Source organism: Balearica regulorum, chromosome 13, assembly GCF_011004875.1.
Source record: "Balearica regulorum gibbericeps isolate bBalReg1 chromosome 13, bBalReg1.pri, whole genome shotgun sequence".
NCBI lineage: Eukaryota > Metazoa > Chordata > Aves > Gruiformes > Gruidae > Balearica > Balearica regulorum.
This window is the reverse complement of record NC_046196.1, coordinates 9,390,392-9,453,857: the sequence shown is the minus strand read 5'-3', so window position 1 is coordinate 9,453,857 and position 63,466 is coordinate 9,390,392. Positions and strand designations below refer to the sequence as shown.

General features: G+C 38.0%; 1 long non-coding RNA gene across 1 annotated transcript; it reads right to left on the bottom strand.

Annotated features, from left to right (window-relative positions):
- Positions 1-21,690: 21,690 nt before the first annotated feature.
- Positions 21,691-50,214, bottom strand: LOC142603721 (uncharacterized). The gene is made up of 4 exons (XR_012837609.1): positions 50,132-50,214; positions 44,277-44,382; positions 28,338-28,470; positions 21,691-21,818 (listed from the first exon to the last, which is right to left on the bottom strand). It is a non-coding gene; the product is annotated as an uncharacterized LOC142603721 (long non-coding RNA).
- Positions 50,215-63,466: the final 13,252 nt, after the last annotated feature.

The following is a 63,466-nucleotide window of genomic DNA, read 5'->3' as shown; positions in this document are numbered from 1 at the left end:
TTCAGGGAGGAGTGGGAGGATAGACGATTCAGAAAACCTATTTTGTGGCAGATGATTGGTACAATGTCACATAGGGCGTGAAAGAGACGTCTACAAGACAAGCAAGACCACCTGAGCACGTCTGGAGGTGTAAAAGGGACTCGGTTCTCAATGCTTGCTTCAGTGCCCTTTCTCCAGCCACCACTTTGATCACTTCGCCGTGACAGAGACCCAACACCAAAGCCCAGACGGGGAGACAAACCAGTGTGGGGAGGTTTGCTTCTATGCTAGATGAAAGAGGGCTGCTCTGAGGCCTGGCAGATGGGAGCAACTCCGTTCAGGAGGCCCTGCTGATCTGCTGGGGGGTGCAACATTTTAGAGACTCTGGACCACTGCTGACTTCAAATGTAACCTTGCAGCTCTTAAAAAAAAAAAAAAATCCCTTTCTCTCACAACCCGGTTGGTCTTTAAGAAAAGTGACAGACCTCAAGAAAACTTTCATCCATTCTCTGCTGGGTTCCTTCCCAGGACTCCCCTCTTGGTTGCGTGCTCTCTGCTGTCACAGCGGTGGGGGGGGTCAGGTCAGAGCATTGCTGTAAAGCATGAAATAGCCTTCAAGTGCTTCATTTACAAAAGCTTCCTCATTCACAGCTGAAAGGCAGTGAAGTGGGATGTCCAGCAGGTAAAAGACTGTTCCACTTAATGGGCCAAATTAAGAGTTAACTATCTGCGAAAGAGTTTCTGGCCTTTTCTCAGAAATTTCCGAATTAGTCATTGTCTGCCATTTTTGAATCCCATCATTACTTAAATTCGGAAGACTTCATTGTTTGCATTGCTTTACTAGACCTGATTTCTGACACATGACCTAGGCCTCTCTTTGAAGGTTTCCAAGCAGAGTTCAGCATGCTTTTTTACTCTGTTCGTGCTACTCACAGGAAAGGTCACATGCTCGATTTGGTCTCTGGTTTTTGTTGTTGTTTCCACTGAAAGATGGCATTTTCTTTCTTGATCTCTTTTAGATTACATTTAAAATGTGTTCTGCTTGCCACCCTGAGTATGCCATTAATATCCTTGCCACAAGCATCCAGAACTCGGTGTATTACTCTCCGTTAAGAAAATTTATGGCATAGGTTTTAATTTGTTTCAGTTAAAGATCAGTGTTGTCATGGAGGAGCATAATATCACTCTCACCAGCTTAATGAATAAATAGGGTAAATACTAAATCATTGCTCACTTCTGCTGGTCCTTCTGGCTGACTTGCAGAAGCTATAAGGAGCATAGAGATTGCCTAAGAAATGAGGGCAAAGGCTGTAAAGTTTAGGGCCCATACTCATCAGAAATAAGGTCAGAGGAATCACTGGACTTACGCTAGGGAGAAAGGTGGCCACATGCAAATCTAATGCAGAATAGTCTCACCCTGCCAAAGAAAAGAGAAAGAAAAACACAGAGGGTTTTGGGGGCTGCCAGTGCATATTATTCAACTTTCATTAACTCTCCTAAGAACAAACCAGAGAGTTGAATTTGGATTCTTGCTGCAATGCTAAACTGCAGCCCATCTGTTTTCCATCCCCAACAATGGATAGGCTAAAATTTATGCAAAAAAATTTTGCTTTAGGATTTGAAGGTTTAAGTAGCAGTTACCTCAAACCGTGGTGCATCCCCCCCCCCCCTTTCAGAGAGGCGTTTTAGAAGAGCTTTTTGTGTTCAGGCTCCTTACGACTGTGTTTGAACACTGCTTGAAATGATTCAGGAGTTTTGCTTGACAAACGGTTGCTGTGATCCAAGGCCCATATGGCTTGTTTTGGAGTGTGTAAAGGTCATTGCTTCTGTTAATACAACTAGTACAAATACTTCCCTGCCATCTGACGATGTTCCTCCTTATTCAGATTGGCAGCCATTCCCCCCCCCCCCCACAATCTGGAATTTCCTTTCAACGTGGGTTGTTGAAGTGGAGATGATAACAGTTTTAAAATCAAAGGTTGAATGCTTCTGTTGAGTTATACTTGGAACCGACCATGTTCTGTACAGTGAGAACATCCCATATGGAAAGGACATATGTGTTGGATACAATAATACATAAATAGTGGATACAATTTTATATAACCCTTACATTCTTATAGCTGTTACATATACTTCTGTAATGAGACAGGTGAAATAGATGACTTCGATACTGATATGTAAGTCCATATGTTGAAAACTTGCACAATAAACAGGGAATTTTACAGACAGATTTAGTTTTTTCACTATTTTTTCAAACATTTGCATTGACATAAGACACTCTTGAAAACCCTGTTGAAATGCCCTTACACAATAACACCATAGACAGTACTGTAACTTCACGTCACAAGACCCACCCTGGACACATGCATGCATGCGTGCGCATGAGCACACACATATACGTTCATAAATTGTCAAATACAAACTGTTTAGACTCATTTTTTTTTCCCGAATTAGTTTAAAAAAGTTAAGTTTTTGGAGGAACAGAGTAGGTAAAAAGTTTCAGTGAAAATGTTAGACCTAAGATTAAAAGAATCCTGACAACTGTTTTTGTTATGAAATTTCAGCATTGCTAAGAATTGGAGCAGGGCTGTGGAAACTGGCAGGAGGAAAACCGTGTCGTCACTGATTGATTTACACTCAGCACTCCCTAAGAAAAAACCTATCCAAATGTAGAAAAATGTATAAGCCTTAGGGTGGGGGGTGGAGGGTGGAAATCTCAGTTTGCAGCTGGTCAGTGAAGACCTCGTAGTACTGGGCAGCTAAATTCTCTGCAGAGTCTGGGCAGCAAATGCTCCGATCCTCTCCATGCCCTCCCCAGGCTCAGCATCGGCCCACACAGAGGAGCCCGAGCATTGTGCTGCCTATGAAGAGGGTTAAAACAGGATGTGGGAAGGGTCAGCGTAATGACATTTCCGATTATTTTAAAAGTCTTTAAACAAGTTTTCTTTTCTTAAGAAATTATAGTCATTTTATGCACCTGCATTATTGAGTTGCAGACGTCAGGGACCAGCAATGATACATTTCATTTCACACTCACAGTAAATTAGTTGCAATCATTTTTTTCCTTGTGACTGCTGTATTACTTCTTTATGGAACTTTCCAGAAATTGTGGGAATATTTGTTTCCCCTCTAGTGACCAAAACACTAGAACTAGTTTTGCTGGTATAATTTTTTTAAACCTTATTCTTCTAATTTTTCATCTCTCTTTTTTTTTTTTTTTTTTCATTTTTCTGTCAGTAAATACAAAGCATTGACATCATAGCTTTGTGAGACCCTTTTCTTATGCTTATTTTTGGGGGGAGGAGGTCTGGGGAAATATGTTATTCTCTTAACATATGTTCCCTGGAAATTAATCACCTATCAGATGAAGAACCTAATGGTTTGTGGCCATGCAGTTATTACAGTCACATTAAGTACTGAAACATAGCTGCCTCTTTTCAACAGTACTCGGATAGCCAACAAGCCTTATAACAGAAATCCACATGCTTATTCTATGCTTTTTCATATATCTATATCTGATTAAAAATTAGCTGAGTGTTTTAACTGAGCTGTGTGCCAATTGTATATAAAAGAAGCATTTAAAAGACTTCAAAGCTCTGTTGGTGCCTAGTGCCGGCTTCAAAAGAACCCGAAATCTGAAGTGTCCTTTTTTCCAAAGCATTTCCCGAGATCCTCCTTGTAGAAGGATCTGTGCTCCATGAACCTATTTGAAAGTTTCCATCTTCTTGTGGAACTAAACAATTTTTTTGTTTGTTTGCTTGTTTGTTTTCTATCTAAATAATTGAAAATGCTGTGAATCAAACTGGGTGGAAAAAAAATCCTACAGTGAATTTCAGATAGCCAGAGTCAGGCCATTAAAGAATAGATTAACACTGCAGAATGGGAATATTTTAACCAGCATGACCACTGCAAACTGAAATCTAGCTTTCTGCCCTCCACCCAGAAATGAGAGTGCTGCTTCTCACCCAACAAGTGATTCCTTCATCAACAACTTTACAGCTTTACAGCCCTAAGAAACAAAAAAACCCCTGACTACTTCATAAGCAGTTACGAGCCAAGTTACCTACAGAAGACACTTTAACTTTTTATAACAATTCTATTATAACCATTATTGACCTGGTTAGGCCTTTATGCTAAGTTAGTGAGGATGTTTCACACCCACCAAAAATTAAAGAGTAAATGTCCACAGGTTCCCCTCTACAAACCATTAGGGAAGTTATGGGGGGGGGGAGCTGCAAAGAGCCTTCTTGCACCCTCCTGCTGCCTTCCCCACACTCCCAGGGTACCAGCCCTGGCGCTCATCCTACCTTCTTCTGCACCATTTACCTGGCAGAATTTTTTTGTTTGTTTGTTTTTAAGTGGAATAAAATTCTTGATAGTTTAATGAGTTGAAATGACAAAGCAATAAGAAAACTAACTAAATAACAAAAGTTCCTGGAAGCCACCCAAATTGGATGCAATGTTTTACTCACTGTGACGATGACCCTTCAGTCTTCTGATCACTGCAGGGCGGTGCTATCACTTACTGACTCAAAAAATTCCTGTAGCCCTTTGAACACTGCATGGCTGATTCTGCAAGTCATCCTGTGTATTATCTTTTACGTCTTTCCCTTTAAAAATATTCAGAGATCCTGTGAAGCTTGTTCCACAAGTAATTTCCAAGTAAAAAATGTGTTTCTACTTTTTTGTTAATGTACATATCATTCATTGACTCACACCGACACATGTGCATATAAGTTCAGATTTCCACCAGATTACTGTATATTTTGGCAGCCTTCAGTTATATGCTATTAAATTTCTTGTGTTTTTATAGGACTGACTAATTGTATTGATGGCCCTTAAACATTGCTCCTATAGCAACTGCTGATTTTTGAGGCTCTTAAAGTAACCAGAAATTTAAATAGCAACACTGAGACTTAACCCATTATTGAAAAAGTAATAACTAGATTAGGAAGTTTTTTCTCCTTTCCTTTCCTTTCCTTTCCTTTCCTTTCCTTTCCTTTCCTTTCCTTTCCTTTCCTTTCCTTTCCTTTCCTTTCCTTTCCTTTCCTTTCCTTTCCTTTCCTTTCCTTTCCTTTCCTTTCCTTTCCTTTCCTTTCCTTTCCTTTCCTTTCCCTTTCCTTTCCTTTCCTTTCCTTTCCTTTCCTTTCCTTTCCTTTCCTTTCCTTTCCTTTCCTTTCCTTTCCTTTCCTTTCCTTTCCTTTCCTTTCCTTTCCTTTCCTTTCCTTTCCTTTCCTTTCCTTTCCTTTCCTTTCCTTTCCTTTCCTTTCCTTTCCCTTCCCCTTCCCCTTCCCCTTCCCCTTCCCCTTCCCCTTCCCTTTCCCTTTCCCTTTCCCCTTCCCTTTCCCTTTCCCTTTCCCTTTCCCTTTCCCTTTCCCTTTCCCTTTCCCTTTCCCTTTCCTTTCTTTTTTTTTTTTCCTTTTTCATATTCCATGGGGCTGTAGATCAATGAAAATCTGACTCTAGAGGCTTAAAAGACCTCCTCAAAAAACCCCACCCTACATTTATTATTTTTCAGCTCTCGGGGGTTTTAGCTCATCAGTTTAGTAGGCCTGACTCACTGTTTTTGATCTCTTGGGGTTGGCAGTTTGGGAAGCAGATTTCATTACAATAAAAGAACAGGTGCCATTCATATTCTTAACTTTTTTTTTTTTTATATGTCACTGTGTAACATACATCTGTCTTACTGCTAAAACACAAAACAGAAGCCCTGAGCATTATTTACTGATTATTCCACACCATTTTTCTTAAGGGCAGGGCTGTTCCCCTGTTCTGGTCAAACTCTAATTAACAGAGCAATAGCATCACTGTAAAATTGTGCAATTCCGATTTTAAATAATGTTTAGAGTGTACTGCTGCCCTTTTCTGTCAAAGTATTACTGTGTGTTTTGGCACAAAGATATCTGCATTTCTATATCTGCTACCAATTTTACAAAGGTTTTATAAGGCTTAATGAATGGAAACTGCTTTGAAAAGCTGTAGATAAAAGGCAATTTTGAAGGCAGTCATTAGTAGTAAATACCCTCATCAAAATTTCTCTTGCTAATCCTTTATGCTCTAGCTGTGCAGGCTGTGCTGACAGCACAAAACTACCATTCCTCCAAGGTTATGCTAATGCTAACTTACAGACGACAACTATGAGAGTCACCTATATGTATAACTTTGCTGGCACAAATGTCACCCTCTTACCATCTTTCACCAGTTTAAAGTGTGCCACCTTAACACTACAGATCAGTAGCAAAAAGAAATTCATAGACTTTCTAATAGTCTCACCATTAAAACTAATATTGTGTAACTGGAAATCAACTGCTTCAATTAATGGGAATATATGGCTTCATTTTGTAGGCACAACCTTTACATTTGAAAGTTCGGTGACATATGGGTTCCCACTGGTGCTATAATTACACCATGCCTAAAAGTCATCATTAGTTTAAAATGTGGAGGTACTATTTTTTTATAATGAACAATCTTGTGCTGGTTAAGAGTGCATGAGTCTTTTCTTTTAGGAGCAGTTTCAATGGAACTCATTCATTTAGTTCACAGTTCCTCCAGTGGCTGCTACATACCCCTTGGCGTCAGCGTGGGATTTCCAGGCTGACAGTCCTACCTGTGAACTGCAGACTTACAATGGTCCTCTTTAAACTGGTCTATAATTGTGAGACAATGGTGTATTGTTTTTCATTGGGTCAAGGGTAATGTCCTTTCCAACACGGTAATTAAAACTCCGCACCCCAAGAGTCCTCTCCTGCAAGAAGGTAAAACAGAAACCTTTAACACAGGCAGGAGGGAAAATGAGGCTAATCGAGACAGGTCCTAAATTACTTCAAACAATGTATGGGTGAGACACTGGTGGTAACCTGGGGAGAGTAACCATCAGAGAAGCAAGAGCTAAAAAGGCCCTCCGAGTGCCTAACTACGGTTGCTGATTACCAAAATTTGTAATATGAAGGTCACGTTAACAGTTGTTCTTCTGTTTAATGCCCATATAAAACTGTGGCACCATGAGTGTCTGGCTGTGCTTGATCAGGATGCTGCCCATGTTGCCTCCAAATTAAGTGGTTGGCTGGTTTGGTTTTTTTTTAATTAAAAAAAAAAAAAAAATTGTCAGAACAATGTTTTTAAAGTTTTTTGTGGAAAGGAATGGATTAGAAGCTTACTAGAGAATGAAAGCATTTACTTTGATCTGCAATGAACACTTCACTTTGGATTTCAGTATTTTAAGAACACCTTTGTATGGTTCAGAGGGAAAGTTTACATAAACTTGAAATAAACTTCCAGATGAAAACTATTGCAAATGGAAACAGGGAGATGTGTTTGAAATCTGTCAACACTAAATGTTTTGATTTTTGTAAAGTTTTGTTGGGTTTTTTGGGGTTTTTTTGGACATGAATGTTTCAATGAAAGCTATATGTGAATTGAAAATGCACATCAATGTCAATAGTCTGCATTTTTCACACAGTTCTAGCAATAATCTGTCTTTTGGTTGTGCATCTTGATAGCTGTGAGTCTTGTAGATCCACTAACCATTTTCTTAGCTCACACAGCCATCTTAATTCTGAATAAAACCCCCCACATTCAGTCACATTTCTAAGAGGTAGTAGAGAGGCATCAATATGGCTCAAATCAGAGCTGCACGGTTGGGTGTATTTATTTGCCCTCACCATACCACTGAATACCTACGAAAGACCTGGAAGCCCTCTTAAAAGCATTTGAGTCTGAAGTCAGTGGAGATGGAAAAGCATTTTTTTTAATTGAGCTACACATGATATTAAAAATTGGGCAACACCAATCAGCCTCCACTACCTGCCTGTCAGTCCCTCTGTGGAGAAATTACCTTGTCTCCTATTATGTACTAAATGATTTGTACCGGTCACTGTTATATCTTCTTTCTCCTTGTCAGGCAACTACCATTTGGTCAACAAAGCACTTTTGAGCTAGTGTTTCCCTGCAGTACAAACGAGGACTGCTAGCATGATACTGCTTGTGAAGGCCAAGGCTTGGATGGAGGCTGAAATTGTGACCACCCAGATGGCAAGCTGCACAAGGGTCATGTCAGGAGTTTTGCTCTATCTTTCAAGGTGTATGTGGTGCTCTTCCTAAGTAGGCTTGAAGTAAGTGGTTCTTTTCTATCCTCTTTGCTGTTAATTATTTCTTGAGTCCACTTGGCTATTATCAAGCTTCATTTTATATGTGTTGTAGAGAGGATTAAAGCAACCAGGCTGAAGGAAGAAAATGTTCCTGCAGTGAGACACGGGCAGGTATGAAAATGCGCTGTAGGAGAACGTCGTATAGTCAGGCACAACTGCTAGCACACACTCAGTAGGGGATCCCGCAGGACCTTCTCTGAGCTTATTCTGCAAGAAGCCATGGGAAGGAAACGTTCATGACTCATTATTACCGTGTGAAATATTTACATGCACAGCCTGTGTACCGCTGGTTAACTCAGTCTGTAAGAAGTCCCCCTAGCTGTTTAAGCCACCTGAATACTTCTCCTCTACCTTCTAGAGATTCCTTTTTGATTAAGAAATGCTGCAGTTTGCTTTGATGCATAGATCTCTAACCACTTATAAGCTTCACCCAGCTCCCTCATTGCTAGCTCAGGAGTGTTTCCCCAGCCCACACATACTTCCCTCCTGAGAGCGATCGCGTTAACCCAGTCTGCTCAGCCTTCCAGCACACTAACCTACATTTCCCCGACGCTCTCCAACCCGCACTGCGCGCTGCGCCTGTAGCGCTCCCAGCCTCCCACGCACGTCCGTGCTCACACGTCTACTTTAGTCGGGAGCAGTAAATGCTCTCACATCAGAAGAGCAGAATAGATACCCACTTTTACCAGATTTCACCTGTTATAGCCAAGTAAAATCCCTGAGGAGAGTCATTAGGCAATGTTAATTATGGCAATCAGCCTACCCAGTCTGACCTAATTATAAATAATTAGCTTATCCTTTTATTTCCAAACCTTTCTCCCTAGTGAGACTGTACTTTTAAGATTTTTAAACTAGCAAAACTCCCCTCATAGATTTGCTTTTCAGTTGTAGCAACCTTGACATTACAAGCCTAAGTCCATAAGAAAGCCATGGCCAACATCTCACAGACCTAGGGAAGAAGAAGGGGCCCTTCAAAACTTCAGGAATTACAAGCGTTATTTCTTAAGCTATTTCACTAGTGTAGGGTATCTAGTAGGATTTTTAAAAATGTTTATAGGCAACAAAATTCTTAGATGTCCATTTGCCTAAAAAAAAAATTAAAAAAAAAATTCTTCATTACCTTTTTAAAAATCTTGTTCTTTTGGGTTCTAGTGCCGCCTCTCAGAGCCATTGTAGCCAAGAAGGTAAGCATGGCACAAGTGGTCATTGTTTGCAGTTATGCCCAGCTATGCCATGTAGTGAATAAGCCCTTTGCTTGCAGTAGCCTTTGGCCATTCTGTTTGATTACAGTAATGACAATAGTTGTAAATACATTAATTTCTTTTAGTGAAAGAATGCAATGTTTTTATTTTAATGCTTCAAGCAGCAAAGATTTATCTCTCTAAAATGAGATTTACTAATCCTCCACTGTTGTTTAAAGACCAACTCCATACGAAACTATGTTGTTTTCTAAGTTTATGTTTTGTTGCTCTCCAGTTGCAGTTTCAAAAAGCGTGCTGCAGGTGTGGGTTGTGTGTGAGCTCTTATGAGTAATGATGTAACTGAAAGATGTATCCTTGCAGTCTCAAAACGTCTCTACCAATGACTCTTCTGATTAAAGGTCTTTGAGGAGCTAAATCCTCCTTCTTGGCCCAAAGAAACACTTTATCTTGAATTTCTGTAGGTGATTTTCACCTGCAGCTCTCTCTCCAAGGCCACCAGTTAATACAATTTACTGTGTAACAGAGCACCCATGGGATTAGGAGCTTCTAATAACTCTTTCTAGGCTTTGCCCTCCCACATCTGGAACATGCTGTAGATGTTTGTCCTTTTCAGACTCCATGCCGACCACAAGTTTATATTGTCATGCACTGATGGACCTTTTCCCCTTATCTTTCCCACCGAAAAGGACACAGTTAAGCCCTGTCAGTGATATCAATCTACAATAATTTTGAAATAATTCCCATTCCAAGGATTTGTGCTCCTGGCTCATTTGTGCAAGTAATCCCAAATGCCTCAGAATTTCCTACTTTGAATAGTAAGCCAAATTTTTTTCCCCTCCAATGATTCCCAGGTTCTCTGAATCAAACTCTGTTTACAGAATTCTCCCAAGGCTATCTTATGCCTTTCTTTGCAAAAGACATTTGCAAAGTTTAAAGCCACCTTTATCTCTATGCACAGCATTTACCAATAGTTAGATCTGTAAATAACAAAGCTCTGCTTGGTCAGAAATGCAACCTGTGTGATGACATTTTACTCAAGAAAAATATTCCAATAACTTCAAGTGGAAACTGATTACAAGAAGACTACTTGCTTTGTACCATGGATTCTAAGCACAGTCTGGGGAAAACATAAATTTAACATAAAATGCAATTTTTCCATTTTCTTGTGAAGCATGTGATTCTGGACACTTCCAAAGGCACGACGCTGGGCTAAAGGGATGACTGAGCTTTGCAAATTCCTGCATTCTGCTTTATTTTACATGGAAGAAGTGCTAGCAATGTTCTTGGGTCATGGAAACTGCTTTGCTACAATAGATGTTTTGTGCTAATTATCACAAATAACACACATTTGCAGACCAGGCTACTCTAACCAATCTGAATTTTCCTTGCACCGCTATAATGTGAGCATTATTTTGACTAAATAAGGACTGTACTGTTAGGTGTATTAGTGATACTCTTTCCACAATGGAGAAGTGCACTTTGTTTAGCATGGCAAATTATGATATAAAAGAATGAATAAACAAAACCCCATGACAAAAGCCCTCTGTTATAGATGATAAATTAAACTGTACTTAAAACAAAAAACAAAAACAAAAAACCACCAAACAACACCCCCCCCCAACACAAAACATGACATACTTTAAGCTTCATTTCTTTGTGGATTCTTATTCTTGCTTTTATTCTAACCCTTTGACACCATTTGTCTTGTCTCTTGTTTTTGCTTGAGTACTACAGAACGATCCTTCACTCCATTACTCCCCTTTGCAGACCATTATCCTGCCCCAGAGGAAGCTGCGTATCTCACGTTTCTTGCAGGGATTCCTCCGTGCTGCTAACCTTTGCCTCGCTTGTATAAAGCACTGCTCTCTGGCAGACTCGGGCTGACTCTTATCTCTCTGATCCAGGCAGAGGTGTCAGAGAATCCCAGGGAGCCATTAATCAATGCCCCCCCCTCTGCCATCAGCTCCTTAGAAGCTCTCCGTGAACCTGGAGTGCTTCTGGAGGTCTAGAGCAAACAGCACAGGAAGATTTTACCACCAATATCTTTCACAGATCACCTCAACTGATTGATGATAATACTGAGAATTAAATATTTATGGTTTAGAAGCATGGGAAAGTTTTGAAATACATATTTTAAATTTATATGAGAGGAGTAATGTCAATGCATGCAAGATGCTTTACATAGTGCATTGGAAAAGGAGTTCTGTCCTGTATAAATACTGTCTTCATTCTTTTGTCATATTATTTCATATAAAGCACACGTTCATGAAGTTAAAAAAAGGGAAGAGAAAAACCACAAAAGGGTGAAATAGAAGAAAGAAGTTGTCTTGGGCTTTCTGTCTATTTAACCATTAGGAAAGTGGCTGGAGCACCTCTCCTGTGAGGACAGGCTGAGAGAGTTGGGATTGTTCAGCCTGGAGAAAAGAAGGCTCCAGGGAGATCTAATTGCAGCTTTCCAGTATCTGAAGGGGCTACAGGAAAGATGGTGAGGGACTGTTTATCAGGGAGTGTAGTGACAGAACAAGGGGTAATGGGTTTAAGCTGAAGGAGGGTCGATTTAGATAAGATGTTAGAAAGAAATTCTTTCCTGTTAGAGTGGTGAGGCACTGGAACAGGTTGCCCAGAGGGGTTGTGGAGGCCCCATCCCTGGAAGTGTTTAAGGCCAGGTTGGATGGGGCTTTGGGCAACGTGGTCTAGCGGAGGGTGTCCCTGCCGCAGCAGGGGGGTTGGAACTAGATGATCTTTGAGGCCCCTTCCAACCCAAACCATTGTGTGATTCTGTGATTCTATGAAAAAAAGAAACCACCTGTCATGTTCCATGTTGCTGAAGTACCACTTAAGGCAGATGCTATATATACATCACAATAATGAATAATTTACTATGACTGTATAATCTAAGGCTATAATCTCACTCTCTCCCCCTCTTCCCACAAGAAATGTAAGAACACACCATGTCTGATAATTTGTGGCTGGAAGACCCACAGATACAGAGGCAGAAGAAATGGAGAAACTTCTATTAGCAAATCAATCCTGCTCTCTTCCATCAAAAGGCATCCTCTCCTCATGCAAATGCCGAATATGCTGGAGGAAGCTTTAGCCTCATAGCTTTTAAAAAAAAATCCCATGAGCTCTTCATAGCATGTGGGATGGAAATACACTTGAAGGGTTTTTTTTAACCAAGTAAGCCAATTTCAGTTTTATGAACTGCATTTTGGTACAGATACTGCCTTTCATCCTAAACAGGCCAAATACGACTTTTATTCATTCTATTTACCTTAATGATAGTAAAGCAGTACTTGTGCAAGATTAAAGTATGTTTCATTACCCCAGCAGAGTAGTGACATATCTATAATCTAAAATGTGAAGTCCTACATATCCTAGATATGAAACCTGACAGCATAATCTTTTATTCCCATTCTAAGCAACAATTTGCATGAGGGAGCATTCTCAGGATTAGTTGCATAGTTCAAAAATGTCCAGGGCTCGTTTAGCATTATCAGACTGAAGAAACAAGACATTTTTAAATTAAACTGCTGGGTTTTAAGGAATATTTCCTTAATGGGTCATCATAAACTTTTTTCCTGACTGAATGGATTTTTCTAAACCACATTATACCGAGAAAGTCTTTTCATGTCAGCTAAAAATACAAAGTATTTGGCTATATGATCTACATAAACCAAAGAAACATTATTGAATATAAGAATTCTCTACTGTACAGGCCAGCATAAAGTCTATGCCCTATATAAATGTTCTGGGCAGCTGTCCAGAAAGGCTGATTTCACCTAGAATTATGAATTTAGACCCAAAATACCAAGTGTATGAATTAATTGCTTCCATAAGTACCACTAATTTTCTTGCTCACCCCTTTTGTGGTCTGTCATTAAACTTCAAAAAATGAACCCAGGAAACAAAACACCAGAGTCTGAACTGAGGTCTGGTGACATCCCATGGCTTTCTGGGATCTTTGAAAATGAGATGTATAACTAAGCCATAAACTAAGGCACCTTCAGCTGACAGCGTCATTGCTTTGAACATAGCACACACCCTTCTATTTTGGTTCAAATTGCATTTCCCTCCACAACATTTTATCTGCTTATAAAAGAAATGTGAACAGGCTTGCTGTATAACCAAGAAATAATTTTACAGTTTTGAGCAAGTCCTCCTGCTCCAATGGCCCTGCAGCACCTGCTGGGTCTCATTCCCAGTCAATGTAGAGCTCTACTTTTCCAGCATTCCAGACATTATTTTGGCAGAAGGCTTCCAGCACTCACTTATCTACAGAGAAAGATCTGCCCATCTGGCATCAACAACAGCTCGTTGTGAGGTCCCTGTCTTTTAAGGAATGGCAAATGGTAGGACTAGCTTAGATTGTGACAAGTAAAACCAAGCATTATCTGTGTTTTTCCTGACTTTGGCAAGCTCATTTTTTAACTTCATTCTACCAGGGAAGTCTGTTTTTAATACAGACAGACAGACAGCATGATAAACTTAACAATGTTTTAACAAGGAGAGCAGGCCCAGTTTTGTCTTTGTGGGAACGTAGGTTCCATATTCAGTCTTTCAGCAAAGCTTTCAAAACTGGAATTTGAGTAAGCATTGTGTCTGTTTTATGGGCCTGCATCTTGGGCAACTAGAGAACGCTGAGCCACCATCCCCCTGGAAACCAAACGCTGGAAGTCAGACAACCCTCTTTGTGTCTGGCTGAGGGATCAATCAGATCAACTCAGGAACTTATTTTCAGAGCTGGTAAGACCAGGGTAAAATGGAGACGAGAGGGACTGCAGTACTTTGGCTGGCTTAGGAATACTGAGGTCCAAAGAGATATGCGTAAGATCACATATCATCAGGTGTCAAGGACAAGACAAAAAACTTGGGGTCCTACATCCTACTATTCTAGCCCTGCACATAAGTTCTATTACAATATTAATTCAGGTTGCATAGATCTATAATGCTGCTGCCTATCGAGTCATGTTAGTATCTGCACTGAGAACTATAGATCTCAGCATTTTTGAATCAATGTTTCAAGATGGTCAGCATGTGCCTGCCTAACGCATACAGGTCTTTCAAAGGTTTTATTGTTGTAGTTTAATGCAACTGCATTCAGGTGGAAAAGCAGGGTGAAAGAAAATAATATGGAAAATCTTGGTTAGTCTGTTTATCAGGAATTTCTGACAATGTCATGTGCGGAATGACGATGGAACAAGATATTCACTAGGAAACATCTGACAAAAGGCACTGATACCAAGAAACCAGAATACTGACAAATCTCTCTATAAGCACTGTAGAAACATATTAAAATAATGAGAAAAAACTGCTAAAATTGCCTCTCCAGGTACAAGACTTTTTTTTCTATATCCCACTATAAACAATCATTTTTTTGTCTGTTCTCACCAATTACATTTGTGTTGGTGTGAAGGCACTTTTTGCCTTGAAGGTATTACCTTCAGGTAATGTATTACAATTAATATAAATAAATATAATTAAAATAAAGATAACGTAAAGCCTTTATTTGCTACTGAAAATTACAGAAAAGCCTCTGTAGCAGAGGCTTTTCTCATGTCATGTCAGTATGACTCTCCTCCCCACACCCCCACCATGGAGAAGTATTTGTGCTAAACCAAAACCAAAACAAATGTATTAACATAAACCAGAGACTATTTTTCTTTAAAACTCAACTCTAATTAGGTTTTACAAATAAAAGAATACATTGCTAACTAAGCAATTTCTTGAATCAGAAATGTTAATTAATATGCTTATCTAGTGCAACTAAAAGTTTGAATAGGACATCTGATGTCACATTAATTTAGAAAAAAAAATCTCATCTAAAATTTTCCCTGCAGGTTAAAATATGCAAATAAAATATTTTATTCTCAAACAATATTATCTTTATCAAAATATTTAGATATTTACTACAGTATTTGTAAATTCAGATAGGTTCCTCAAAGTATGTCTATTAGAAAATTCTGGTTTTCTGTATGCTTAAGGTTTCCTATAAAACCTAAGTAGAGATTAGACTAAGGGTATTTCACTAACCTCTGCAGCGGATTTTTCAAGTCCTGTTATGAACCAGTCAGTGTCAGGATTTTAGTCTGAAACCATGACTTTCATTACTGACTAGTGACTTAAGTCAAGTAGGTTTAAACCAGTGGGAATTAAGACATTCTGGATTTAGGCTCACATGCTTACTAAAACTATCAACCTGTATATCAAGCTTTTAATTGAGAGTTTTGATTCTCACTGTGCATCATAAATCAGAAACTGAGTGGTTCAGTCCAGAGAGGCAAGTGGTGTGGTCCCATCATGGAATCCAGAGCAACGTTGGGCTTAGATCACTGCATGATCAAGGTCTTCAGGACTTCCAACCTCTGAAACAAGACAGGGAGATGAAATGCAGCCTTAACTCTCTGCTATCAGCTTCAACTTTCAATCTAATTATAGATAACTTGGGGTTAATAATCAGACCTATTTCTAAATGGATTTTCCTCAGTTCACTTTTATATTACAGCTCTGTAACCTTTGTTAGATGAAGTCTATGGAATTATAGTTGTATAGAGAGTAATACAATCAAGAGTGGAATGAGTTCTCTTCAATCCTATATCACACTAACTAAAACCAGACTGTGCATGCACACAAAACTTACTGAATTCTACAAAGTTTGGAAGAGAATCCTACAATTTTGGCCAACATAGTCAGAAAATATTTTTGCTTCATAGTTGTTGCCATTATAAAGCCAAACTATTATTACTTTTTTAGGTTCAGAGAATGTGAGGATACTTTCTTGGGAAAGAACAATGTGCACTTTTTTCCCCATAAATATATAGCTTGTCTCTTCTAATTACTGAAAAATCCAAGAGAAAAAGTACAGTAACACTGTGGCTGTAACATTTGCTATGACTTAATGTTAACTTTGTTGAGTTTGTAGATCTGCTTCAGAAGCCACACAGTTTGTTTGCATATACTGTAACATTATTTGGATTTCTGTTGATTGGAGAGAAGTGCCTAAGCAATCCTCAATAGATGTACAAAGCTGACAAACATTTCCCACAAATTACATTCCCTCAGCATTCCCCTTTCTTTTAATTGCACTATTTCTTTTTATTGCACTAATATTTTCCATTAGTTTTTAAATGGAGCAGATGTTTTTCCGTCAGTTTGGTATTTTTCCTACCAAAATATTAACTTGTCTTTTCAGTCTTGTATATAATGCTTATGGCTGGTAAAACTTTATGAAATAGCTATTCCTTCCTCATGATGCCGATGTTCTTTCATCCTGATGCTATGTTGCATTCCCAGAAAAATCTGTCACTGTAGAATTCCAAAGTAATTTAATAGTTAAAGAAAGTCTAAGCTGGTTTTCTTTCAAAAAACCATATGACTGTTGTGTTTTAGACCTTAAGTGATATAAATCAGCATAGAATCATAGAATGGTTTGGGTTGGAAGGGACCTTAAAGATCATCTAGTTCCAACCCCCCTGCTGTGGGCAGGGACACCCTCCACTAGACCACGCTGCCCAAAGCCTCATCCAACCTGACCTTGAACACTTCCAGGGATGGGGCCTCCACAACCTCTCTGGGCAACCTGTTCCAGTGCCTCACCACTCTCACAGGAAAGAATTTCTTTCTAACATCTCATCTAAATCGACCCTCCTTCAGTTTAAACCCATAACGCATAGCTCGACTGATTTCAAGAGAAAGAGGTTAACAGTTGCTAAGGCTTTACCTTCAGGTTTTCCTCAAAAATGCTTTTGTTGTAAGCAGCAGGAGATGAATATTCATGATACTGAAATTTAAAATTGGTTAAGAGCATCTTATACAAAGTCTTTTCATGGACAAATATCCGCAATTCATCCCACAAATAGTTCTCTTTACCTCCCTAAAATCCAACCCCAAACCTAAGATTTTTCTAACTCTGTTCTCTTCTCCATTTATTTACAGGAACTGTAGTAGACGTATCCTTCATCAGTCATTGATAGCCAAAATAGTAAAAAAAAAAAAAAAAAAAAAAAAAAAAATCTGATAAATTGCTCCATGATAAATTTGCTTGAGTCAGATAAAGTCAAGCCTTAAATTTGCAATAGAAAAGTAGAAAATGTAGTGTATTTAAGAACATTCAGACTTATTTAAAATCAAGCATGCATTCTCTTTTCAAAGGATTTCTTTCAAAAGGACCATTCTGAATCTACTACTGGTTGCTTTGAGGACCTATTTTTTCTTTAAAATGCACAAGTAATTTTAGAATTTACAAATACATAATTTTAAAAAATATATGTACATGATAAAAGAAAGACCATTAGAATAGAGTAAGATTAGATCCAAATGAAATTATCAGTGTTCTCTATGAAAGATAATGAGGAAATGATTTTGTAAGTGTTCTCAGCATTCCCACAAATCACTGTGGGATTGATGACTTGTATTCTGGATAGAGACACCTAAAACTTCAGAGGCTTCAAATACTTTATTTTCTTTTTTGAGTCTTTAACATTCCTATTACATGCCTCTACGTTATGTTAATCAGAACTGCTTTTACACATTATAATTTTCAATTATGCTTCAATTTTCTAAATGCATAAATTGTTATGGTATAATGTAAAACTCAAAAGGTGCATGAAAATTCTGGATCAGAAAATTGTATCATAATTAATTGTTTTATAAAATACCTTCTTTTCATTACTGATATTAAGTATCTAAATACTTGAGGTGAACAGTAGGTCAGGTCATGAAAAACTGCTGAAAACAGTCTTTTTAAAAGTCAATGCATTCTAATAAGTGATGATGAGAATACCAGAGTATTCCAAGCTGTTATTCACAGTTTGCTAAACCAGAGAGATAAAGTTCTTGTGTTTTATCTAATGTTGCCAATGATTCATTAGCCAGATGAAGAAAAAAAATCAAAGGCAGAGATGGGAAAAGGTACAACAGTTTACTTAAGATTTTTAATGTTCTAAATATATTATCAACAGGAACAAAGATGAGCAGTATTTCAATTTTCTTTGATTTTTATGTACTAAACTTAAGCCTTTGACAACTCTTCAGGGTTAACTATTTTATATACACAGAGAAAAGTTAATGGGAGTGTAATTTTAAATATTTATCTACCTTACACACGCATATGGTGATTTTTCAGTGAAAGGCTTATCATAAAAGTTCTATTTATTAGGGCAAAAGTTATCAGTGTGAACTCTATAGAGTTGTTAATTAAAAATATTTTGTTTATGTATATTCAGAAGATTTGAATAATTTAACTAGAATAGATGGATAGCTTGAGCTCACATCAGTAAATCTTGATGAAGATTGAGGCCTGTAAGAGCACCTTGTGGTTTAAATTGAGAGGGAAGGAAACAAAGGAGGAACTTGGCAAGAAAGCAGAAAAGAGGTATTTAACAGCCAATGTGGATGGATCATCAGCCAAGATAATCTTCTTAGTATTCAAATGTTATAAAGCAGTGAGATGTTTGGGCAGAAAAAGAAGCTGAAGTCTCTAGATGCAGACAGATTTAGAGGTGGGGTTTTTTTCCTCCCAGTACTAAAAGGACATAACAATGTATGTAGTTAATATTCCCTTGCATTCTCAATAATAAAACCTTGGTCTGAACTGTGTTATTTCAGGAGTGGATGGAGTTTAAGGCTTACCAAAGATACAGTTTCTTCAAAAAAGAGCATCCACATAACGGATTATGTTGCCAAAACCGTATCTGTAATAGCAGTAATTTCTAAGCACATCAGGGATATTCAGTCCCAACAAAGCTCAGTACAGGAATAACAAATGATTGATTTGATTTCCTAGGATGATAAGCTGATTCATTACTTAAATTTTGGAGATAATAATTAGACAAACATATCTGATCCCTGTAATGTGAGGATGCGTGTGATGAAATCCCAACCTTGGCAGAAGACTGTAGGTATTTTTCCTTGATCCCTTCTCCTTAAAATCTCTTTTTCAGTCATCCAGAGCCAAAGGATTCGCTGAACTCCAGTACTTGTGTTCTGCATATAAACTTCCATAACAAATCTCTTGAGCTGAAAGCTGTCGCCAGTACTCAAGACTGTCTGTACACTAATACTTTCCACGCTCACCTTTCTTTCAAGATGATTGTCTCAGAGTGCATAAAGCCTTGGAATATGCGGGCAGCTCTGTTTGAGAAAGAAATAAAGATATGAGAAGAGTCTTGAGCAGAAAGTATTTTTATTTTAATTCCAAATTTCTCCCAGGCACACCACACTTGATATAGATATATATTGTTTATCATAGTTATATTACTGATACATTTATCTTTCTTTTCTCTAGCCAATATTATGTTACTATATTGATTTAAATGAATACTATATCTTGTTGATTAGTCTGTGCACCTAGGTAAATCAATAAACCTCCCATTTGCAAAACTTAATAAGATGGTGAGAAGAATTAATGTTAGCTGACATCTTTTGACTAATAAGTTTTTTATCATTATGCATTGCCATAAAAATCTCCATCTTTGAGCAAACAACATTAATTCCATATTGGGCAAGACTTTTCACCAACTAGAATTATATGTAGGCCAACCAATTTTATGTATATAGGACAACCAAGAGGAAAGTTGGTTGTAGACACTTAATTTGAAGGGTATTATTTTTAGTCCCACTAAGGACTAGTGGCATGAAAACAATTAGGATCTTTTGTCAAGTTAATTAAATTTTACTAAGTGTAGTAATCTCAGTGGGTTTAGTACACCAGAGGAAATGCTAATTAAAACTTAAATTCTTCCTGGTATAATAAGGAGCTCTAAGTCTAGTAGCAGATGAATGTTTTGCATACTGATAGATATTCAAACACTGATTTTTAACTAGATGAGGGTGAACCCTTAAATGATTCAGATCTGCTGAAGCCTCACTTGAGAACACCAATAAGTGTGTTACATCTTGGAGCAATCCACCTAAGGAGCATTAAACAACCTGGAAAATTTTCTTCTTTCTTAATAGAAATGGTGTCAACTTTGTAGCAATGTCCAAACATAAAGCAATTCAAATGCAAAAGAAATTTAAATATCTAAAAGTACGGGGCAAAAGAAAGAAAAGACTTCTACCAACTATACTTTCCTGATTACTTTTTCTGGTGACTTGCTAAGCGACAGGGATTTAATGAGATATGTTGATCTGTGGCAGGCACAAGACGAGTGTGAATATTTTTTGTTTGTGCCATTTGATTTTCAATGTTCAGCCAATCATTATTTGATTATTTTTTTTTAAACCATCTTCTTCATCATTAACTCCTTGAAAGAATACATGTCCAATAGCCTAAGGGTTAAAAAGACATAACATTATGCAATAGTAAATCTTTTGTCTTTGTTTTGTGCTTCTCTTTTACCTTTTAATCTACTAGGCAAATTCAGACATGCAAAAGACATTCCTTCAAAATGACAGTCACCAACCTGGACCAACCTAGAAAAGCCTTTGTCTTGAAATTTTATCTCTATTCAAAAAGGTAAGCAATCAGCATTATGGACTTTCCACCTCCCATAGAGAATTATATTTATCACCTGCTTACACCCTTACCAACGTTAGGCTGTATATCAGCACGCGCACACCCTCACCCTGAGACAGAAAGCCTGGCTGGTGTGAAGAGGCCTCTCTTCTAAAAGTGTGTGTGCTCATCTTTGCCAGAATAAGATCAGTATCACATTGCATATCTGCTCTGTTGCACTCTGAGTACTGTGAATATTGATGAAAATCTCTTTGTCGGATGGCTGACTGCTTAAATTCAGCTGATGTTCTTAGCTTGTAGTCATTTGGGCAATTAATGTTCATCTTGCGACCATTCAAAGAAAGGGTCAAACCTAGGACAGAGGGATCTATAAATTACAAGAGATCTGCCTGACTGGGGCACAGAGCTGCTCCCTGGGAAAAAGAGCAGCGGTGAGAAAGAGCGTGCACATTGCTCTGCCCTCGCCACCATGATCTATGGTCTGATGCTGCCTCTTTCAGATCTTGTGTCTCTTATCCTTATGCCCCTGGGACAGAGGAATAAAGGTTGGGTTTTTTTCTCAGTGAGGAACCACTGCACATCCCAGTTGTGGATTACCTGTGAGCCTTGTCAGGTAAAAGCAGACTACTCAAAAAAAAAAAAAAAAAAAAAAAGCAAGCGAGCTTGCAGTATGTGCTGTTTGTCTGCTTGATGATAACACTGAATGGTTTCCATAGTCTGGAAATACACAGAGCACACTTGAAGTCTGAGAGACAGAAGGAAGCTGAGACTACCTTTGTAGCTATTAACACCGCTAATCACTCTAAGCTCCTTCTGCTAACCCATTACTGGGTCAAGCCCATAAGTCGGAGGGTGACCTTTTGATTCCTCTGCTTTTCCCTTCCTTGCCTGATACTGCCTTAGTCAGCTGTTAGTAAGGAGGAGATGTACCAAAAATGTACCACGTCCCTTACGACACTCTGGTTTCCTGAAGTCCTCACTAGTGAGGAAGGTAACATCTACTGATATTGTCATTAGAATGATTTCTCTCTCCTGTAATAATATAAGGGAAAATAACAGTTAAAAACAGTCTTATTGACATAAAAGCAGAAATAGGTATACTGGGTATAGTACTGGGCACTACAGAAATGTGAATAGAGTTGTAGCAATTCCCAGCTGTGCAGTCCCTTTGGATTAGATATCAATACACATCTGGGAGCAGGAATTTCATTTGTGTACTCTTTACTCCCCGAAAATAGTGCCTAAAAACACACCTACTGAAATTTTTCCCCTCATTCCTTTCACAGCCATCCAGACTGAACTGGTGGTTTTGCAGTAGTATGTGCTCTACTGCTGGATTTGACAGAGATAGAAATCACCTTTGACTCATAGACAATAATTTTTATGTATAGAAGCACTGCAATACATCCCCTTGAAATTTCCTTAACAAAGTGCTTTCGCTGGAATTCACTCAAAAAAAAGATGCAGAGCTCAAAAGCAGCCTGCAGAGAACTTTTTCTGGAAGCATTCTTCAATGCCAGATTAAACAGTACAGGGAGAGCACTCACTGCAACAGCTTCACTTTTGTCTGTTCCCAGGTGCTCTCAGCCAGCAGGAAAACAACGGAGTCTATTGTAGCTGTTGAGAAACAACAAACATTGTAGTCTCTTAGTGTGCTATTCAGCATAGGTTAACACTGACAAATGCACAATTTCTAAAGATCTTTGGACCTTGAAAGTTTCAGGCAACTTTCCTTCAGAAATGGAAATAGCTTTTAAATCTCTTTGGCAGACTGGTGGTGGACTAACAAATGCAATATATAAGGAAAACCCACAACAGCACATATATCCATCTTCTATTCTGACAAATGAAGTTTAAATTATTGATAACAGACTTGTAAACATACTCTTGTGTCTTGCAAACCTGACTTACTTTTTTTTGATGGCTCTTTCTGATTGAGTCTTTCCTCAGAAGCCGAAAGTAGGCAACCATCCTGGTTTCTGCTGAGTTAATTTTCTTTCTAGTAGCTGGTATAGTGCTGTGTTCTGGATTTAGGATGAGAATAAGGTTGATAACACACTGATGGTTTTAGTTGTTGCTAGGTAGTTGTAGTGCTTACACTAAGTCAAGGACTTTTCAGTTTCTCAGGCCCTGCCAGGTGCACAAGAAGCTGGGAGAGCACAGCCAGGACAGCTGACCCAGACTGGCCAAAGGGATATTCCCCACCATATAATGTCACGCTCCAGATAGAACTGGGGAAGTTAGCTGGGAGGTGGAATCGCTGCTCAGAAACAGAGTGGCATTGCTGGGTTTTTTTTTTCCCTTGCACATGTGGTGAGCAACTGCATTTGTGCATCACCTGGTTTATACATTATTATTGTTGTTGTTGTTGTTATTATTACTGTTATTATCATTGTTATCACTGTTATTGTTATTATTGTTATTCTCTTCCCTCCTTATCCTATTAAACTGTCTCTAACTCAACCCATGAATTGTTTAGGTTTTTTTCCCATTCTCCTCCCCACCCCCTTGATGGAGGAGGGGTGAGCAAGTGGCTGCATAGTTCTTAGTTAGTGGCTGGGGTTAAACCACAACAGCAATGTATATTTCTGCAATATCGAAGTGTAATATCAGTTAGGTTTATCTGGGATGAACTATCAATAAGGAATGAAAAGGTTTTATAAAACTGGAATTCTGCTCGTGACACACAGTACACAGTCTTTTCTGATTCACAGCAAACAACTCCTGCCCATACTCTACAAAAATAATTAAATCAATAAAAGAAATACACCTGATATTGAACTTCATTTTAAAAGGCAAAACCAGCAGCAAACCTAAAGTATTAAATTAATCAAAAGTAAACCATGGTGCAAATAATGAATTAAAAATATGTCACCTTGTACTTCTTAGAAAGCCATCTACCAGGAGTACCATACATAGCCAACCCAGAACAGAAATATTATTCAAACACATTAAAAGAGAGAGAGAGAGATAACTCATTTTTTCCTGCACGATAAGCTCTGGCAGGACACCACCTTAATTCCTAACACATGGTAATTACATCACATCTCTGATCTCTGACAAGGAATACCCAATACCAAAGTTTAATGTTCATTTGCGGAGAGCAGTTTAGTTTTGGTTCTACTTCAATATAGTTATGTACTTTATCAATAGGGATGGGATTATTTGCGTGGTTAATGTTCATCAAAAATTCAAGTGTTTTGCCGATTTGGCATCTCAGGCGCGCTGTATATGTTGTGGTAATTGTGCCGCTTTAGCAACTTTGAATGCAGCCCAGCCAATTACTGTGACACTGTAAAAATGTGCTGTGGAAGAACAGAAAACTTCTTCTTCCTGTGCCCCTAGCCTGTACTTAACCCCTGAGAAAACGCGGAAGATAATAATGATCTGAACAAAGAGTACATTCATGTAAACCACACATATGCGATACGCTATGGTGCAGCCATGACTCAGCTTTCAGCTCCCAGTTCAGAACAGGCTGACAGGAATGTGGCATTAAGAGAGCTCATCACTGTTTACGCAGTTAGTGCTTTCCAATATACTCTAATTTTCAGGCAATTAATACAGATACTATAGCACTGGCCAGTGGCAACAAGATTTTGATACAAACAGTTCCTCGGTCAGCCACTGTCTATACTTGTTTCACTTGTAATTTGTATTTTCTGAGAGGTGGAGTCTTGTTTCTTTCTTAGAATTGTCATTTCAGAATATAAATCTGAAAGGGTTGTCTATATGCTGAATGACATTTTCTTAATGTCTCTGTTGCTTCCAAGTCATCTGCAATACTACGCTATTCTTAATGTTAAGTATTCTTTTCAGACTCCAAGTTCAATTTTATGCCCTTCAGATCTCTCCTCCTCCATTCTTAAATTTCCAATTCATTATAACATTATTTTAAACATTTATGATGGCTGTGCTCTTCCTCAGATAAATGTAGACCAAGAAGAAGGTCTGTCATTCAGCTGCTAAAAATGAAGTCGTGGAAAAAATAAAGTAACCCTGATGACTCAATCTTTTCTTACACTCTAGAGCATATACAACTTTATTGCAATGAATGGTGTGAACCTTGAAATTTCAGCAACAAACTAGAAGTTTGCAGTCTACTCTCCTGTCTTTTGAAAAGTTCAGAAGTATAAAACCTATTTGAGTGGCATCCGATCAGTTCAAACTGCAGCTTCTGAAGTTTCTGAACATGTATGTTATTATTATAATATTTTGTTGTTTTTCTCTTTGATGTTTTCTGGTATTTGTATATTTGGAAACCAAATAACAATAGCAGTGTTTAAAGAACACTATGGGAAGGCACAGGAGCCAGTGTGTTTCTAGGAAGTTTCTTTACTGTCTCTTGGTACCACACGCTTGCATGGGATGGAGTTACAATGCCCGTGGAAACATACCAGGTAATTTTACTCTTTTAAGATAGGATACATCCTGCTATCTTACCATTTGTTTGTGAACAAGATTTTCATTCTTCCTGACAGGTACAGAAAAATATTTTTGCATGTGCAGCTGGCAGTTATGTAATTTTCAAACTGGAGATTCCATATTTCCCTACTATTTTTTACAGGTATCTATCTATGTCGCACACTCAAATTCACAAAGGTCATGTTAACATCTCATTGTTCCACATTATTGCAGTAACCATCGATACAGTGAAGAAATCAAGCACTAGGTGTCTTGGTATAACTGCACTGATGATTCCTTTTTTTTTTTTTTTTTTTAACTCTCCCTGCCTAGATAGAAATCAAGACTCAATTTCTTATAAAAGTGATTCATAATAGCAGCAACACGAAGAGGACTGTGCTGATGACTGATCATCTTAATATATTAAGTGTTTGCAAGGATACTGAGCTGTCTAATGTACTTCGTTATAATCAGATGATAACTCCTGCATTTAAGTACTTTAATTTACCTTGGACTACATTTCAGGTGTCATTTTAGTTCCATGATACCATTGCTCTTATGAAAAGAAATTTCAATAATAAATCAACATGAGCGTATCTATAAATTCAACAGAACAGAGAGATTAGAGAACTTTGGTATCAGTTCAATTTTCCAGTCATGTTCAACTAAATGTTTTCTACCAGGAATTGTGGAAGGGATATAGAGAATGGTTTCATTAACAACCTGTGTTTATGTATTTAAATACTACAGTGTTTCTGAAGCTATGGTCCAACAGTGGAATCTAGCCAGTAATCATTTGTTAAAACTATTCAAGGGCTTGAGAGCAGCAATCATTTATCTGAGTGAAGACTGCAAAATGCATTTTTATACTTCTTCAGGCTCCTAATGGTGTGGAAATTGAAATTTTCATTTTTGCTCCAGCAAACGTATATAATATCATTAATGATCACCTTCATTGCCTTGTTACATCTGCTTCTACCAGCGCTCAGCTAATATCTCCTGGCCGAGAACCAGCAACTCCAGTTTAAAGTAGATTTACTAAGATGTTTTCACAATCAGACTCACATGGAATGCATATTTCAGCTCCATTTATAAAACAGTCAAAAATGAAACCACAATATCTGCATCTGCTAAAATCTTAGCAAGATAGTACATGGAAATATTTGCGTGATAACACCAAGAAAAGGTTCATGACTGAGAGGATGTTTTCAGGGATGGATGCTGCCAGATGCAAGTGAACTGTATATTTAAAGGAATGTGATTCCCCAGCTAATAAAACCAGTTACGTTATAGAGTCTCAGAGCATAGCAGAAACCAGTAAACCTGAAGTCTGTTAAAGAAATATGCTTGGAAAGCAAAAATAAAAAATATTTTAAAACTAGTAAGGGCTCTTCTTTAGGATAAATATGCCCAAAACACATACGTCCTCTTTTCATATGCACACGGATAAAACTTTTATCTATATTTACCCGCTGATTGTGCAAGTAACTTCTCACAAATTAGACAACCAAGCAGTCACGCTATTAGGTAACTTATGCATTTTGAAAAACTAACTAACTACATATTTCTAGTGATTTGAATGAAAAACAATGTTGCATGACATTTCCATAAGAAGGGGAAAATCAAGTTACAGTCTCTTGAGGAAAACAGCTATTGATCTATGCTAGCTCTGCTAGCAATGTAGATATGTGGCACCCTGGGTCAAAAATGGAAAGCTCTGCTTCCATGGTTAGAGTTTTTATAGGCAACTAACACATTTCTGCAGGAGCTAAAATTCAGCTTTATCATACGTCATAAACCCTGCTCTCATAATTCCTACATCTGTGATATCTCATCTATTTTTGTAAAGACTTAACTGAGTGCATTTAAAGGTCAAAGAATTTTCACCTCTAAGTGAGATATGGATTCTTGTGTGGTAAATGAGAAAAACAGTCTAATGAGAAAAAAAACTGGCTAAGTGAGCTAAAATAAAGCCCTCATTCTCTTCTGAATTAGATTAATTGATGAGATTATATTTGCAAAGGTAAGTACTGAGGCTAGGACCTGTTCTTTAATCTTCTAGAAGAATGTGATGAGTGGGTGTTAATTACCATTCTACATGCTCTCTTCTGCTTGTAAGAGCTTGATAAGTAGAATGTTAACATTTGTTTCCCACTTACATTTTATTGTCTGCCCAGTTTCTGTATTATTCATTTTGCTGTGTTATTTTTTGAACAGCCATATTTTTAGAAAAGAGAAATACTAATGCTTTTTTCTTGTTGCTGGACAGCAGCTTAGATCAAGGACAATATTTATTTCAACATCATTTTTTTCTTATATAATGAAATGTAACTGTACTGATAAAGCTTTTTTTAATGTAAATATTTCAACTTTCAGAATTAAGATGCCTCCTTTAGTTCATATATAGCGTCAATTTTTGTCACAAATAAAATCAGACTGAATGAGAGAGTATATAGATAATATAGTTTACAGCTAAACAAGGGACAATCCTCAGCTTTATAGTTTGGACCTGTTGCTATTCATCAGTGAAGAAATACGAAAAAGACTGTTTCCCCAAGACGGTGGTACTTCACCAACACAAGAATAAAGGGCACGCGTAAATGCATCCGTGCGCGTGCTCACGCGCACACACATGCAGAATTAGCTACTGTTTTTAAATTTTTTCAAATGTGGATAAAATATTTAATTACAAATTTCACTACCTGTTCCAACATATTTTTACCATCTTTGAACTAAATTTATTTCCAAACATTTATACTTAGTGAAATGCAGGGAGAAAATAAAAAAAAATAATCAAATGAAAAATAAATTTAATGTCCCACTAGTTTACTGATGTACAAAATTATTTTACATTATAAACTCTGGTTTTTATATTGTCTAGAAAGAACAAAGAAAGCCAGGATTCATAGCAAGGATTAGTTTTACTCCAGGAAAGAGTGGTTTCAACAGAAAAAGTTGGAAGTGGGAACTGTTATGGACAATATAGATTAAGGATTTCAATAGTAGACTTTTAAAGGTAAAGAGACATCTAATGATACGTGTGTGAATTTTTTGAATTGTCCACTCTCACTGACTTAAATAAAAATGAAGCATTTAAATGAGTATCAGACATATAGGATTTGATTCACAGAACAATTTGTGGCTCACCAAAGCAGAATAGGATCGAGTCACACATTAAGTGCAGCTGACAGGAAGGAAGGAGTCCCTGACAGGTATATTCTGCTCCGCTCTGCCCTCATCTCCACACTACCTCCTTCGAGAGTGCTCTCCGACATCCACCCTAGGGTAAGTAAAATCATGTTGTTGATATAAAGGAAAATTAACCAACTCCCCACAAAGCCAAAAATAAAGAAAATGCTGGGGATTTATAGCTGTATGGATTACTAGATACAGTCCACAGGAGAAGGGGAGGGTCATCGAGCTGAGGTTAAACGAAATAGGGAAGGAAGGGAATAAACCTTCTCCTTTTAGCCTGAAATTGTATCCTACTTTCCACTTCAGGGCAGCCACAAGCGCAAGTGTGGCCCTCTCAACCCCTTCCCGCTGGTGCTCAGCCCTGGCTGTGCTCAGCATTGCAGGCAGGATGATAGTGCACGTGGCGCTGCAGCACGGAGTCACCGGAGCAGGCTCCAATTGCTCTGGGAGTGTAGCTGCTGTATCACAGGGCCAAACATCTGCAAAGTCATCCCACAGTGAGCAGCTCAAGCAGACGGTTAGCTCTAACTCAGCTTCCATCTCATCTTTCTTCTGGGATATGAACTACCCCATCCACACACCTTCCAGGGCTTCTGCGGTACAGTGTCTTGGGCAGTGGAGGTATGAACCGAATTTTTGACTGTACCATTCCCACAGTACTTCTGCTCAAAGGTGGGTGCCTTGCGGTGGCTCCCAGTTTTAGGAAGACCTCGGAGAGGCTTTTCTGAAAAGGGCTGGAGTGGAGTCAAAATGAATAATAACTTGTGCAGCCTCAGAGCACTGCTGGAGCCGCTAAGTATTAACAAACAGAATTAACATTTACAGGTTAAAGATCTGTTTGGTTGGTGGTTATTTTTCAGCATTAAATATAATTTACAGCTGGCTGATTTATGGGCATGGAGTCATTTAAGATATTAAACAGTACCTAGTAGCTGCTTCATAGCTGCTGAGCAGCTTCAAGTCTTCTGCTCAGCTCCCTGTGTCATCCCTCTTAAACAAAGGGACCATTAATAAACTGCTCTGTGCCGAACAAGAAAGGACTGAGTACTGCAGCCTCATTTCAGAGGTAATAGACTTAATAATGAACAAATGACACTGAAATAGTTTTAGGCTATTATTTTTAGTAATGTATGTGCCTTGCAATAGCTCTGTATGTGGTAAGCCCAGCTCAAGATAAACATTCCATGGTTATTCACATCACAGTCTATTTTGTTATACTTTTCTGTAAAGAGATCCAGACAAAAGCTTCCACACGACTATGTGCCAAGGTCAGAACCAGTTATTACTTAAGAAAATATTGTTGAAATCGATGAGAACTGGTGAAGGAGTGGGAGGAGGAACTGGAGCAGTAGTCTCTCAGGGTTTCACTCCACATCAGTCTGTAAAAGAAAGATACAGCTCACACTCACTCTTAGCTCTTTGTGTATTGTTTGAGTGGAATGATTTGGGGGGTCGGAGGGGCGGGAGAGAGATGCATATATCAGGTTTTCTTATAAGCCTAAAATTCTGGCAGACAGTATAAAAAAATTTGAAATTACCAAATATTTCAAGGGAACTTGGGGTAAGTATTGAGTGAACTTTAAAGCGTCTCCTGGGATCTGCACAAGGATTTACGGGAGCTATTTGAAACCAAACTAAATATAGAGATTTTGCATAGTTCCAACCCCAAGTCAGACTATGCTGGCAGTTCAAGCTGGGTTCTCCTTTGAGCTTTCAATTTTGTTTGAATCTGAAACTCTAAGCAAAACTCAGGAGATGCAAACATATGCAGACAGTTTCCCCCTGAAGTGCTAACTGACTTGTGAACCAAAACCCAGTTGAACTCCGGTCTATTTAAAATCCAGCAGGAAAACACTTAGCTCAGAACAATTCTTTATACAGTTACATACATAAAAGGAAGAAAAAATGGTAGTACAGCATCCAACCACACAAAAGTATATTTAGAGAACAATGAGAAAGTCTCTGTGCTCCACACAATACACTTCGATAGAGGGTGCCGCGTAATCTCCTTGAACATCTCTACAAGCTGTGATTTCATCTGTGGGCTGCCTCTGAAAACCAGAACATGACCAGAATCACTGCACTGCGCACCTCCATTCCTTGTACTTCGCTAAGATGACTCAACTTTAAAGAAATCTTGGGTAAGGGGCATAATGGCCATCTTCCTCCTGCTCTTGGCTGCCAGACCCATGACTTCCATGGTGATATCTCAGCTGTAAGAACAGCCAAAAATGCTGTAACACTGCCAAAGCCCTCCTTAGAAAACAAAAATAATGTTTATAATGAAAGTCTTTCATTGGAAACTGGAGATGACTTGAAACTAGGATGGTTTTATTGTGACTTGCTGGTTACATAAAGCCTGATAAGCCAAGGATGCACTAGCCACATGCCTACAGAAGCTAATGAGAAATTAACACATAGGCAGCACAGTACTAAAACTATACAAGACAGTATTCCTGCTGGGAAGGGGAGAGGACCACCAGTCAAGAACCTGTGTCTCACACCAAAGAGGACATCTGGCCAGTGACTGGTCAATTCAGGCAAATTAACAGGTGGGTGTGCGAACCACCACTGTGATTAACTGCTTACAGGATGTGTTTTGCTGTATCTGTATAGAATATTCATTTATTAGGAATGAGTCCTGGTGTCCCTTGCTCTTTCCCCCACTGTCCTCCCTATCCCATGAACCAGCAGCTCTTGTAGCAGAAGTTACACATCACCAAAAGTACTCAGATACGTTAAACAGATAAAAAAAGTTTATTTTTGATGTAAACAGCTGCAGCTATAGAAATAGGCAATCCTTATGAACACCCAGAAAGCGAGGAAAGGCCAGAGGAAACAGTGAAGATAACAGCGTTCTCTGTAAAAGAAATCCCAAAACCCGAGCTGGGATGAACTTACTGAAGAAAAAGGAATACTGGGTCTCCAGAAGGAAGCAGCAGTACAATGTCCACGTCAAGAGACAGAACAGAGACGCCCAGTGTGGGGCTTCTGAAAAATAAGCTCAGCCTTAAGGTTACTATATTCCTGTCACTACTTAGTAATCAGTGTAACCGAGAGGATCACACTATGGGAACCATCTTGTCCTCCACTACCAGTTCTCAGATGGAATCTGTCTTCAGGGCTACCATCTGAGCTACACTTCTGATGAAGGGTCTGCAACCTTAAGAACTGTTACAAAGTGAAATTCATTACCATCATAATTACCATTCCTGCGTTAACAGATGGGCAGCTGAGATTACGAGAGTGTTATTTGTTCAAGGTCACACAGGAAATCTATGGCAGAACCCTGGTTCGAACACAAGTCTCCAGAGCCCTAACCAAATGCTTTAACCGCAAAGCTATTCTTTTTTGCTCGAATAGCCCAGCTGGCACTTCTCTTGCTGAGTGCAGCAGGTAAGGGCTGACATTCCAAGTCCTTTCAATTGATATTATTAGCATATAGCAACAAAGACATGTGCAGTGGAGTATTGGCAGCCAACGGGTAAGTGATGATTATAAGATAAAGTGTTTGTGTTTCTAGCCATCTGTTTGCAAATAATCGAAATTATTATTTTTAGGAGTGCTGATTCTGTCATAGCTATATTTCTGGTATAGGGTAGCTCTCTTCTAGTAGTGGATGGCTGAGAAAAAGCATTTGCTTCTGGTAGAAAACAGAAACACAAAACTTTATATACTTCTAATGCACCCTGCTGATAAAATACAAGAGCTTTACATTCACAAATTTCTTATTAAACATAACCGCAAAATCTGCTTAACAAAAAATAACATACTGCATGAAGAGAGCAAAGGAGCAGATGACATGTACAGGAACTTAGTGCGCAGAAGATTTTGCTTTCTAAGTTTCAAATACCTTCTACCGAAATTACTGCAAAAGGAAAATGATTTCATAAGCAGTATCCCTTTCCCTCCACATGCAAGGTACCTTGCACTGCCTTGCTCTCTCTAACACTCCCACAAACAATTTAATTCCTACCAAAACAAAATGCTTGAGCGTCCAAGCAGCGTAACAGGTCCTAGTCATGTCTCCTCATTTGCTATGGGAAAGTAACAATAGTTGCGAGAGAACACCAGACTAGAGCAAGGAGGGACTGGCTGCTCAAAGGAAAGTACAAAGCACGGGGATGAAGTCTCTGTTTTCAGGCACACAGAGTGTCTTTCTCACTTGCACAAGAAAAGGCAAAGCAGAGGGCAGTTCCTCCCCACCCAAAGGAGCAGGTCAGTGAAGGAGGATAGCCTGTGGCTGAGCACCAAAGCAGGAGGGAGAAGGGACATCCCTAGCCACTGAGTTTTGTTAGGAACTTTTTGTAAAACAAAACTCCAAGACTAACTTTTTCTTTGAATATCATAGGTGTCCTCTGTGGAAGTTAGCTTAGCATTTCCTCTCAGTTACATATAAACTCTGTGCAACTATTTCATCCTACTAGACTAAGGTATCCTCTACATGTTATAACGCTATAAAGTTAGTGGCAAAAGGAGTTATACATTCTGATTTATTGTCTGCTTTGGCTGAAATCAACAAGACCATACATTAGGGGGGAAAAACCCATGCTGTCTCTATATTTATAACCTTGTCATTTAAACATTTGGCAGCCTTTCAGCTGCTCCATATGTTCACTGTATTAAGCTTTACCATAAAAGGAACTAAGAAGCAAAGTCGAAAGAAAGCTGATATTGTATGGTTTAAAAGTCTGGCAGTAAAAATAATAATCAAGGAAAATTTTCAATAACAGCCATTCGTGGTACCTCTGCTACTTCAAAGGCCTTGTAATGAAACACCGTCATCCTTAAACATTGCTGGCAGACTGTCTTCACACGAGATGACTTAGAATATGCACATCAAAGCTACTGTTAACCTCGTGCTTAACATAAATAGAAATTCTTTTTTCAGAAGGTGACATCGGAAAGAGACAAAATTAGAATTTTGAAACTGGGAAAAGTCTATACCATTTGAGGGGTTGTATAAAACAGCAAAGAAATAAACACTTTTGGAAGAAAGTTTGAAAATGGATAGCAGTGGGTCTTCCACAATCCTAATATGATAATTTACACTTATTGGAGTATTATAATATGTCTAGATACAAACTAAATTTAACAAATTCACATAATAAATACACTGTGAAGTATGCTTCCATACACATTTGTCTAATTGATATATCAGCACCTGTCTGCAGATGGGGTACCTCTTCTCCCCAAAATGTTTTCTTTAGGTAGAATTCATAGCAAATGCCCTTCTAAGACAAATATCAAGAAAAAAAACTACTCGGGTTGAAGTTTAATCTCCCATCCTTCAGATTTGTATCAGCTTTGCAGGTTTAGAAGTTTGTGGTTCTTACTTAGGAGTTGTGTTTGTGCTTTGAGATGCAAAAGACTTCTTTACCATCAGCTAATTCTACTTTTTTAGTCTCACAAGGATCCCTTTTGAAACATACCCCAACTATGGACAAGAGGCAGCTGAAACAATTCCACTTCTATGCCAGCACGTCCCCAGAGCCCCATGGTACTTCTTGAGAACCGAGGGCCTTCGTCTGTAAAGAACAAATCAGAATTGCTTCCTCTATGGACCTTTCTACTTTAAGATTGTAATCAAAAGTAGCTCGTAACATAGTTGCCATTAAACTTTATCTGTGACCACATGTAACATAAATAATCATTAGCAGGCAAGGTTGCTAATCTTGTGCAACAGTCCTTTGCTTCCTTGGAGAAACTGAGCCTGAAGCATGATCCTAACACTGCATAGATGGAAAAAAAAAAAAATAAAAAAAATTATACAATAACTTCAACTAGGGGGTGGACAGAGAGGACGCATATTTAACAAAAGGAAAATCGAGAATTCTTTTGAACTCAGTATTTTCTCCTTACTGTGAACTCACAAAAAAATTTCCATTATTTTCTGTTATTACCCACAGTGTAAGTGAAGAGTTGAAATATTGAGTTGACTTACCATCTTGGACAAGAGCTATCCAAATTCTGGTATTTAATATCCAATCATTACCCATTTCATTGCACTCTTGCTTGTGCCACTTGATGTACTTTTCCTCTGTGCAGAGCATCTCACATTGCCAAAGTATATAAGGCAACTGAGCAAGTGTCCCAAATAAAACTTGTTATAGTCATATTTAGATAATACCACCATGAAACGGAGGCAATCAACCACCACTCACTGTCAGAAGAAAATTCACGTTTTATATTAATAATAAAAAATTCCTGAAGTTTAATACATATAACAGTGGATGGTGAATCAATAAAACTGGCATATTGCAAAATTCTGCAACCTAAGACACCCAGAAATGGCTATCCAGCTCTATTAAGTGACTCAAACAAATTCCAGTTGCCTTGCCATCTATTCCCTTATTCTATGCTTTTCAATATTTTTTTTATTGTGTGAAATGTCTGATTATCATTCAGTATAATCTATGCTATTCTTTTGGCTCATTCAGCAGGTTGTTGAGTGGAGTGATGTTTTGTGAGAAACTTCTGAATTATTGTCTTAAGTGACTTATATGCAAAAAAGGAAAAAAAACCCCTCATTTTCAACTCTTCCCAATGGATTTCATCTGGTTTCTATTAATCAAAGAATTCATAATTTTGTTGACATTTACACATATTTTTTCAGTGCGATTATGGGATAGTATTTAATGAGCAAACTGTATTTGATTAGAAAATCATCACTATCATCTCTGATCATGAAATACATCAGGCAGAAGTCTGGCATGGGAAAACAGTGCTGATTTAGGACCTACGTTAAAACTGCACAGCACATTTGCAGCCTTTTCTGTTAATGGATCTGAAAATCTACCATTCTCTGTTAAAGTATCCTTAGGTAAATATCACTGCAAGACTTTATGATGTGATGTCTTATTGAGTCTTAGAATAGTTTGGGTTGGATGGGACCTCCAAAGATCATCTAGTCTAACCCCACTGCAATGATCAGGAACATCTTCAACTAGATCACATTGCTCAGTGTATCACCTGTGATCACAGTATGTGAATAGGTATTGGTACATGTGGATGTGATTCATTACTTCAAAGGAAATATTTAAAAATTAAAACACATCCAATCTTTCCCAACTTAAATCACTGGAGCAGCAGATAAAGCAAAACTGACAGATCAAAACAGTATTAATACTTATGCACGATTCATTTTTCTTTGGCATGCCAAAACACTTGAGTAAATTGTTGTTTTAAATAGTTGTAGATTCTGAAATTCAAAGTAACTTGTCAATGAAACATGAAATTTGTCAGTACTCTCATTATGCTCAAAAACCCCTCATAAATAAATAAATACACCTTCTCGATGTTAAATGTTTATCAGTCTTGCTTTTTTTTTTGAGAGAGAGAGAATGATTTGATCGTACATTAGTAATGAAAGGTGGAAAAATAATCAGAATCTAAGTAAAAATGCTTAATTCATGAGGCAAATACACAGAACAGTTTTAGTAATTAATAGAAATTCAATGTCTTATCATATTATCACTGTGAGTCACTGTCTTTCTCAGCAGGATCCAGGAAATATTTAAAAGAGATAACACACAAAATAATTCATGAGTTTGTACTTTTTCTGAAGGCATAAGAATGTGGCTGCGCTTTCAAACTGTCTGCCATTTGTTTTGTGTAATTCATATGAATACTTTCCAAAAGTTGCTAGTTTTTGAAACAATCCCCTATTGTTCATTTTAAAAAATAATACTGAGCAGCATCAGGGACAACTTACGTATACATCCCTTTGTTTAGCTTGTATGTGGACACATTTGTATTTCATTTATAAAACAAGTAAAACCCCCAAATGTATCCATCTGCTGCCTAAAATTTATTAGAGGACTTTTTGTGTGTGGACAACTACTGGTTGATGTATTTGACAAAACTGAATAGGAATTCAACTGTTACTGTGAAAGAATAAACTACATAACACAGAGAAGCTTTCATAGTGCTCTTTGCAATAAACTTACTGCTATAAAATAATTTACAGGGCAAAATTTTGGTCATGGAGAAACTCTAAATGAGACATAAGAATTATTACTGAAGTAAGATGCAAAGCGTGATTATCTTTCCCAAATACTATCTTAAAATATCAGAGAAGTGGCTTCTACATACAAGTATTTGTATCTCCAAAGCATCAGAAGTAATCTTTAAAATAACATAACAAATTGTACCAGCAATGCTAAATTCTACACTCAGAAAAGCACAAAGTCTTACTAACTTCTGCTTATGTGAATTATTGTTTTGGGGTGGGAGAACTCAAGCTAATTAAATAAGCTGATTATAACCACAAAGATGGCATTACTGGCATAAAAGGTCCCTTTTAGTACGCTTAATAGTCAAACCCAGCACTACCATATACAAACATGCATTTATGAGAAGTGGCATATGCACGCGACTGTGACGTGCCTGGGGAGTTCCAGCTCACCTGGGTGTGCCCGTAGCCGGCTGCACACATACCGCGTTCACGTAGTGCACATAAAGGAAGGCCCGCATTTCATCCCGACGCGGGCTTGTTTATTTTTTTAGCAACTTTCCAAACAGTAATGCCTAATACATCAGTACCGCAGTTGTGAAATACCATGAGGTTATAAAACAGAAAGACTGCAAGACTTTGCTCTCAAAAATTGTAATGATACGGACTATGTTTGATTCTTAATGGAAATAAACATTGAAAAATGCATACCTTCATTAAAAGACAATTATAAGCTTAAGATGCTGTGTACAACTCTTTGAAACAGCAGATCTCTCTATATTGACAGAACAACAGAAGATTTTAGATGACTCTCTATGAATAGAAATGTTAAAAGTGCATAAGACGTTCCCACTATGCGATCCAGACAAAAATAGCTTTTCCCTTGAGTTATATACTTAGTAGCACAGAATTGCAAATATAGATTGTTAGAACAGGGAGGCAATATTTCACCACTGTTTTAACAGCACAGCTTTGCCTTCTGTAAACAAAGATCCAGGGCGTCCCTACTCAATTATGCTATACAATGTTTGCTAAACATCTGCAAACCTCAGACAAAGGAATGTCTAAATTTGAAACTGTTACAGTTACATAAGTAACACAAAATCTGATGAGTGCAGATCATTATTGTACATCAAGTCCAGAACGATAAATTTCTATTACCATAAATAAAATATAAATGAGCGATAAATTGCCTGCAAGACTTTGAAAAAGCATTTGATAGGGTGCTGTGAATATTCTGATTTCTTCCTACAGTACTTGAAGCAAGAGTATTCAGATGTCAAAAGCTGAGGACCACACTGATTTGAATTTGGGTGCTAAAATGGAAAAATGCTGGATAGTGACACTTCTGTAATTGATACCACAGGCAGAGTAGAGCGGATGGTAGGCAACTATTATCTTCACGATACCTCCACCAGTGCTTACAATCAGCTTCTGCAAAATGGGTATATCTCTTCTAATTATCTCCCCTTCCTCAAACTGGATTTACGGCAATGGCACCTGTTCGTATCTGCTTTCAAATGAACCTTAATTCTTATTTCTTGTACGGTTGCTTGAAGATAATTTAAACTGCTTCTTACCCACAGGCTCTTAAATATAATCAATAGCTACTAACACCATGGACTATTAATCAAAGAGGGGTGACATATTCTTATTTGACCTTTATGAGCAAACCCTCTCAGTGATGACACTTTTCTGCTTAACATCACCATTTTGTTCCAACATTATTTGTCTTTGGAGAAACTGCAAGCCCACGGAAATCAATGGCATAAAGGACAGAATTTCATCCTTGAAGTATGGCTTCAAGATTATGCAATACAAGGCTGCAACACCTACACGTTTATAAGCAGTGAAATTACTTTTATGTTTTAACCCAACAAATAGATTAGCTTCTCAGCAGCTATTTCTGATCATCCATTTTTGACCGACCCTTATGCCTATGACTTCAGTGTATTTCCTAGAGGCTCTCATGACATTTATATACTTTCCACACTATTTTCACCAACAGAAAGTAAAAATGTATAGATATCCAAGAGCAGAATTTGTCCATCTTTTACACAGTCTTTACATATGAAAAGATTGTCCGTGCCTTTTATAAACACAAGAACAAAATTGCAAAGTGTCTAATTCTACAACTGAAGCAGAGGAATTTCTTTAAGGAAATGGCATTTGTCTAACTTAAAAATGATACGATTTCAACATATAAGTATCTTGTAGATTTAGGGCCCAATTGTTTCTGAAACAGTGTGCATTTGAGCAGTTGGGGCACATCGCTCTGTAAAGATATAGAACGAAGAAGAAATGTTTTCTTCCCTACGTATAAAAGCCATAATAGCTCATCTTTTACTTTACTTGATGATTAGTAGAACTTGTACAAGCTGTTAAGCCAATATACACTGGTTGACAGAAGTCCTTTGTTTTATTTGTTATGATATAACAAGTTTAAACAACCTCTTACAGCTAAAGATATATTACTTTGAATTATACTTAACAGCTTACTATAATGCAATACTTATATCTTACCCTATATTATGGACAACCCTATATTATATTCCATTAAAGTCTAAAGAACAATTTTCACGGCGTTACAAGGTATTAGCTTCTGAACTACAATACTTCTGCTCTTTGCTGCTCTTGAGGCAGACAGGAATATGCCCATGCAGGGTAAACTTTTTTTTTTTTACCTGAAGTGCATGAATGAAATCTTAGCATCAGATTACCACTTGGCTATGCTCTGCTGGAGAGTTATGAACTGAAAAAGAATAATATAAGCAAATTCATGAAAGAATCAAGAATTTGCCACAGTTACTCATTTGTTACTACCCTGTGGACTGAGCGACAGACTGCATCATAGACATTGGTGCACAGCTCACTCATCATTTGGCCAAGATAAAATTTATTAAAACATATCAATTAAATTACCTGATGGCCAGTATGATGTGAATTTTACAGCATTATCGCATATTATGCTATGAGTTCTCTTTATTTCCACATTGAAAATTTCAAGGTAATCACAGGAAGAAAAATAACCAACCATATAAACAAATATTATCTTTTATAACCGCAAATAGATTGCATCCCTAAAGCTGAATTACTGTGCATCTTATTCTGGATTATTTTGTGCAATTACTTCTTTGATTACTAGTGTGATAATGCTGAGATGAGTTTTCAACCTTTCAAAATTAGACCTTTATACACAAATATGTTTTGGAGAATAGTAAGTGATTTAATAGTCCATACATAATAGTAGCAGTAAAAATTGTAGCAGTCCTATAATTGAGCTAATGGAGAATCTGATGGAAAGACAAGATAACAAAGGAGAAATGATGCAGGAAAAATTGCTTCGCTTTGAGTCCAAATGGTAAAAGTAGCTTGAGAAGCCTAGAATTTCATGTGCAGTTAGTTTCAAAAATGAAAGTTTCGAATATAATAAAAAGACATTATGTAACACATGGCTAAAAAGAAATGAAAGAAGACAGGAATATTCCACCTATACCGTCATTCTTTAAAATTACTGCTATCAGGAGGCTTTCACAAGTTTGGAAAACTTGCTTGAGAAGTTGTTCTTCTCCACATAAGAAAAGTGTCTTAAAGTGCATGACATTCTTCATCTAGTGAGAGTAATTTGAAAGGTTATTGAGCATGCAAAAAATATAAAATAAAGATGCCTGATTAGAGATGACAAATTGGATGCTGGATAGCAGTAATGAAAGTAACTGTAGACAATATTCAGCAGAATAAAAAGTCTCCTGTATGATTTTCATATTAAAATGTAAAAACTCCTTTCATAATTTCTCTTAAAATTTCCAATCTTCTTTATCACTTTATCTTTTTTAATACAGTGGATCAAAGTTCTACGGCACCGGGGTCAAATCCTTCTCTTTTCTTGTAAATAATGCCATTATTTTGAAGAGACATGAAAAAGCAAATATACCACAGATTAGCCAATACATAGCCTGGTTTTGGATATTGCTTCATTGTGCTTCTGCTGAACAGTCTGAAGTCAGTTTTTGCTAACGCCAAACCTTTCGGAGGTTTGACTTCAATTTGCAAACCATATAATTGTTGCTAAAAAAATAATCATCTGTGTGCTTGCTTGGAGGGGCAGAGGACAATGGAGGGAATGAGAGGCACGTGCCAGAGATGGTGTCAATATTAATGGTTTGTAGTCAAACCATTCATCTACATCCTCAATAACATTAGCTTCCCCTAAATAAAAGGAATAAAATTTTGTGCACATATGAAATGATGCTTGTATTTGAGCTGCGGTTTTCTGTAGCACTTCCTGAGCATACAGATTAGATGCTGTTCTGATCCCACTGCTGTAAGGGGACTGCAGCACTACTCTCTCCACAGGTAACCGCGGACTACTTAGCTATGCATTTGCTGCCATAGTAACTCTGGCTGGGACCTCTGTAATTAAATATGTTGTTCCTCAAACTCAAGACGCACACGTCCTCCCTCCTCACCGGACATCTTTACACAGAGATGCCGTGCTCTTGCTGGTTTAGGCAGGTAGCACAGGCTTCAATTCCCCTAGAACGTTTCCCCAGTTCCAGGACCATTGTGCAGTTATTACTATGTGTAATGACAGCGAAAAGCGCTTTCAGGCTAATACTCTTCTAACCTTATATAACAAGAATTAACATATGGTGCAAGTTGTTCCATGGATTGGCATGGTCTCATATGGCATAAGAATGTCAGAAAACGCTTCCTCTGTAGCAAAAGTTATGCGGTAATCTTACTCTGTCACCGGCTTCAGCTTGGAAAACGTGCTGTGTTTTTCCAGAACGGGTCTCTGTACTCACCTACAGGCAGCAGAGATATCGCCCTTTGCTCAATTTCACATCTGGTTAGAAATGCAGCGTGGGGTTCCTTTCAGTGTCATATTCCAGTGGGCGACTTGTCATTGAGTGCGACAAAATAACGGAGTGTGAACAGAATACCATCTGATGTGACTTCAGCTTTAAAGAAATGGATCATTTTGATAACAGCAGGTAGAAGTAAGAAATTACCCATAAAACACCGCTATTTACTGCTACCTGAAGGTTGAAGTACTGCGTGCAATGGATGTTAGTTTGCCAGAAGCATCCCTAGTTAAACACTACAGAAATTATTGGAATACTTTTGAAACCACACTGAGGATCTAAACAAGCGAAAACATTCCAAAAAACTTCCACCCACATATATCAATACAAATGTTTGACTTTTTTTTCAGATATTTGTTTAAGCATGCATGAAAAGGAAAAATACACAACTCCACTCTAATACCACTCAAAATAGATGCATTGTATGGATTTTAAAAGTAAAAACCTCATTGTGCCTTTAAGTTAATCCTATCAAATAGCTGTGCTCTTTAGCTAACCCACCAGGATGCATCACACTCAAGAGTCATTTTATGGGCATTCATTATCACTGAGGTGAAATTTTGCCAGCCAAAGCAGCCAAGAATATAATGTTGACTATTTTTTGTGAATGAATTCAGGCGAAGATTTGCACACATAAACTTCACATGCTGGTGCATTTTATAACTGTGCTAGCTCACGTACAGGATAACTTTATTCTGCTATTCATGGACCAAAAATATTACTGAAGTGCTGGGTGGAGGGACACCGCTCATTATCTCACCCAATTTTTAGTAGAATGTGAGCAAAATAATGAAAAGCAAGTAGATAAAAATTATGCAACGTGTAAAAAAAAAGGAAAAAAAAAAAGCAGATATTTATTCCCTTTTCCTTTACTGTAACCCTCCTCTAATAAAATCACTGACGTAAGGTACACTGTGCACGACAAGCAACACTTCAGTCCATCTTGACCACAGCTGTGGAGATCTGGCCCACAGGTGTTTGTATCTGCTGGATAAGCAGTCACATATCTTTGCTAGAGATTATCCTCAGCTGCTTCACAGTGAAGTGTTTTCATGCCCACTGGCACAAATGACCAAAATAAATCCTCTTCCAAAGAGGATCACTGACAGCAGCAGAGGCGACACTGGCACGTCCATCCCCCAAATGAAGCAATAAGAAAGTTTGCGTTCCCTACAGGAATCAGAGGCAGCTTGTTTGGACTGGAGCTGCACGAGCAATAGAAACACAATATCTGCTAATACAGCAAGTGAGCGATTCCCAGAGCTCTTGGTGCAGAGGAGAGGCTTAGGAGAGAAAGGCTTCTTCAAATTCTTTGTCACAATTGCTCTCTTCACCAAATCAAGTCAAGTTGTACCAAAATACTGCCTTCATTCAGGTATATTATATGACAAGATGTTCATTAGAAATGAAGTACTTAGCACTTAGACAATTTTGAAAATTGCAGTATAAAGCTGCCTAGAGCTGCAGTGATCGCAGTAGCCATTTCTGCTTGCATTGCTCGAGCACTTTTAGAGACATGAGACATCCTTTAAAGCAGTTGAGAACTTAGGGATGTCCTTTACTGGTTTACAAGTAATGCTTAAGCATCTGCAAAGCACCCTGATCCCACCGCAAGTGTTTCAAAGTCCTGCTGCCACCAATGGACAGGGAAAGAACACTGATACTGCTAATGGGATTGCATTACATCTGCAGGTTGTTTGCTAAACCACATCAAGCAAATAAACCTGGGTAAAAGTCTCTCTAGTCTATAATAGGGCTGTATGGGGTTTATATAAATTTTTATAAGAAGATCCTTTCCTTTAATTACATCGACAAAATGGTTGGCATTTCGCATGTTAGCACCACATAAGTATATAGTATAAAATACCTTTTTGTCTTTTTTGTTTACTTATGTAGAATTCAAAAGAACACAAATGCCCCACAGTCTTAGTTTGATTTAATACCTTGAAACAAGGGAACTGGCCAATAGCATTCAATAAGTTAAATGGCCGTGAGTCACCAAGGGATATCAGTTGGAGATTTTCTGGTCTAGCACACACAATTCAATGAAAAAAAAGCCCAACAAATCTGTTAAAGAGGTTGGTTTGATTGTTTTGGGGGGTTTTTTGGTTTTGGGGTTTTTTTCAAGCTAAATTAAATACCTCTACAATTTGGATTTTACTCAGTTTAGTTCATGGATTTTTTTTTTCTTTTCTTTTTTTTCCTATACACTCAGATAACAAATAGAATGTCCAGGAATAATATTTTGAGTTTATAACTTTTCATGAAAAAGATAGCTAAAGACTACGAGCAGCATTCAGTAGTCAAAGAAGTCTGACACCTAAATCCATGAGAGCTTTTTGTGATTAACATTTCAGTGTACAGATCATTTACACTGGTTGCCTAACTATGGATCTGACCACAAAAGTCAGTGACTCATCTGATGTTTTCTCTGAACTGGAAACCCACACTGAAAATACTGGCATTATACTGTGAAGCCAATTTTAAACACTATTTCAACAGCTGCAAAATACTGAGCTTAATTTTACTAACATTGTTACCAGCAGAAAACATGCAAAGAACATCCTGAACACTGCAAGCAATTAAAGCAGCTAGTTTTGCATAATATCATGATGGTTTTAAAAACAGATTTTTAAAATACTAAGAAGGAAGAGCTCACAAATGGGTTCATTATTCTAACTTGAAATAAAAAGAAAATTTCCTTTAAAAAATAAAAAAATAATTATTAATAATGTTTCATAATTAATCTGCAGAAAGATAAGCTAAAATTTTGGAGGAAAATAAGTAGCTAAACAAAGCAAGCGTTTCTTCTATGTGTGGCTGCCATAGAGGATAAACTTACAAACTTCAGCTTCAATGCTGGTTGCATTTCAAATCCAGTTAATTCAGGTAAACAACATTGTCTACTTTGGTTTATGTCTTTGACATCTCTGTCTTCTCCTTCAGAAATAAATATTACATAATCACAAAAATTAAGTTTGTTTTTACTGTTAGTATTTCCCTCTGTGGGATACTGTAGTGTAAGACTCTGTTTATCATTTCCTGTTCACCTGAATTACTGTGACTTACTGTTTTTCAATAAAAATTGTTTGAAGGTCCATGGTACCATGATGATGCAGCCACAGTTTCTCATGAAGATGTCAGAAGGACAAGTTTCCACTAGAAATGAAAGAGCCTGCAGGGAAATAAAAGGGAATTGAAGTGAATTTTACAGGAAGCCATTCTTGCTTTAGCTGGTTTCCCCTTCATGTTCAGAGGTGACCACACAGCCTTGCCATTAGATTGATCTCTGTCGCATGTTGTATGTTTAAAATCTTTAGAATTCTGATACAGAATTACTGCACAGATGCTGGGCTGTGATGGAGGTTAATAAAAAAAGAATACACTGCCTGAAAACAGATGTTTGGATTTTGAAGCACAAATATAGCTGGCACTAGACAGATAAGCCCAGATTTCACCAAGTCTAAGGGATAAGAGACAAACATTCCTCCTTTAATCAGATTTGGTTTACTCACTAGTATTCAGATAAGATAAAAGCATAAAAGATCAAGGTCCTATCTTTTGAACCATTAATCACTGGCTTTTTATTTTCTTCTTTAATACTTGGAGCATCTGTGTATCCAAGAGAAGGCGAATCTCATATATAATATGAAACCTAGGGTTTACTACCAATTGCCTGTTTAAAAAATAAGGTGATTGACAACAGTTATGCATAGAGTTGAGTTTTAATGACTTTTCATGAAAATAATACCAACTAATTAAAAGCCACTAGTATATATATTCACCTCTGAAGTTTTGAAGATGACATGGCTAATAGACAAGGATGGGCTACAACTACCAAGAAGTTTTCTTTCAAGTACCCACTACATTTCCTGGCTACGAAAGAAAATTAACCTGAAAAAGTGAATAATTGCAATTAAAATTATAATTAATAAACATTATGCCAATGTTCTTATCAGTCCCCTTCACATAGAACTTTTTTCCACTAGCTAAAGCAAAAAAGCAATTAACAGCAATTATGGAATATGCAAGTGAACATCTTATGATGTCAATACTAACAAGTTTTCAAGATCATCATCATTGACCTTAAAAATAAGCAGAGACATTGTGACGCCATCCACAATTCACACAACTCTGTCCAAATTAAATGAGATTTGGGCAACGTGCTGGAAAAACAACTCACTGAAGGGGTGTAAGCAATGGTTTTCTCATGGTGTGCAGGATGATTGAAACAAAAGTGAGTTTCTAAAATACCCATAATGTGAAAGCATTAAATTAGGTTTCAGCTAATGAGGGAGGAGGAGCTGATTTTTTCGTCACTTTCAAGTAGCAGCTTCACAGATTTATTTTTAATTTTCAACAATTTTAATTTTTTTTTAATTTTCAACAATTGTAATATAATTTGCAAAATTATTATATAGAAAACTACATGACATGAAATTCATAATTTGTGACATTGATAAATATAAAGACTATTAGTTAAATGTCTATGTGCTAAGTGAATGCTTGGGAATTGTATTTTTACACTTTCAGCAAAGTGCAAAAATTAGAGGACACTGAAGTAAGCAGAAGTGCTATGTTACCAGTGTTGTTATGCAGTTGTGCTGTTACTACAAAAAAAAAAAAAAAAAAAGGATAATGAATCATTCAAGGTAGTATATGAATGTAACACCAATACTGCCATTGCACGCATAGGTACATGTTATAGAATAACTACTGTAAGAGTGAACATTCTTCAAGCTCAACAGATTGCAGCAGATCGATAAAAGAGAATACCACAGTATTTTCAGTATTCTCTATACTATAATGATATTTTATGGAAAGCAAATAGCAGGATTTTACGGATGGTCAATGTAACCATTTCTTATTGATACATTCCATAAGCTACAAGAAAAATAAGGAAGCTCAGAAGTTCATTCAAACAAATATGTTTTGTCAGTTTATTCCAACAATTACAGCTCCCCAACCTTTGTGCCATCTGTGTATACCACACAGGAAAACTAATAAAGTAGCTGCTGGCTTGGAGGCTGTAACATTTTTTAGCTGGTGGGGATCGCCTCCCAGTGAGGTCTACTGGGCAGATGCAGTGTTTGCTTTTCCTTGGGTTGTGGGGCCCACTTCTTTCTTCTGAGAGTCTATAGAAAGACACATGGTGAAATAATAATTTATTGTGCTAAATAAATGAGAAGCAAATCTACTGACATTGGTATGGAGCAGATAACAGTCAACCACAACTCTACAGTGAATGACTGCAGTGCTTTTGAATGGAGCGGGGTCCTGATTTTCTCAAGAATCAATTCACAAGATTTTCTTCCCCATGTCTGTTTCTAAGGAGGTGACAAGTATGAAATCAGTGTCTAACCTAAAATCGTAATAAGCATTCCCTGCTTGAGGCCTGACCCCAAACCAGCTGTAACATCCAGTTGGTGTCGAGTGAGCCGCTAAGCCCGAGGCAGTGGCTGCCTCTCAGCAGGTTTTACAGCACAAAGGGGGTGTAAAAGCTGGAGTATCCACCCCATCTATGCTCTGCTCTGCCTGAGATTACCAACCTAAAAGCCTGAAGTTAGACTACTAAATGAGTATTTAGTCTTGTTCTGTTTTGTATCATCTACTTTATTTAGGTGCCTCTTGCTAGTATTTCTTATGTCTATCAAGAGCAGATTACTGACAGACAAGGTCATATCACAGTCCAAATACCAAAGAAAGTCCTCTTCTAGAAACCTCAGGGTTTCAGGACCCCACAAAGGCTTTTTATCCATGTAACTTCCTGTAGAAAATGGAAAGAGAAATGTATAGATAATGGTCAGGCCATAAAAAGAAAAAAAAAGAAAAAAAAAAAAAGAGGGACAAACCCAGCAAAATAGCTGATATACAAATGGAGAAGGATGCTAACAGCTCCCCTAATGCTGCCCTCCTTCAAACAGAGCTGCTGCCAGCATAGCCCTCAGGCAACCCCAACAATATATGTAGCTGTTTAGCTTGGCCATTTCTCTGGCTAACCTGCTTGTAATTAGGCACTTTTTGTGGAGATCACATTTCCATGCCACTGGCCTTTTTTCTCCCTTCAGTTTTTCTTTTATATGTTCCATATGATTTAATGAGGTAGTACCTTTTTTTTTTAAAAACAAATTAGGTGTTAGAAATTAATCATCCACAGCAGGCCTCACAGTTGTCAATGCTTTGTCAAGAAACCCTCAGTTCTTATAAACAGTGATATGAAATCCAGCAAGAATTTTCGGGATGTGCAGTTCTCTCTTATATGCTAGTCTGAATTTTATTCTCATTTGCATTTCTCTAAAGAAGTCTCATGACATAGTTATTGAGAATAAGCAGGAGTGTGTGGTTGAGCAACCTCATGCACGCTCTCTGGTGACCCCCGAGATGCGGACTCTGCAGGGATGCTTGAGCAGGACCCAGCTTAGTGGGACAGCCCGGCAGCATGGGGAGGGGCTGCACGGAACTGGCACCCTCCGTGCCCGGATGGCCGCCGGCTCCCAGCATGGCCGGGAGGGTCGGCCCAAGCAGCAGCATCCACAGAACACTGGCTATAAGGTACATGGCCGCCAACCCAGCAAACACAAACCCCAACAGAGAATGAATAGTGCAAGTCAGAAATAGGGGACTTTCCTAGGAACTTCTTATCTTTACCTGCAGTGCAGGAGGTTCAGGGTACAGGTGCACTGCTGTCAAGCTGAGTTTGCCTGCAGTGACGGTCACAGGTTGGAGCTGAAGAACAGCTATCATGTCCACACAGCCTATATTTCAGATTCATTCCAAATGGCCAGTATTACTGATCTGAAATCATAGCTCTCATCGTAGCCTTCCTCCCCAGCAAAATTTAGAGTTGTGTCTTAAAGCATGTTTTATTTCTAGAGGTATCTCCATCCCACTTCTGGTTAGCCAGAACACGATCTCATAAAGACATGTCCCTGGCTAACACTGGAGGAGAACTGGTATGGTGCATTAAGTCACACTCATCCAACATTTCTTTTGAGGCTAGATCAGTAAAAGAGAGATCTGCAATCTCTCTTATATATGGTTATATTTGATCTACTACTCATGAAAAAAATAAAGTACATAAGCCTTCTAATCATAACAATACTTTCAGAATAAAAATATACATAGTAGAACTACACAGCTTCAAATTAGTAAACCTAAATATTTACTTTACACAACCTGTTATTTAATATACTGTGCACAAGGAAAATATTCGGTTTAGAGTTGTGCTCATGTGTCATCAGAAGGAATAGGTAATACATATCATTCACCTACATATCATTCACCTAGCTACTAATGTAGCTAAACCTGTAATTTGTAAACCTAGGAAAACTCAGTATAAATTTCACCAATCCCAAGTATGTATATACATGATCCAGAATTTTTTTTAAACTGAATTAATTGCACACTTTAATGGACATTACAAATGGAATGAAATACAAGCCATATATTCATATGCAAGATATTACACTAAAGTTCTAATTCAAGGAATGGCCTAAAAAGTCTAAATTAAATCTGACAAGTCATTCTTTCCTTATATGGATTTTCTGCATTAATTTTGAACTTTCATGTCTCTGTTTTTAGAAGCTTCATGAGGTATATTACCTAAATGTAACTTTTGATGTTGCATTTCTTTCAAAATATGATTCATCAAAGAGTGCACAAATATATTTATTTTTCCTATAGTATTTTAAGAACATGCTCTTGAAGTGAGGATTTCTCACTAAAATAGTGAGAAGAGAAATACTATTTATTTTAGAAATAAAATAGAAGAAAAAATTTGCTTAGATTATGTTTTAATATTGGTGTTTTGCATATGGTGAGTGGCATAAAGGACATTTTAGAGAAAATGGGTTAAAATCACAAACGTAACATCCTAGACAGCCAAGGCCAAAACTCTCTTGACAAATGTTCAGATTAACGCAAGCTATGACAGACAGTCAGGTTAGCCAGATTCAGCATAAAGTATTATATAGAACATATGTACACTAGAAATTAACTGCAAACATATAATCAAGAGTTTTCTGGTTTGGCTTTTCTTTGTGGTTTCACATTCGGGTGCAAATTTTCATTGTATATTAATACATTGAGTGGCAACATGACTTGAACCATATATAAGACAAGCCATACTGGAAACTGAAGTCAGCCTTAAGTTCACAAAAAAATGAATAAACCTTCACTTAGCTGTCAAAGTTAGTCCTAGTTTAAAGTTTCCTATTGTAATCCCTCTCTGACACTAATCTAAATATTTTAATTACTTGCTCTGTTAATAGCAGCTTACAGGCTCAGAGCAGTGGACTATACACTCCAGTATGCAATGCTGTTACTTCCTAAATTAGAAAGCAATCCTCTGATCTGCATGAAATTAAATTTATTTTTAATGAAATTTTAACCAAAATCTTTCATCAGGGATCTCATACATTGAAAGTTTTAACTTCCTAGCTTTTCTCTAGCTTTTCCAGCATACTTGCATTTATCTTTGTCTCGTAGAAAAAATGTGGTTACTAAATTGCGCATTATCTGACTGCATCACCCCAGATGTTGGCTATCTCCTTTCTACCTTATCAAAGTCAAAATTACAGTTCTTTCCTCAGCAATCTTCATAAATTTGCACCTTGCTACTTATGTTTTCTGCCTCTTCTAATTTCAAAATCAGGTCTGCTCCCAGCTTCAGCTCCTCTCATTTATTTTTCCTTTGTAAAACTTCTTGGTACACTGAGTCAGCTGCACGAAATTGGTTAATTTCTGTGCCTCTAAGTTTCTCTCCAATACAGCCAACATAAAAACACTGAAATATAGGTGACATTTTATTCTGGGCCTCTCCTTTTATTTCTAGACTGCAAACATCAGGATTTATTGGATGTTGCCAAACACATTTTAGGTGCTACTGTAAAACAAAATGATTCATTGATTCAGCAAACACTTACCAGCAAAATGACTTTTCATAGCGTTTTCAAATGACTGCCTCTCCATCAGGGTGAACACATACTAGGAAAAGCATTGAGAAAACATACAAAATATTGTATACTACATGTGCACATGCACAGACACAGACATTTCATACTTAGAAAAGCACAGACAATTGGGTATCCTCAAATGACAGGCTACTGAGGAATGCTGCTGTATGACATTCTAGGGTAACAGTCTCTGATTCACATTTCTCTAAGACAGGAATCAGCAGGCCATTTAGCGCATTTTCAGGGAGATGCATTCCTAGCTCAACAGGATTGCTGGTGATGAAGCAACATCGTGATGTAGATAGAATTGATTTACCTATTAATAACTGAGCTAGCTGACATTTCTTTGTAGTGATCAGCTTTAATGTATGAAAATACATGGACTGTGGAAGCAAAATATGAAGCAGAGAGCTTAATGACTTGTGTTTTAAAATCTAGCCTCTTGTTTCTTCATCAATGTTTGATATACAGTTTGTTTGTGTTAATTTCACTTGGGTTAGCTAATAAATTACTTTCATTATTGCCATTGCCATCCAATGATAGACAGAGTAAAACAGGACATGTGGCAAGAGATGAGACAGGGAGGAAGATGAGGATGCAAGGCAAAGGCCATACTTCCAGAACACAGGAAAAGCTTTTGTGTGCTCCGGTGCAATGATGTACAATCATATAACCATAAGGTAAATAGCTACTAATATTTCCTAAACTATTAGCTCTTTCTCACACAGTGTCCCATTCCCTCGATGAGGTTACCAATCCTATAATAGACCTGCAAACTAGAATTTGTCAGACCACTTAGCCTGCTGAATTTGTCAATTCACTTTTCCTGCAATAGCCAGCAGCTGATTTTCTATTTTTGCTAAAGCTGGGTTCAGCTTTCTTCGCAGTGAAGGAGCGGAGCTGTGTGAGCCAGCCTGCAGCCAGTCCTGGAGCGGTGCAGGATGAGCACTGGAGCAGCCAAGCAGGGAGCTGGAAGCCACTGCTGCTCCATGCCTGTCAACGAGCAAAGCAGGTTAGACTTGGTCCTATTTCCTGAAATTCACTCATTTTCAGTGAAACAGACTCCAACACCATAGAATCATTTCAACAAAGTCTTATTTTGTGCAGCAAAGACTGTAATAAATGTTAAACTGACTATTTTCAAGACTTTCAGAGGAGACCGAGTGAATTTAGAGTGAAAACACCTCGACTTCCAAACCTGGTTTACATGTGCAGGAATATAAACTACATTAAAATGCCTAACACAAAGCTCATTCTTCCATAATTCAATTGCACAGTCATAGAGCTGCTAATCAGTAGTTTACTGGTCATAAAAAAATGGCTATTAACATTGCAGTAGTAGATGTTATTAAAGTAATAAATATTCCACTTACAATGCTTATGTCTCACCAAAGTTTAAGACTGTTTCAAAGATCAGATGTCTCATTCTTCGGTCTGCTGTTGCAGCGTAAAGGGATCTTGGTGGAAAGTTCTGTTTTTTCTCTGCACAGAAACTTCGTTGTTGTTGGAGTTTGGTACAGTGATGAAGGAAAACAGATCACGGATGCTGACTGCAAAACTGTAACTGAAAGTAAAGAGCTTTCACTTCTTTCTCTTTGGGAAGTTGTTCTTCCGTTGCACAATTCGGGGACTCCGAAAGTAAAATTAAAAAAGAGCAGCACACAAGTTTCAGCTGTCCATTTAGTGAAATTTTGCCTTCCCAAATCTATCCTGGACTTTAGAAACACAGGGCAATCATGACCATAACAATATTTTTCCAGTTATGAACACAAGTCACTACTATCCTTTCATATATATGTATATGTATATAGCGATGGAGTATTAGAGTACTCAGGATGTGTGAGACTCGGATTCAGCTCCTTCTCAAGGGGATTGAAACTCGTGTGTGTTGCAACACACGCACACAAACACAAACAAGCATTTGAAGAGGACCCTAAATGTATAATTAGGAGATGAGTACCTATCTCCTGCCAATGGTGCCAAAGGGATTACAGCGTAGAGGTGCGAGAGGAGAAGGAGCCATAGCCCCTCTTGTGCCTTTAAAACCAGCAACAGTTGTCACTGCTTCCAGTGGAGAGCTCTGTTTTGCAGAACTGAGGCATGTGATTGCCAAAAACTCCTATTTGAATTAGTCCCATAGTGAAAGTCAAGTTGGAATGACTAGGTTGTTTTCAATTCGGTTTTGCTTACAGTATGAGATAGTCATAGCCTGTCCAGCCATCTCAGGTCTGTAATGCTATTGCTATGCAAAAGCACAACTGCTTTTTTCCCTGGAAATTTTACAAAAAATAATAATAAAAAAAATCAAGTATTGCCAGCATGTGAAGATTGAAACAACTTTAGAAGTATTCAGTACTGAAATGGCTAAATTCCTATTCGGTCATTTCTGGATCTGATTTAATATCCACACAATAGCAGAAATAGAATAATTTATGGAACACACCATTAAAGATGGGGAAAATGATGTGTGACAAACACCCAAAGCCTGATCATTTAATCTGATGGAATGTATTCCAGTAACCAAATGCAAGTTGCTGAGCCGTTGTGTGTATTTCAGCCAGATTAGAAGACTGTGGAGTTCATCGTTTCTAATTTTTAAAGTAGATTACAGCCACCACATCGTTAAGACCTTACAATTATATCTGAACAATAAATTATATTATTAATAGGATGGTTATGGCCTGTGAGTATTAGATATTGTTGTTTGTGATTTGCACTTAAAGAGGGATTTTAATCAAGTTTACCATTCTCAAAAAGTCTGTTTTGCATTTAAATAAGCATCCTTAAAAATTGATCTGTTTTGCTCAATTATACAATGCCTCATTCTGAAGCCTAGGAGTAATTTGTTATACAGACTCTGTGAGCAAGGAAGATGTATTGCATTGTACTTAATCTTATCAAATTTCTGCTGATTTTTGATGACAATGTCTGTTTATCATAATTATTATGAGTTGTCTGGGTTAATAAAACTTGAGAAATTATGTTGGAATTAAACCAGTATGGAACGTTAAGCTGTCCTTCATGGGTCTATGAAGCCGTTTATTTCAAATTGTCTCTTGTACCACCATTGCTAAGTAGTTCAAACATATAAAAATTCAATTTTTAGGAATCTATATGTGTTGGGTTTGCATGGCAAGGTTTTGGTAGCTGGGGGGGGGGAGCTACAGGGGTGGCTTCTGTGAGAAGCTGCTAGAAGCTTCCCCTGTGTCTGATAGAGCCAATGCCAGCCGGCTCCAAGACTGACCCATCGCTGGCCAAGGCTGAGCCCACCAGTGACAGTGGTAGCACCTCTGGGATAACGTGTTTAAGAAGGGGACACAAAAAACACCAGGAGCAATTGCAGCCAGAGAGAGGAGTGAGAATATGTGCGAGGAACACCTCTGCAGACACCAAGGTCAGTGCAGAAGGAGGGGGAGGAGGTGCTCCCTGCAGAGATTCCCCTGCAGCCTGTGGAGAAGACCATGGTGAAGCAGGTTGTCCCCCTGCAGCCCATGGGGGATGATGGTGGAGCAGAGATTCCACCTGCAGCCTGTGGAGGACCCCATGCCAGAGCAGGTGGATGCTCGAAGAAGCTTGTGACTCCATGGGAAGCCCACACTGGAGCAGGTTCCTGGCAGGACCTGTGGCCCTGTGGAGAGAGGAGCCCACGCCAGAGCAGGTTTGCTGACAGGACTTGTGACCCTGTGGGGGACCCACGCTGGAGCAGTTTGGTCCTGAAGGTGTGCACCCTGTGAAAGGGATCCATGCTGGAGCAGCTTGTGAAGAACTGCAGCGCATGGGAAGGACTCACGTTGGAGAAGTTCATGGAGGACTGTCTCCCATGAGAGGGACCCCACGCTGGAGCAGGGAAAGTGTGTGAAGAGTCCTCCCCCTGAGGAGGAAGGAGCTGCAGAGACAATGTGTGATGACAGACCACAAACCCCGTTCCTCATCCCCCTGCACTGCTGGGGAGGAGGTAGAGAAAACTGGGAGTCAAGTTAAGCCTGGGAAGAAGGGAGAGGTGGGGGGGGAAGGTGTTTTAAGATTTGGTTTTATTTCTCATTATCCTACTCTGATTTGATTGATAATAAATTAAATTAATTTCCCCAAGTCAAGTCTGTTTTGCCTGTGACAGTAATTAGTGAGTGATCTCTCCCTGTCCTTATCTCAACCCAGGAGCCTTTCATTAGAGTTTCTCTCCCCTGTCCAGCTGAGGAGGGCAGTGATAGAGCAGCTTTGGTGGGCACCTGGAGTCCACCCAAGGTCAGCTCGCCACGGTATAATTTGTATTATGAACTCTTGCAGATGAAAATATTTTCAAATATATTATAATATTGGAAAGCAGGTATATTTTTTGATAGAAATTTTTGTTTTCAGTAAAAATGACCTGGTCTTCATTTGCATTATGCTGTGACTTGAATAAAATAGCTTCTTTGCCTTAGTGCTCACCTGTAGATAACTCTTTTATAGTGCAAAGGAATTGCTTTATTCATTTAGAGTCATAACTACCTTCTACATTGTGAGAAGTATTTATAACCATTTTCTGTACCGGTTCCATACCATACCATCATTTTTAAGAAGTGTTTCCTACTGAAAGTGCATTCAGTAGGAAACTATTTCCAAAACTAACAAGAAAAAAATCTTTAAAAATGTAAATCTTGATTTAATATACCTTTCAGAAGATGCAAAATACAAATGACTGGTTTTATTTTAAAAGAATTTAAAGCACTCACTTTTTAAAATTAGACAAAGGGCCTTTTGCGGTCTGAAGGAAAAGCCTGTGTTTGCCACATTCTTTGACATAGAACCATATTGATTTGCTTTAGAATTAAATCTGTAGGCGGTGAGCAAGTTTTCAATCCAAAGCCAGGTCAATGACACTCCAAAATAACAAGAATGCCCACAAAACTATTGCACAGTAATGAAATGTGGACAAAACACACTTCACATATTCCAGCAGGAACAATAAAGGCACATGAAATTCTCAATTAAAAATGGGAATAAAAAGATTCAAAGAAGGTTGAAAAAACTATTCGATCAGCAGTGCATGTTTTCTCTTTGAATACCAACAGTATTCCTGACCAGGCTAAAGTCCTGCTTCTATCATTAGTGAGGCTAAAAAGTTTGGGATCCTCTTTTTTTGGCTCTGATTATTTTGTGAGCATTCTCACATCATTCTTCAGGTCTCTGTTTATCAATAATAGCACCGGTCATCTTCAGAGATATGGTATGAGCATGAATTTCCAGGATAAGGCACATGAGCTTTCCGATAATAGGCACAATGAAAATGCAGCACTATTTCTGCTGCAAGAACAACTCTGGAGTTAAAGAAATCAAGAGACAAAAGAGTGTTAAGTAAGTTCATACTAAAGTCAATAAACTATATAATGACAAGAGTTAGTGTTGTTTATTTCACAGTTCAATATAATGTAAGCTTTTTGTTGCTCAAAGGGGGACTTTACTGATCTTTACAGATAGACTTTATGGTTTATTTGTCACCATGAGAGTCTAGATGTGTCTGTCTCAGTTTCTGCTCAGGAATGCCTGGACCATACACGGTCCGTTTTCATATCAAGGAGAAGAAAAAAAAAAAAAAGTCTAAAATTCCTGTATCGAAGCAACTTTAACTTGTTAAGATAATTGTCTTGCAATGATTGATCTAGTCATGTCAAGATAATAAGGTTTTTATGGTCCTGAGGAGGATTTAATCTAATTTTTGGAGGGATTCTGATCTCACTGTTGCTGCTTTATCACTTTTAATCTCAACACTTTTATTTGAATTTGCTTTGCAAAATTCAATATACTTTTAGTTGACAGCTGAAGACATAGAATAGTCTTTTTACACTAAGTTTTCCTGTGTTGCAACTGTGTTTTAAATCTTGTTATCATTACTCTGAACAAATCCAATTATGTAGTTATTTTGCTGCTTTAGACAGAGAATACTCAGTATAATTTCTCCAACACAATAAAAGTACCTCTTAAAGAAAAAGTAGTAATCTCATTTTGAACAGAAGGCAGCTGTTAATGGTGTCTTTAATTATTTGGTAGAGGATCATTTGTGATTTAAAGAAAAGATATCTAAGACTTTGTGTTATTCTTCAATAAAATCTACTTACAGTTTTATTGGTTCAGTTTTCTAACTATATGAGGGTAAAAAAAAAAAAAGTCTGCATTTTAAAAAAATATTGTTTAGCAATGTCTTCCTGAAGTCTCAGTTTTAATAAGACAACACCTTTTTTTTTTTTTTTTAAATTCCTTAAGGCAAAATGGACAATTACCTCAAATCTGGTTAATAGATAACTCATAAACTTTTATTTGTTTACACTGATCACAGTGCTCTAGGCACCAACATATGGTGTGGGGGGAAAAAAAATGCACCACATAGTTGAACCGAAACCAGAATAAAAACACTATATCAATTGAAAACAATTTGGGGCAGGAACTGCCAGAGGTGTCACACGTGCCCCGCAAGGTGAGTCCCAGTTCACCAGCCGGTATTGTGGCCAGATACATAGCAAATAATTAAATGCAATCATCTGCAATTTGTCCATTTCCTTTCCCTCCCGAACACAGCCCCGTGGACCGATGTGCTGCTCCGCAGGGTGGGACCCCTCTGTCCGCGGGAGCGTGCGTCCCTGCAGACGGCTGCTTCTGCACAGTTCTGCCGGTCCGTAGCTGCACAGCTCCCCGCGCCACGGCTGGCAAAGTCCCCTGTGCTCTGCCCGACAGCAACTTGTATCTTCTCCCCCAGAAACAGGGAAAAGTACTTAGTCTACTCTTCTTCTGGGATTGTGTTATTTGTTGTATTTTCTTTTTGGCTCTATCCTCTTTGATTATTTTCAGTTCTTAATCTTATTACTTCACACTTCTGTACAACTGAGCTGAATAAGCTACTTATCCATCCTCTAAGCTGAATCTATCCAGATCATTTTGAATGTATTTGCTCTGTTCCTCTGTATTTACTTTATCCTCCTTTCCCAATTCTATGTCATTGGCAAATTTAGGTCGGTAAAGTATAAAGTAAACAAAAATGGCCCTAATACTGTGCTTTCCAACATTCCTCTTAACTCCTTCCTGACCTATTTTTTTATTTATAATATTTGCTCCTTCAACCAAAAGTAATTCCTTGGGAATTCATATGCCCTTCTGTAAAAGAACGCTTGCCTTATTTGTAGATCAAATACTTCTCCTAAAATCTACTTTAAAATAAGCACCAAATTTCTCTCTTTTTCATCACCTGTATATGTACTGTGATATTCTTCAGAAGACAGACAAAAGCCAGTAGTCGCAGAGCACAGCATCCTATGCCGAACTCCAACATGGGTCTCTTTTTGGTCTGGGCTAATCACTTAACCTCCCTTGACACTCTCCCAGGAGAAGAATTCACCATTTTGAGGATTATTTTTTGCTAAGCACTTGCAAGGTTCTGCAGACATAGTTAACATGTCATGCAGAAGCACAGTGTCTGTATTCTTCAACCTTCAAATGCATTTGTTAACATTTTTTTGGCTCCTGATTGCTCGATACATTCTCATTTTCATTTTTTGGTCATTGATATCCCCTGGTTTTCTCCTTCTTAAATAAAACATTCTCCCCTAGGTGATACATAGTGAGCCAGTAGAAAGGTGCTGTCATTTGCCTTGCTGTGACATGTTTTAGAATGTTCTTTGTGAAATTCTCTGGTATTTTCAAATATCCAAACTATGTTATATAAATATATTTCCAGTGCAGCTCTCAAAATACATAAAAATATTTGTTCTAAATGAACATATATTTTGTTTTTTTCAGAATGGTGTCTTATCTATAACAATGTTCTTAATTCTGCCTTCTAATATGGGATTTAGCACTGAATGCAATAAGTTTTTCTGTGTGAGCAAAAACCCATAAGGGGATCAGGTGTGCGGTTTCCAAAAATAAATTTTATGTCTTACTTCTTCCATTCAGTGTACTCTGCTGAGAGGTGCAATCACCAATTTGCATCGTTTTTTTCCTTCCTTTTGGTCAGACTCCTAAGAGATCCTTGTACTATTCATAATCTGAAACATCCAGACTGTACAGGCTGTTTTTAAGAATGAATCACGTATCAGGCCACACAGCCTTTTGGCACAGAAACTTCCAATCAGTCAATACTTACTGGCTTATTTATGAGCTTTCCTGTGCACCTGCACATCAGATAAGTAAGACGGAAGGAGCGCTCTAATGAGGATTATCCTTGCTACCAAAGTTTGTTTTTAAGGGGAGACTAGTGGCCCCTAATTTGTTATTCCTGGAGAGTAATAGTGTGACACTTGGTTGACACACAGACGGACCTGGCTGCGTCCCCGGTATGCACGGGCAGTGCTGCAGAAGGATGCTGTCCACATCAGAAAGCGTGGCCGGCACTCACGTTTCTTCCAGCACAACAGGGAAGCATGAAATGGCTAGTTGCTACCCTGCTTGGTGCATGAAAAGACATCCCTCTTTACTGCTTTGAGGGATAGCTAGAATGACCCCAAATTCCTGTGCAGGAGCAAGGGAGTGGCTGGTCCCTCTGACTCCTACCATGCAGGTCCTCAGTAGATCCATTACTTTCATTTTTGCAAATAACTCCAGCTATCTAACTTTCTCTATCACAATTAAATAAAAAAAATATCTTAAAAGCTATTACATATAAGCCCATGCTGTGTGCCCTTATACAGGGTGTAGGATTAAAAGAAAAAAATTCAGGGCTGCAAACATCAGCAGATCTGACTGTTCAGTGAGAATGCGTGCAACTTGTAGCAACTTGGCAGCACTCTCCATTTACTGTATTTACATGTGTCTAATCCCTGGGTTATCAGTAAAATGTGATTCAGCAGCAGCAGCACAGGCTACACATTCATGTAGGTATTAGCAAGAGCCTGCCTCCTTGTTCCAATTTTTTTAATTATAGCAATACCCCTTTTCTGCCTTTTATTGCGTGGAGGTCGTCTAGGTACTTACTGTGGAGTACTTTTAGATGGTGAGAGCTTTCAGAGGTGTGAGTGGCACAAATGAAAATACAATAATCCCAGCATACCTGAATGTTCTCTTTTGGGATGCTCTCAGTAGAGAACCTGCTTAATAATAAAATAATCTTGTGGATTACTTGCTTATGTGCAAGGTTGTTGGGGATTTTTTTGTGTGGTTTTTTTATGGCGTTTTTTTATTGTAGTTTTTTGAATGTGCTGGAAGAAATGGTGGGAAGCAGAAGCACTGATGAAGATTAAATAGAATAGAGCTGACTATGCAGCAACTCTGGAGATGCTAAATCCTCTTGGTGGTGGTTTACACAACCAGGGCAGCAATTCCCCTCCACTGCAAGACTCTAAATTGCTTCATGCAGAACAGCTGAGGGGGTCACAGTCTTTTCTTGCCATGCTGCAAACCCACATTCCTTTCCTTTCCCTAACAAATAATCATTACTTCTTGTTCAAGGGCCTGGTTTCTCTCCTGAAACAGCTATATATATATTTTAAGAGGCAGAGCAGATCCTGGACATGGCAGGGCTTTTCACAGAAAGACCAGGGGGCTGGTTGGATGCAGTTTATCTTAAAGAAAGTGAAGGTATTATGGTACATAAGGAAGTAACAGATGGACTTCTGATACTTAAAAGGCACAAAAGCATTTGTCACAAGAAACCCAGAGAAATGCCTTTGGTGAAAGGGTACTCCCTAGACCTTGGTTTCCTTCCAGCCTGCGCCCTTGTGGCAGCTGTCATTTACCGGCTGAGCTTGGGGTTGATCCTTGCAGACCCTGGGTGCCCTGCAGCCTTACGCGGCCAGCGGGACGTTCCCAGCAGCAACGGAAAGATGCTTCATGTCTCCTGTGCCTGCTCTCTCCAGGCACTCATCAGGTTGGCAGCAGATGAATGTGTCAGCCTTGGTAACTTCGCTTCTGGGCACAGCACTGGGCACAGGACATCCATCTGAAACTAATATATTGGATAGAGGAAAAGAGGGGAAAAAAATACATTATTGGTGAGTCGTAGGTCCATTGTGGTCTTTCTAGCTGTTTCTTGTTTATAAAAGTGGGTTTGCCTTGACGGGATCACTACAGTTTAATTACACTCGTGCTAAAGTTACTGTGGTTTTTCTTCATTAAAAAAGTTATGATGTTTGAAGCTCAAAGAAAGCAAGAGAAAATGAACTTTCTTCTTGCAAAATATTGTGGAAAGTTCTAGGTTTTTTAAAAAACACATTTTTAACATTATAATTTTTCAATATTTTTTCTGAAATATTTTTACAGATATATTAAAAATAATTTTAAAATCTTTCCTTTACCAATACCCTTAATATTTGTAGTCAAAAGGAAAACTAGCTATATTTTGAGATTAAAATGAAAACAGTTTCTGAATTATGAAATGCTAGCAGAAATGTTTCCACAAGGAAGCCAGTAGCTTTATACAATAATGGAGTCATCAGAAGGGACTTCTACAGCGATCAGGAAACCTCCTCTCACTGAGAAACAAGCTACTTCCAGCTATTCTTCTTGGTTCTAGTTTTTCTTTATGCAGACTTTTTTTTCTAACTCTTTCTGAGGCTAGCACAATTACAGCTGAAAGTCTGACATTTCGTAGTATCTAAAAGCAGGTTTTATACAAACAAAACAAAAAGAGTACAAAAGTGCAGAGGTAGAAAATAACTGAAATTAGTCTTATTTTTTGAAAGCTCACTAGGTACTCCCCTCTCTTCTTTAATATGATGAAACTAGAAGTTCTTGCATTTGGGAATTCAACTTTCCCAATCCAAGCAGTTGTACCATGTGATGTCTGGCATAAAATTGGGTGCATCCAGAGGCAGAGCATCAGGAGGTCTGCCCCAGGGCAATTCTCAGGAAGACAGGATGTCCAGAAGACACAGCAACTGCCACAATTAGCTGAATCCCAAGCCCCAAGTTTAGCAACCCCACACTGAGCACAGAGGCCATGAAGGAGAGGAGCCACTATGGAGTTGTGTGACCGCACTGGCCACAGCCCCAGTGAATTCTTTGATCGCTACAGACAACACTGAGCCAAAGTTCTCCAAACCTTCAAACTTCACAGACTGAAACTGAATTGGTTCAGCATGGCTGTAACGTGTTTTTGCTCTTGCACGCATGTCTGCTCAAGCCTCTGTGTGATCCAGCACAACCAGGCAACTCAGCCTTTTTCAGAGAGCCCTGCCTATGGGCAAAGCAACATGTTTCATGACAGTCCAGAAGAAATTTATTGTTCATTTTAATTGTTTATATTTCATATACTATAAATCTCTGTAAAGAACTAATATCTGGCCAAACCCAGAATAGATTTCAAAAAGAAAGCTCCAGGACTGTCATTAATTGGATGATGAACAGCTTCCAGTATTAGACAACAAATTGTAGCTATGAACTTGCTATACCACTGAAACAGCACCAGACACAAGAGGCAGGCATTCTGCACTTCTGAAAGAAGGAATATTTTGTCACACTGTCATCAGATACAATTTCTGATGTATAGTTAAATAACCTTTACTTTCATCCCTCCAGTGTAAAAGATGAAAATCTTTTAAAAGCGAGAGTCCCAAAGAAATGTAAATACAGTGTATTCACTACTGACATTTCAAAAGATTTTGCCCCACCAGTGGAGACAGCTATTCTCTATTATCAGGTTTCCTGTCAGTCATGTTGATTAAAGTTGATAAATACTGCAAGCCACTTGGGGTAGGCTAAAGGACACAAAAGAAAAATGTAACTTATTTGAAAAGGACCATATTTCTTGGGAAATGAAAAGCAGACCTGCTTGCCTGCATTTCTCAACTTTAAAAAAAAGCAAATTCCCATATTTATTTTTTTTTTAATTTTCCTAGAAGTAGTACATACTTACATATGGTAATTAATGTAATAGTGTTTTGCATGGACAAAGCAATGCGATATTGAAAAGTTAGCACAGTTTCTCTGCATTCTTCTGCACTATTATATTTATTGGACTCAGGCAATAAATGGCAATTCACTGTTGTTGAAATTTGGGGTCCAGTAATAGCTACATCCTAAGGGAGCACGAGTCCAAGTGCATCAGGAACATTGGAATGTGTTTTGCAAGTCTAAGGTGTCAGTCGAGAAAGCAAACTGCTTTTGAAAGCATGCCATATATTCTCTATAAATATTTAATATGCAAAAGACAGAAGATCAGTTTGATATAATTTGTAGGGTCAAATCAGTTATAAAGATTCTTCTGATTGCTATTGCATATGCATTATTTTTAATCTTCTAAAAGTCTTCAGCAGAAGTGGCTATTAATTTCAGAATTAATATTAGAAAAGCATTGATTTCTGTTTGCCATCAAGACAAGGAAAAGGAGTAACACTCCCACAAAATGAACTATGGATAGGAAAAGCTAACTTGCAAAAAATATTGTGGTAAAACAGTGAAAAAAGCTGGAGGGAAAGTAAAGTGTGAATCCAGGAATATGACCTTTCATTAGACATCAGTGGAGATACTTACACCAATACAGTGGAGCATGTGAATGTCCAGGAGCAAGAGCTTTAAATCACAAAATATTTTCCATGAAAACTTCTCTCCTTATCTTGCCAAATTTTCCATAAGAATACTTTTATAACTTGACTGAATATTGTAATTAGATTAATAGAAAGGATGAGATGGCAGAATCCAAGTTGGATTTCTTGAAAAAAAAAAACAACAAAAAACCACTTGAGACAAAGCTGAAAGTTACTGTATGAAAGGAGGAATGTAACTCCTGGTAATTGAATTAAATTTTTTATTTAAGACAAAATCTTGCATTTATAATAAATGATTAAATTCACTATGTGGCTATGCAAGTATTTGATGATCCACACATTTTTGTCTAATAACATGAATTCTACTGCCAGTAGAATATATTGATTTAAACTCATAGGTGTTTTAAAAAGGCCTGCAGAGCCTTAAAAAAAACCCAAAAAACAAAACGATGTGGGTTTGGAAATTCTGAACTAAGCCCAGTTTGCATTAGTATTTTAAGAACATCATGCATGCATTTACCTTTCTGAGCTTATTGTTTAGCTATATATTTCCTACAGCAGCTGGAGTAGTTGAAAATTTAATGCAATAAAACTACATTAAATTTCTGACAAAGCGTAAAAGAAAGAAATCCAGTCCCACTCCTGTACTTCTTTGGCACAAAGCTGAGGGGTTTTTGTAATGAGATTCTTTTTAAAGTGCACAGGGTGCCAAAATAACTATGCCTATTTAAGAATCTCTCAGTCTACCATTGCAGAAATGTAGCTAACTCAGAAAACTAGTATACCTTTTACAGCAATTTTAATTCAGCTTCCTTGGGTCTACTTATTTGTTCGGCTGCTTATCCATCATAAAATC